Here is a 71,771-nt window from a genome sequence, read left to right as displayed (position 1 = left end):
CAACATGTGCACATGAAGTCTCATATTTGCAGATTAACTTTTAATTTTGCCTTTCAAGCCTTAGGTTTCTTGTTTTGTCCTCATTGGTTAATGATGGTTCGTCACTTCAGATATCCCAAGTCTGGGTGTAGTCATTCACTGACTGTTTCTGTGGTTGCTCGGATGTCATCACCGATGGCAATGACTTTAATGGACCACTACATAGTTGGTGCCGATGTATGGATGGACTTGAAAGCAACCTAAGTGTCTATCAACAGATGGATGGACAAACAAGATGTGGATACATATATATGTTAGATCTGATAGAGTTCCTGAAGAACTATGGATGGAGGTTCATGACATTATACAGGAAGCAATGATCAAGACCATCCCCAAGAAAAAGATATGCAAAAAGCCAAAATGGTTATCTGAGGAGGCTTTACAGACAGCTATGAAAAGAAGAGAAGTAAAAGGCAAAGGAGAAAAGGAAAGATACACCCATTTAAATGCAGAGTTCTAAAGAAAAGCAAAGAGAGATAAGAAAGCCTTCCTCAGTGATCAATGCAAAGAAATAGAGGAAAACAATAGAATGGGAAAGACTAGAGGTCTCTTCAAGAAAATTAGAGATACCAAGAGAGCATTTCATGCAAAGATGGGCTCAATAAAGGACAGAAATGGTATGGACCTGACAGAAGCAGAAGATATTAAGAAGAGGTGGCAAGAATACACAGAAGAACTACACAAAAAAAGATCTTCATGACCCAGATACTCACAATGGTGTGATTACTCACCTAGAGCCAGACATCTTGGAATGTGAAGTCAAGTGGGCCTTAGGAAGCATCAGTATGAACACAGCTAGTGGAGGTGATGGAATTCCAGTTGAGCTATTTCAAATCCTGAAAGACAATGCTGTGAAAGTGCTGTACTCAATATGCCAGCAAATTTGGAAAACTCAGCAGTGGCCACAGGACGGGAAAAGGTCAGTTTTCATTCCAGTCCTGAAAAAAGGCAATGCCAAAGAATGCTCAAACTACTGCACAATTGTGCTCATCTCACACGCTAGCCAAGTAAGGCTCAAAATTCTCCAAGCCAGGCTTCAACAGTACATGAACCGTGAACTTCCAGATGTTCAAGTTGGATTTAGAAAAGGCAGAGGAACCAGAGATCAAATTGCCAACATCCGCTGGATCATGGAAAAAGCAAGAGAGTTCCAGAAAAATATCTACTTCTGCTTTATTGACTATGCCAAAGCCTTTGACTGTGTGGATCAAAACAAACTGTGGGAAATTCTTCAAAAGATGGGAATACCAGACCACCTGACCTGCCTTCTGAGAAATCTGTATGCAGGTCAAGAAGCAACAGGTAGAACCAGACATAGAACAACAGACTGGTTCCAAATTGGGAAAGGAGTATGTCAAGGCTGTATATTGTCACCCTGCTTATTTAATTTATATGCAGAGTACATTATGGGAAATGCTGGGCTGGATGAAGCACAAGCTGGAATCAAGATTGCCGGGAGAAATATCAATAACCTCAGATATGCAGATGACACCACACTTTTGGGGGAAAGTGATGAAGAACTAAAGAGCTTTTTGACGAAAGTGAAAGAGGAGAGTGAAAAAGCTAGCTTAAAACTCAACATTCAGAAAACTAAGATCATGGCATCTGGTCCCGTCACTTCATGGCAAATAAGGTAGGGAAACAGTGGAAACAGTGAGAGACTTTATTTTTTTGGACTCCAAAATCACTGCAGAGCATGACTGCAGCCATGAAATTAACAGATGCTTGCTTCTTAGAAGAAAAGTTGTGACCAACCTAGAGAGCTTATTAAAAAGCAGAGACATTATTTTGCCAACAAAGGTCCTTCTAGTCAAAGCTTTGGTTTTTCCAGTAGTCATGTATGGATGTGTGAGTTGGATTATAAAGAAAGCTGGGCACCAACGAATTGATGCTTTTGAACTGTGGTGTTGGAGGAGACTCTTGAGGATCCCTTGGACTGCAAGGAGATTCAACCAGTCCATCCTAAAGGAAATCAGTCCTGAATATTCACTGGAAGGACTGATGTTGAAGCTGAAACTCCAATATTTTGGCCACCTAATGGGAAGAACTGACTCATTTGAAAAGACCCTGATGCTGGGAAAGACTGAAGGCAGGAGGAAAAGGGGACAACAAAGGATGAGATGGTTGGATGGCATCACCGACTCAATGGATATGAGTTTGAGTAAATTCCAGGGGTTAGTAATGGACAGTGAGGCCTGGCCTACCGCATTCCTTCGGGTTGCAAAGAGTCAGACACGACTGAGCGACTGAACTGAGCTGAAGTGATACACACACACACACACACACAGATGTGTATACAGACACACAATGGAATTTACTCAGACATAAAAATGAATAATGAAATTTTGCCATTTGAGACAACCTGAATGGGCCTGGAGGGTTTTACGCTTAGGTGAAGTACGTCAGAGAAGGACAAATACTGTACGTTTTCACTTACATGTGGAATCTAAAAAATAAATGAATGAATGAATTTAACAAAAGGCGAAGAGAGAGAGTGAAATGAACAAGATGCTGCTTCTGATCCTGCTGGGGTTTATTTGGCTAAAGCAGAGTTTGTGCCCTGTACCTATTTTACTCAACTCAAAAGAGGCTTGGAAAACAGCGAGGCTTAACAATGCAGGAATGCGCAGGGCATGGTGTAAAGCTTCATCACAAAAATGCCAGGCAGGTTGAGGAGTGGTAGAAAGTATAGCTACAAGTCACTGTATTCATTTCCTAATGTTGACGTCACAAAGTACCAAAAACTGGGTGGTAGAAAGCATCAGGCTCTCCATCTTTTATAGTTCTGGAGGCCGGAAGTCCCAAATCAAGGCATCAGCAGGAGGCTCCTTCTCGGGGGTCTGGAGGCTGTACCTGCCCTTGTTCCTCTCCCAGCTCCCAGGGGTTGCTGACACCCTTTGGCATTCCCGGGCCTGCAGCTGCATGACTCTAATCTCTGCCTCCGTGGGCACATGGCTATGCTTTCTCTGTGCGTGTCCATCTCTGGGCACAGTGCTATTTTAGTCTTTAATCTCAAAACTGTGTCCTGTTAATTTTGAGGAGAAATGGAAAAAGATGAACGGGTCAATGAGATGCAGTCTTACTCCTGGGGACAAAAACAACTGGGGCACATGTATTTTGGATGAAGCATCAGTAGTCATCATGAAGGTCAGTCATGCCAGTTGGTTAGCTCCTCTTCCTATGGGAAGCTAGCAGTTTTTGTCATTCTTGTATTACTATGGGCAAAATTATAGGGTTTCCCTGGAGACTCAGCGGTAAAGGGCCTGTCTTCAACTCAGGAGTTACAGGTTCGATCCCTGGATCAGGAAGATCCCCTGGTGGAGGAATACTCCAGTGTTCTTATCTGGGAAATCCCATGGACAGAGAGGCCTCGTGGCCTACAGTCCATGGGGTCACAAAGAGTCTGTCACGACTAAGCGACTAAACAAGAACAGCAATGTGCCTGCTTAGTCACTCCAGCCGTGACCGACTCTCTGTGACCCTGTGGACCATGGCCTGCCAGGCTCCTCTGTCCACGGGATTCTCCAGGCAAGAATACTGGAGACAATAAGTAACTCAAGAATCTCAGCGACTCAACGCTGTGAAATTCGGTGTGTCCGTCCTGTGACAGCTCTCACTTCATCTCAGCTACAGGCCAGCGGGAGGACATGACTTGATACGGCCACTCAGACTGAGGCAGACAGAGGCGCCGTCGCAGCACAGAGTTCAGAGCTATCTGCAGCAGGAGACTGGGAAACCAGCAAGCCCTTGGCTGTTAGGACTCCCGTTCGTGTTTCCTGAGCTCAGTGCAGTCACGTGGCCAGAAAGAACCGTCACCCGCTGGAGAAGTTCAGGCCCGGGTACCTGGACGGAGGGCACATGGAATATTCGTCATCTGCCCCCGTGTTGACCACACCGAGATGCGGATTTCTTCAGCCTCAGAGTCACTAGTGGCACTTTGGTCAAACAGCTGAATACAATGCTGAGCAAATCGCAGGAACATGACTATTTATAACTGATTATTGTATAATTTTCTATAATATGTATTTATTATTATATAATATATACTCTCTATATATGTCCTATATATTATAGGATGATGCTGTTTATAAACAGAGACTTAGAACAGAAAGATAAAGGATATGTGGTCATCCTTGGAATAGTCTTATGATCAGTATTCAGTAATATAGACTCCCAAGTGTGCTAGTTAATACAGAGGTTATAAAAATCATTTGTTTACATAAGCTTGCTATTTATCTAGTTTATCTATCTAGGCTTTATTAGAAAACACAGTTAACATGAACGTCATTTAGATGATCACATTTCTCCCATGTTGGCATTTTTGAGTCTAGTTCTAACTTTGGCTAGAGGGACCCTATAGAAGAGACTTCTGTCTGTGCTATAAGTTCCTATTTCTGCAGCTTCTGGTGTTTTTTTACTTTTCTTCTTTGAGATAAAACAGGAGGGTTCCACCATTTCCCTTTCCTTCTGAGGAAGGTGTTCGGTTGGGAGGGAAACATATCAATTAGGATGATGCTAAAGCTTGATCCCTAATCAAGTTATATTTTAATGGAGCCTCAGGGTTTACCGATGAACTCAAACAGTAAGGATGGCGCTGAAAGGGAAAGAGGAAAAATAGGCTTTAACTTTCTGTTTCAATAAATCAAAAAATGGTGACTTTTTTTTTTTCCCAAATAAAAGGATTGCCCTGGAGCAATTTCCACTGTTGCTCTCCTACCTCTGCAACAAAAGAACCGTCTGAGTCATGAGCAGCCCACCTCCCAGTGGGGAGCTAAGCTGCGGAGAGGCTCTGGCTAATCACACATGGAATAATGAGAAGCAGGAGCAGGAGCTGGCCTCCCAAGTCGGGTGTATTATTATTCACTTCACCTGCTCACTGGGACAGTGGGTGCCGTCACGGAGGCGGTGACTAAAAACCCTCAAGACGTCTCTGCCAAGGCCCATAAATAACCTGTTTGCCCGTCGTGCCTGAGGCATCCTTGGCATATGCTTAGACCCGGGTGTGGATGTGGAGGCGGTTTGCAGAGAATCTGTACCCGCCCTGTAGGGAAGGGACCCCCTGTAAACACGGCAGGGTGCGTGTCCTCTGGAAACAGCCTGCTGCTCCCCTGAGAGGAGTTAGCCTGAATTGCACAAGGTCTCTGATAACGAAGCCCCAGCCGGTGATGCTCATTTACAAAGGTCTTCTAGCGTAGTGAGATGTACATCCTTTCCGTGCTTCCCAGGTGGCTCAGTGGTAAGGAACCCGCCTGCCAAGCAGGAGACTCGAGTTCCATCTCTAGGTTGGGAAGATCCCCTGGAGGAGGAAATGGCAACCCACTCCAGTATTCTTGCCTGGGAAATCCCACGGACAGAGGAGCCTGACTACAGGCTACAGTCTATAGGGTTGCAAGAGTCAGACACAACTCAGGGACTTAACAGCACTCAGACTTTCAGGAAAGAACGTAGGACTGAATTTAAAGGCATGATGACTCCGTTTCTTAGGTGGCTCTTGTCAGCTGTCCTCACCTGGTTTTACTGCCCACCGTGAAGGCCAGCCTTCAGTTCTCCAGGGCTTCAGGCGTAGACGGGATATGAGCAATCAATGGTGAAGGACACGTGGTGTGCAGAGCTCCTCACAAGTTACAGCTCCCAAGGGGGCCAATGGCATCAACATGTGGGGTGAATGTTTTACACATGGCCCTGTGTCCTTTTCTGGTTTTAGATCTCTGCTTTGCTTATGTTTTTAATGTGATAATTTGCAAGAAAGCACCAGGCACTGTGCCTGCACACAGTAGGTGCTCGATAATTGGCTGTTTCCTTCCCCCTCCCTCTGCTTCGGCTCAGAAGCAGTGGTGTCAGCTGGGAGCATGGGGATGAGGCCCTGAGTCCCCTCTTGGGTGTAACTGATAGTCACCCTCAGGTAACGCCCTGCACTTAAGAATCCCATCTCACACCAACTGTCATATAGTCCAACAGCTGACGTCCCGGAAGTCATGGGCAAATGTAAAAATTTGAGGCTGAAGAGGCCAGTCCTGCAGGCAGACCCTGGGCCAGACAGACACTGTCCCCAGGAGGCGCTTAGGACGAGTGAATGTCACCGCATATGGGCCTGGCGGGGAACCACGGAGGACTGCATCCGTTTCCTGGGCAGCAGGGGGTTGTCAAGTACAGGAGGCAGAAGGAAACCACGCAGCCTGCTCTTTGAAGGTTAATTCTCTCACTTTGCAGTGCAGCTCTTCACCTGTGGCCACGCCAAGGGGGGACTCGCTGGCACAGTCCTGTGCTTCATATTGCAGCCGCGTGTGGGGCCCTCTTTGGACGCGGGCCTTTGGCCCCTGCTGCCCGAGGACCAGTGGGCACTGAGTGCCGCTGTCGGCAACCCAGCCGCCCCCCTTTGTCTGCGGCCTCGCTGCACCGCCCACATGCACGGGTCACCTGAATGGAGGAGGCTCTTCTCAGCCATCTGGTGATTCCTCCCCCGTGCCCGGAACCCTGGGCGCTGCCCGAAGGCCGCCAAGTCGGCGGGGGCGCGTGCTGCCGCCTGCGACCTGCCAGACAGCAGGGCGTCTCCAGAGCCCGCTCCACATGCTCGAGCCATGTGCAAAGGCTGAGTGGATAGAAACAACAAATCCCACAAAATGAGCACACTAATTTGTTAATTAATTACTACATTACCTGTGTGTGGATATGTTTCCAGCCAAAGTGACAGGGACTTGTAAAGGGGTCATGCTGAGATTTTTTATGTTAAAATAGATCTTTAAATAAACATAGAGCTGTCCCTGGTGGTTCAGCAGTTAAGACTGTGCCTCCAAGGCAGGGGGCATGAGTTCCATTCCTGATCGAGGAACTAAGATGCCGCATGCTGCAGCACGGCCGAAAAATAAGTAAAATAAGAATAATAAGGTAATTTAAAAATGTATTTATATAAGGTCTGTATTGGCTTCCTAGGGCAGCCAGAACAAATGATCACAAATTGGGTGGTTTAAAACAACAGAAATGTCTTCCATGGCTCTGGAGGCTGCAAGTCTGGCATGAGCGTGTGGGCAGGCTAGGCTCCCTCTGGAGGGGGATCTGCCCTGTGCCTCTCTCCTAACTGTGGGTGGTCGCTGGCAACGCTCAGCACTCTGCGGCCTGTAGACGCGTCTCTTACATCTTCTGTCTCTGCCATCACAGGGCGTTTTCCTCTCTGTGCTGTTTCTGCGTCCAGATTTCTCTCTTATAAAGACACCAGTCCTTGGACGAGGCTTCATCCTAATCCAGTGTGACCTCATCTCCACTTGTTATCTGTAAACAAAGACTCTATTTCCAAAATAGAAAAAGAAAAGAAATGCAAAAGACCGAAGTGGCTGTCTGAGGAGGCCTTACAAATAGCTGTGAAAAGAAGAGAGGCGAAAAGCAAAGGAGAAAAGGAAAGATACAAGCAACTGAATGCAGAGTTCCAAAGAATAGCAAGGAGAGATAAGAAAGACTTCCTCAGTGATCAATGCAAAGAAATAGAGGAAAAGAACAGAATGGGAAAAACAAGAGACCTCTTCAAGACAATTAGAGATATCAAGGGAACATTTCATGCAAAGATGGGCTCGATAAAGGACAGAAATGGTATGGACCTAACAGAAGCAGAAGATATTAAGAAGAGGTGGCAGGAATACACAGAAGAACTGTACAAAAAAGATCTTCACGACCAAGATAGTCACGATAACGTGATCACTGACCTAGAGCCAGACATCTTGAAATGTGAAGTCAAGTGGGCCTTAGAAAGCATCACTACTAACAAAGCTAGTGGAGGTGATGGAATTCCAGTTGAGCTATTTCAAGTCTTGAAAGATGATGCTGTGAAAGTGCTGCACTCAATATGCCAGCAAATTTGGAAAACTCAGCAGTGGCCACAGGACTGGAAGAGGTCAGTCTTCATTCCAATCCCAAAGAAAGGCAATGCCAAAGAATGCTCAAACTACTGCACAATTGCACTCATCTCACACACTAGTAAAGTCATGCTCAAAATTCTCCAAGCCAGGCTTCAGCAGTATGTAAACCGTGAACTCCCAGATGTTCAAGCAGGTTTTAGAAAAGGCAGAGGCACCAGAGATCAAATTGCCAACATCCGCTGGATCATGGAGAAAGCAAGAGAGTTTCAGAAAAACATCTATTTCTGCTTCATTGACTACGCCAAAGCCTTTGACTGTGTGGATCACAATAAACTGTGGAACATTCTGAAAGAGATGGGAATCCCAGACCACCTGACCTGCCTCTTGAGAAACCTGTATGCAGGTCAGGAAGCAACAGTCAGAACTGTACATGGAACAACAGACTGGTTCCAAATAGGAAAAGGTGTACGTCAAGGTTGTATATTGTCACCTTGCTTATTTAACTTATATGCAGAGTACATCATGAGGAACGCTGGGCTGGAAGAAGCACAAGCTGGAATCAAGATTGCTGTGAGAAATATCAATAACCTCAGATATGCAGATGACACTACCCTTATGGCAGAAAGTGAAGAGGAACTCAAAAGCCTCTTGATGAAAGTGAAAGAGGAGAGTGAAAAGGTTGGTTTGAAGCTCAACATTCAGAAAACAAAGATCATGGCATCTGGTCCCATTACTTCATGGGAAATAGATGGAGAAACAGTGGAAACAGTGTCAGACTTTATTTTTTTGGGCTCCAAAATCACTGCAGATGCTGATTGCAGCCATGAAATTAAAAGACGCTTACTCCTTGGAAGGAAAGTTATGACCAACCTTAATAGTATATTAAAAAGCAGAGACATTACTTTGCCAACCAAGGTCCGTCTAGTCAAGGCTATGGTTTTTCCCGTGGTCATGTATGGATGTGAGAGTTGGACTGTGAAGAAAGCTGATCGCCAAAGAATCGATGCTTTTGAACTGTGGTGTTGGAGAAGACTCTTGAGAGTCCCTTATACTGTAAGGAGATCCAACCAGTCCATTCTAAAGGAGATCAATCCTGGATGTTCATTGGAGGGACTGATGCTAAAGCTGAAACTGCAATACTTTGGCCACCTCATGCGACGAGTTGACTCACTGGAAAAGACTCTGATGCTGGGAAAGGTTGGGGGCGGGAGGAGAAGGGGACGACGGAGAATGAGATGCCTGGATGGCATCACCGACTCTGTGGACATGAGTTTGAGTGAACTCCGGGAGTTGGTGATGGACAGGGAGGCCTGGCGTGCTGTGATTCATGGGGTTGCGGAGAGTCGGACACGACTGAGCGACTGAACTGAACTGAACTGATTTCCAAAATAGGTACTGGGGGTTAGGACCTGAACATCTCTGTGGCAGACACAAGTCAACTCACGACAAAGACAATGCAGTGGGACTGCCCTGGTGGTCCAGTGGGTGAGACTCTGTCTTGCAATGCAGAGGACACAGATTTGATACGTGGTCGGAGAACTATGATCCCACATGCCCTGGAGCAACTAAGCCCACGCGGTGCAACTCCTGAGCCCTCAAGTCACGATGAAGATCTCCCGTGGTGCAACAAAGATCCTGAACGCTGCAGCTAAGACTCAACACAGCCAGATTAAAAGAATAAAGATGATGTAGTAAAAAATTGATAGCGTTTTTCAATAAATGGTACTAGAACAACTGGATATCCACATGCGGGAAGAGAAAAAAGAGCGAGTGTCAGTTCAGATCTGGGATCTACAAAGATAAAAACCAAGTGAATTATAGACCTAGTGTAAAACCTAAAACCACAAAATTTCCAGAAAAAAATTAGAGAAAATATCTGTGACCTTGGGAAGACAAAGATTTTCTTTAGAAATGATACCAAAAGCACAATCTATAAGAGAATGAATTGACGGATTGGATTTCATGGTGGGGGGAACTCCTACCCTTCAGAAGGCATTGTTAAGGGAATAAAAAGGTCACAGACGAGAAAAAGCTTTGCGAAGTGTGTACCTGATAAAGGACTCACATCCAGGAAACAAAAAGAAATCTCAAGTCAACAACATGGGGACAAATAACTCAGTTGAAACAGGGAAAATACCTCTGGGCGTTCCACCAAAGAAGACAAGGGGATAGCAAATCAGCACATGAACAGATTATTAGTCATTAGGGCACTGCCAACTAAAACCACAATGAGACACTATTACACAACCTTCCTATTATCACGGCTAAAATGAAAAACTGACCACACCAAGTGTTGATGAAGAGGAGGAGGAGATGGGACCCTCACATACTGCTGGTGGGAATGGGAAATTGTAAGAAGACTTTGGAAAACAGTTCAGCAGTTTAGAAAAACCAAAACTAGAACTGAAAACATAATACTTATTGTGTGATTCTAGCCATTCCACTCCTAATCATTCACTTAAGAGAAACCAAAAATAAATGTCTATACAAAGATTCACATGCAAATGTTCTTAGCAGCTTTTAACTTGTAACAACCAAAAACTGCAACGAATCAAAATGTCTATCAACATATGAATTGTTATGGACTGAATTGTGTCCCCCTCCACGGGGGCTTCCCTGGTGGCTCAGACTGTAAAGAATCTGCCTGCAATGTGGGAGTCCTGGGTTCGATCCCTGGGTTGGGAAGACCCCTTGGAGAAGGGAATGGCAACCCACTCCAGTATTCTTACCTGGAGAATCCCATGTACAGAGGAGCCTGGTGGGGTACAGTCTGTGGGGTCACAGAGTTGGGACACGACTGAGCGGCTAACACTTTCACCTTCTGTGCCCCAAATTCATACATCAAGGCCCTAAACTCTAATGTGACTGTGTGTGGAGGAAGGAAGTAAGTAAGGTTAAATGAGGATATTTGGTTGGGGCCCTAACTGATACGATTAGTGCACTTATAAGAAGAGACACCAGAGACAGTTGCTCCTGCCACCATGTGAGTGCTCAACTAGAAGGGAGACATTTGAGAGCCGGGAAGAGTCCTCACTGGAATCTGACCATGCTGGCACCTTGGTTTTGGACGTCAAGCTTCCAGAACTAACAGAAAATAAACTTGTTACTTAAGCCACCCAATTTACGGCCTTTTATTTTAGCAGCGTGAGGAGACTAACACATGAATGAACAAAATGTGTTGTATCTACACAATGGTATACTGCTTATCATCAAAAAGCAACGAACTGTTGTTGCACACAGTAACATAAATGAATCTCAGAATAATAATGCTGAGTGAAAGAAGCATGACCCCCTGCCCCCACCTTCTACACAAAAAAAGGAGCACACACCATATGATTACATTTATATAAAACTCTAGAAAATATAAACAAATCCATGCTGATAGAAAGCATATCGGTGTTGGCTTGCATTTGGGGAGGGGTGGGTGGCAGGGACAGGAAAGAGGTATTACAATTGGGTAGGAGAAATCTTTTGAGGGTAACATAACACTTACTATCTTGATCAGGGTGATGGCTTCATGGGTATGTACATATGTCAAAACTTGTTAAATTGTATACTTTACCTGTAGTTGACTGTATATTAATTATACCTCAATAAAAATATACTGTATGCCTGCTATATATCAAATATTTTGCTAAGCATTTTCATGAAATACTTATTTCTGACAGTACTGTATGGTAGGGATAAAACTGGATTTCGGAGAATGTTTTACCTATCGAACAAAAATGTTTTTTTATAGAGAGGAGAGGGATGGAAGAGAGATAATAAATGGTGAATGAAATCCAAAGTGATTCTTGGAATACAGGAAAGAGGCAACGTGGAAAAAAGGGTGAGACAATCTGACTAACTGCATTTTCCAGTAGTGGGCACATTACTTTTTCTTACAATGTATCTTGATACATTTTGCATTAAGGGGTGGAGTCTATGCTCCCTCTTCATTATGGAGAAGCTTGTGACCACTCTAGAAGTGGTGTTATGTGACTTCTGAAATTATAAAAGGGGATTCAGCTTCTGCCTAGTTTTCTTGTGATGTTCATTCTTGGAACCGACCCCCATGATGTGAGGATGCCCAAGCAGCTCGAAGGAAGTCTGGCTGACGGCTCCATCTGAGGTCTTCATTGATAGCCACATCAACCACCAGACACGCAGGGGAGTGAGTGTTTAGATGAGTTGAGTCCTAGCTATGGAGTCGCCTCAGCTAAGGTCCTGATGTGGAGAAAAGGTTTCACTAACATATCCTTCCAGAATTCCCAACTGATCCACAGAATCTGCGAGCACAGTAATTGCTGTTTTATACTACTTAGTGTCTTTTCATGCAGCAATGGTAGCAAAACAGTCGGCATGAAGAAAAAGTGGAAATATTGAAAGCTAGTATCCAATCCTCCTGAGAAGTAAGAAAAGACTCAGAGGCAGTTTCACTAGCTTTTGAAAGTGTGTCCTTTCAGTGAAGTGCCCTAAAGTTTTTTGGGATGCAAAGTAGCCCTTATCATCATAGGTACCAGGAAGGGGACCACAGCAGTTAAAAGCCTGGAGTGTAAGAAGCAGCCTCATCACCAGTTATCTGGCAGTCCTTACAAATAGAGAGTATGGACCAAACACATGGGGCAGGATTTGCGTCCTAACCCAGGAGGAAAGGTTTAAGAAGAATCTTGGTTTTGGTTGATGCTGTGCTATAAACTGGTACTTACAATTTTTGCGCAACAGGCACAAGAGGCAGATACATCTCATTAGTAGATCATTTTACAAAGAAGTTTCCTTGGTTTAATTTTGTCCACTCCCTATTCCAGAACCTTGACCCTTAGGGTCACGCAGAAGTCTCCCAAATCAAGGTATTTACACATAAAAGTATCTTGAAAGTTCTTTAATTGTTATGAAGATGACAAACGGATTTGAGAATGAGTCCATCTGCAAAAAGAACTACTTGTCAAGTGTAGTTCAGGCACTAGAAAGGAAATACTGAGGATTCTGACATCAAGATTTAGCTCCGGATCTCCAGTAAACTAGTAACAATGCAGTCAATGTGCCTATTCTGATTTTGGCTTGTCTGAGTTTTGTTTTCAGGATTTATAGATTCTTTCTTGTGTAAACTACTCCCTTCTTTGTCTTTGCTATCTGCCATGGTGGGATATTCTGTTTTTTCTATTTTCTATTGGGGTACAGCTGATAAACAACGCTGTGGGTTTCAAGTGAACAGCAAAGGGACTCAGCATTACATATACCTGTATCTATTCTTCCCTAGACTCCCCTCCCATCCAGGTTTCCATACAATATTGAGCAGAGTTCCATGTGCTATATAGAGGGTCCTTGTTATTCTGCTCTGTAGAAATGCTTTTCGTTTTCGCATTTATTCATCTGGCTACACGAGGTCTCAGGTGCAGCATGTGGGTCTTTAGTTCTGGCGCAGACTCTCTAGTTGTGGGATGCAGGCCGAGTTGCCCTGTGACATGTAGGATCTTAGTTCTCCAACCAGGGATCCACCTGGCATCCCCCGCGTTGCAAGGTGGATTCTTAACCAATGGACCTCCAGGGAAGTCCCTGTTCTGCTTTTCTGATTCAGAAAATTCATTGCTACACTTGATCTTTGCTGTGTGCTTGTTCAGAATACAGTTCCAGACAGAGTCTTATCAAGTGATTTCCACAGATGCTCCTTTTCCCTCTAGCATGTGAATTAAAGGCTGGCTGCTCTACCTGTTAACAGAGAACCGGCTGGATCACTGGATCCACTGGATCACTGGATCACTGTGCAGCTCTCTTGCTTAACCCGATGACACTGCGTTCTGCCTGGTTGTGATGGTGTTTTATTTTGAGAGGAACCAGCATTTGTGGTCGGAGAAGGCAATGGCAAGCCACTCCAGTACTCTTGCCTAGAAAATCGCATGGACAGAGGAGCCTGGTGGGCTGCAGTCCATGGGGTCGCTACTAGTCGGACACGACTGAGCGACTTCACTTTCACGTTTCACTTTCACACATTGGAGAAGGAAATGGCAACCCACTCCACTGTTCTTGCCTGGAGAATCCCAGGGACGGCGGAGCCTGGTCAGCTGCCGTCTATGGGGTCGCACAGAGTCGGACACGACTGAAGCGACTTAGCAGCAGCAGCAGCAGCAGCATTTGTGGTAAACTGTAGCAGTGGAAAGGGAACTCCAAAACTCATTTGGAGGGAAGAGTCTCTTTCAGCTTAGAGTATGCGCTGAAATGGATCTCCTATCCTGTGCTTCTCCAGTGCTTCCTATGCTGCTACTGCTGCTAACTTGCTTCAATTGTGTCCGAATCTGTGCGACCCCAAAGACAGAAGCCCACCAGACTCCCCCGTCCCTGGGATTCTCCAGGCAAGAACACTGGAGTGGGTTGCCATTTCATTCTCCAATACATGAAGGTTAAAAGTGAAAGTGAAGTTGCTCAGTCTTGTCTGACTCCAAGCGACCCCATGGACTGCAGCCCACCAGGCTCCTCCGTCCATGGGATTTTCCAGGCTAGAGTACTGGAGTGGGGTGCTATTGCCTTCTCCGAGACACTTCCTATATCACACCATTAAACATCCTCCCAGGAACCAGAGGCTCCAGGAGTGTCTGCTGAATCACTTCGTGCCCAGTATCATGGTGGACCACATTCGCAGGGTGTGGGGCGTGATAACCCCCTGTGGTTAGACAGCTGTTCTCAGTTTTCAAAACACACAACACAGAGTGAGATGGTCAAAAAATTACCCTCAGGGCAACAGGAAGAATGGTACAGGGGCTCACCTGCCGGTATTCACATAACTGGTGTGTTGCAAGCCTCGTTTGGACTCAAGCTCTTGCTTTTTCTTTGCCAAGTTTATTTTTACATCAGAGAGGACGTATAAGGCCTGCCTTTCATGGAGGAAAGGGTCAGTATGCTGAAGGCTGACATGAGAGCTTGCCTTAGTGGTGGTGTGCAGTCGCTAAGTCAGGTCTGACCCTTTGTGACCCCAGGGACTACAGCCTGTCGGGGTCCTCGGTCCTCCACTAGCCCTGAGTTTGCTCAGCCTCGTGTCTACTGAGTCGGTGATGCTAACACTGTCTTGATGCACCACACAGTAAAGACCGACGCACAGCCTGCGGGCTCCCAGGCTCTAATTAACCTTCTTACAGTTTTCTGCCAAACTGTCCTTTTTCCTGGACAACCTGACTCTACTGATGGTGGGGGCCCCAGTACAAGTGGACTGACAACCTAATCTTCATCATATCTTTGAGAAAGAGAGACCATACACCAGATGCTCTCCAAGTGGGGTCCCTGCCTGGACCAGCAGCACCAGTGTGACTCAAGGAGCTTATGACAAATGCAAATCGTGGGACTTCCCTGGCGGTCCAGTGGTTAAGACTCAGTGCTTCTATTGCAGGGGACACTGGTTCAATCCCTGGTAGGGAAACTAAGATCCTGCATGCCATGTGGCCACAAACAGATAGTTTAAAAAATGCAGATTTCCCCAGATCTACTGAATGAGAAACTCTATGGGCAAAGACCCAACAAGCTTCAGTTTAACAAGTGATTATGTTCCAAATGACCCTGACACACATTCAAAGTTGAGAACGTAGAACTGAGATACTCAGAAAACTATTTTCATTCACAATTTGTTCCTAATGGTGAGGATAATTGTGTAAAATATCCTTGAATGACAGGATGTCAAAGAAAGAGATCCCTTTCATCATGTACCCAGTAAGCACTTACTATGTACCCCCTGTTAGGAAACATATAAATATGGCTCCAGCCTTCTTTGAGCCCATGCAGTATCGACAAGAGGTACATATTTGTTATGTATTTATGGTAGATATTTGATTTGCCAACAAAACAGAGATGAAAATAGCATGTCTGGTGGCTACCTGCAATACCCTCTCAGGAGATGAAAAAATATGGGCTAAACTCAGTACTGTGTTGTTGCTGTTATCAAACCATCCTTTGGTCTTTTAAGAGATGGGGAAATGAAGACAATTCATGAAAATCTTAACAGGGTCACAGTTTAAAGCATGCATTCATTTGATCAATGACCAAAGCAGAACGCACAGCCTCATACTTCTGTGCTTTGGCCTTTGCCTTATGAATATCAGCTCCAGCCGCGAACCTCAGACTAGGTCAGGATCACAAAACCATCTCTTACCTGCTCAGCAATTAAACAAATGTGCAACAGACTTTCCCTTCTATTTAACTTTTATTAAAAGAAGTGCTAAAGGTACTGAGATACAGTACATCATATTTATTACCAAAATTATTAACAAATATACAAAACTTATACATGTAATTTTCTTACATCCATTTACTCTCTATAATACTGATTTGTGTTCAAGTAGGTTATCTACAGTATGTAAACATCCCTTGGATTGACCTCACACAGATTAGGAAAGCCCGCTAACCCATGCTTTTATCAGATACTTCTTTTTATTTGGCTTTCATTTTGTAGCATCTAATCGTCACATTTGGCACATGGAAGAGACATCTACAGTGCAAAAGAGGCAGATTTTCTGGTTTCCTTCCCAACAGTTTTGCAGGGGCACAGTTAAAGAGCTGAGGGAACAAGAGCGCTCTAACTCGATGGAGGCGGATTGGCAGTGACGCCAACAACTCTTGGTTCAGCCATTCAACTTGAGCTTAAAGTCAATGCCTCTTCCTTCTCCCACCCCCCATCCCCCCCATGCAATGCCAGTTAGGCCTTCGCGTGGTCCTAACAGGATGGAAAGAGATTCCACCCAGCCCAGAACAAGTGAGGTTCATCTCACCGAGCAATCACTTCCAGCGTTCCTTTGTGTGGGTTGGTTTGTGCAGTGTGATGCGCCCGCCAAATCCTTAAATGGAGAGAACAGAATAGAACTTTTCAAAAAAAGCCCCCAAACAGGAGATCAGAACAGTTTTCAACGGCCACCTCTGCACCGAGAAGCTCAGCCTCTCCGAGGTGGCAACGGAGACAGACGCCGTCGCGAATGGCGGAGACAAGCCAAGGCCGCCACACGTGAACCTCGGCCTCCACAGCTTGGGACACGGGGTCACAAAAGTTTGAGAGTAAAATACAGTGAAGGTGGTTGGCGGCTCCGCCCCGCTTCCTGTGTTTCCTTTTGAGGCTGCAGCTCAATCTCGCCCGGTAAAGCTGATGCGGAGAGAGCCCCGCGCGCCGTCGCCCCAGGACCGGCGCCCTGCGCGAAGCCGTCCCCGGGCCAGTTTTGGCCGCGCGCCCGCCTCCCGGCCTCCGTCAGCGCGGCGCGGGCCCCTCCGACGCGCCGTAGAGCTCCGCCAGCTTCCGGAAGCGTGGCCCCCAGTCCGTGAGGAAGTCGAAGCTCTGCTCCGAGTCCGACGTGGCCGACTGCAGGGAGCTGAGCGAGCCGGCCGCCGAGCCGTCGCCCTCGAACACGTAGGTCTGCAGGGAGTCGAAGGGCGCGGCCCACAGGTCCATGTCGGCCTCGTAGAGCTTGGCCAGCACGTAGCTGTGCACGCTGGTGCCCGCGGCGCGCGGCTGCGGCACGCGGCGCGAGAGGCTCTGGATCTCGGGCAGCAGCTCCGCCTGCACCTCGCGGGGCTGCCACATGGCCGCGATGTCGAAGGCCTCGGTGTCCTGCTCGCCGCCCCCCTCGTCGTCGTAGCGCACGATGTTCTCGTGGACGTTCTCGTCGTCGTCCAGCGTGTAGGGCCGCTTCCGGTGCCTCCGCAGGGACAGCATGAGCAGCACGAGCACTGCGGGCACAGGAGGCCGCGTCGGCGGGAGGCAGTCCGAGCCCCGGCCGGGAGGGGGTGGCGGGGGAGGGGGGGCCGGGCCGACCCTCGGGCAGCCGGGTGGGGGCGGCGGGGAGGCTCGTGGGGGCGGCTGGGTAGAGGGGGCCGGCCAGGTGGGGGCGGCGGGGTCGGGGAGGCCGGGCAGATCCCCGGCCGGGTGGGGGCAGCGGGGTAGGGTTGGCGGCTGGGGTGGGGGCGGCGGGGAGGCTCGTGGGGGCGGGGGCGGGCGGGGTTTGGGCGTCACCCCACGGGCAACCGCGCTCTCTCTGCCTGCCGAACCTTGCTGCTGCTAAGTCACTTCAGTCGTGTCCGACTCTGTGTGATCCCATAGATGGAAGCCCACCAGGGATTCTCCAGGCAAGAACACTGGAGTGGGTTGCCATTTCCTTCTCCAACCTTACGTGATAGCTAATTCCAGGTGGTTCAAGCAGACGTGAAAGTGATAGTCGCTCACTCAGGTGCGGCTCTTACGACCCCGTGGACTGTAGGCCGCCAGGCTCCTTTGTCCGTGGGGTTCTCCAGGCCAAGGATCCTGGAGTGGGGTGCCATTCCCTTCTCCAGTGGATCTTCCCCATCCAGGGACTGAACCTGAGTCTCCTGCATTGGCAGGTGGGTTTTTTACCAACAGCACCACCCGATCTCTGCCTTACTTTATCGCAATGAAATGCGTGTGGATGTCTACACCCAGCCACCCAAGTTGTAACGTTTCGTTAACCAGACACAAAGCCCAGTGGCCCGCCGTGGAGTATATGCTTAAGGGTTAGGTGATGTCTTCTGACTAGGTAAGGACGCACACGTATTTTCTTATTACAATCTAAAAACCTTACTCTGTAGGTGAAATCCTGCCTTTTTTTTTTTTTTTTTACATTGGCGTCTCTATAGGATTCTACTCTAAATATACTGTTGAGCCTTGAGCAACATGGATTTGAACTACTGGAGTCCACTTCAATGTGGATTTTTTTTTTTTTTCTGGTAAGTACATGGTACAGTACTTGTCGCAGATGCTGAAAGGTGGATACTCTGGGCCAGCTGTTAAGTTATACACCACTACAGGGCAGGTCTGCACTCCTCACGCCAACCCACCACTGTCCAGGGGTCAGCGGCAATCATATAGTGATGCAAATGCATATAGACACGTGCTAAGTATGAGCCAAAGTCTTTGTCTTTTCATGTTTTCTTTAAAAAATAAGAGCGCATAAGTGACTTTCATTGTCCAGTTAACTCAGATTCCTCAGAAAAGCCTTCTTTAGAGAGATGGTTGTGGCTTTCCGGATCTAAGGATGTTCATGGAAGAGAGGGAGTGAGCAGTGACATTTTATATAATTCAGCATATTATCAAAGAAGCACCACACTGTTAGATGTGCCATTGCAGGTTTGGATAAAATTTTATCCCAACAAATGTTTGTTTTTTCTAGCATGTGTGTTCAGTGGGGTTTAAAGGAGAGATAGAGATAAGCCCATTGAACTGTTTATCTCTGTGACTGAAAATGTTTTCCAGGAAGTGTCTGAGGTTTTGGCTGTAGAATCACTATTGATTTTTTTTTTTTTCCTGGTGTGCTTTGTTATAGCTGGTGAACAGTGACAGCTTGACCACACTGCACAATAAGACCCCGGTTTATCCCAGGGAGAGAAATGGAATACAGTCATATGCCTATTAAGATTATGGATTAACTTAAAGAAATCACAGTAATGGTTTTTAAAACCTGAATGTGGATTGTGAGTTGCAATTAATAACGTTAATACACGAAGTTTCCCTGTATAGCTTGGGTGACAAAATGCACGCACAGGAAACAGTTATAAACTCTTGTATGTCATCTCTGTGTTGTAACCCAACCTACAGAACTGTGGGATTTTGGAGAAATGGGCTAATAGAACTTTAAGGAAGTGGTGGCTTGAAGTGGGCTGTGGTGGTTGGGGTGTGATTTGGATGGATGGATGCAGGTTGGAAAAATGGGACTGTAAGTGAACTTGCTGTGTTTGTGGGATTCAGTGAACAGTTACTAAACTGCAGTATTTGGGGGAATTACCTGATGCAAAGGGGAAACATTGAATATGACATGATTTCTTTTTTTATAGGCTTGTGATCTAAGGAGATGATAGACGTTAATGATTAATATCAATCAGGCAGTGATAAGGACTGTCATAGAGCTACAAGAGTTTCACAGAAAACACAGACGCAGGACCAGTTCATTCTTCCTGGTGCACTGGGAAAACCTTCATACCAGTGACACTGGAGTGATAGGTGTGGGATTTCAGAAAATACTGGGAAGCAAAATTAGAAAAATCTCTTAAGTTTCTACTAGGAAGAATTCTGGTATTGCCAGAATTTTTGCCAGTAGAAATTTCCAGTAGAGAATTATGGACTTTATAGAGCTCTTAAAAAAGTAAAGATTCCTGCATGTCTTATTTTTTAGGTAACCTGATTTAAATGGCTCAGAAGGTAAAGAATGCACCTGCAATGCAGGAGACCCAGGTTTGATCCCTGGGTCAGGAAGATCCTCTGGAGTTGGGAAAGGCAGCCCACTCCAGAATTTTTGCCTGGAGAATCCCTTGGACAGAGAAGCTTGGTGGGCTACACACCATGAGGTCACAGAAAGTCAGACAGGCCTGAGTGACTGACACTGTCGCTGATTTAAGTAATAAGTATCATGTAACCCCCTGAAAATCAGATTTTGGGGAAAATGACCCTATTCAGCTGAAAGGCTTCCCTGACAGAAGAGAATTGGTTCTAGGGATGTTTATTATTTAGGATTTATAGGCTCAATACCTATGAGATAGGGCCTATGAGATTTTCTAGGAGCTAGGTACATATTTGAGACATGAAAAAAAATACATAGTCAAAATTAATGTTTATATACTTGTCCACAAAATATTTTTTTGACAAATCAACTGCAGTTCAGTCTTATGAATTCAGTTTTATGAATTATATTTAATGTGAAATGTGCACTTTTAGAAAAAACTGCCTAAGAGTATAAGGATTTTAGGATAGATTTGCTCAGTTTAGATACTGAAAACTGTCTGTTTACTACATACAATTCAAAAGACAAGACATTATGGGTTTGGGAGCCACAGAATAAACTGCCCCTTGCACACCACTTCTGGCCTAGGTGCTTCTTTGTGCCAGCCTCTAAATCAGTCTCTCTGTAACGGTGGCTCCTTCTATTTGTGGGGTAGGGTGAATTTATAATGTAGACATTTTCCAAAGACAGAAGGAAGGAAAGCCAGACTGGAAATTTCTCCCAGGAGCAAGTTTCTTCAAAGGCCTCTTGTAGGTTTTCCTGTTATGCACTCAAGGACCCCCAGTGCCACCTTCTGGACACTCAGGGAATCGCAGGAGGGTTTTATTTGTCAGTGTAGAAAGGGACCAGAAACCTAAAGGTTCTCTCTGATCCAGGGATTCAAGGACTTAGAAAGGTAACTTCTTTATACTGTTATCTCCCTTCACTTAGCACTGAGCTGAGACAACAAAAGTGAACCACATGTACTTTAAAATGGTTTTTGAGAAGCATATTCAACAGACCTACTGGAAATGCAGTCAAGCACTGACGTTTTACAGTCAGACCTTTCTTTGGTCTGACTCAGTCTCTTGGTGTGGAGGTAAACTTAAGATCAGGGCTTAAATTCTAATTTAAATCCCCAGTGCTTTACTCTTTTCCCTTATAGAATGCTAGAATTTCTTCCAAATTGGATAATAGTACTGTTTACTAAGACTGCTTTTCTCTAAGCAAAATATGTGTGCTATGAATTAACTCAGTCAGAAGAGGTGGGAGCTGTGCACAGATATTTTCTTGGTTTCAGAGATGAGTTTAGGTGTTGTACTGTTTGCCTTTGAGTGTGGGTGTTGAGAATGACAGCACGAATGGCCTAGGTACAAGGCGGCTGGGGGGCCGCTCTGCAGGCAGTATGGCCTCAGACGAGGAAGACCCCTCCCACTGACCTGTCAGCGTCTTTCTGTTTCACCAGCAGAGGCACACCGGCCCTGGGTCATGTGCTAAGGCCCCCAGACGGCTTATCCTCCCAGCTGTCTGTGTGGTTCAGTCTGCCGCTTCTTTCAGCTCTCTGCTCAAAGGTTCTCTTAGCAGTAAGGTCTTCCCTGACTGCCCCACTTAAATGACGCCCCACTCTGTCTCCTCTGCCCTCAGCATTCTATGTCCCTCCTTCCTTCTCTGTAACACTTACCATCTCTGGGAGCTGGGGGTGAACATTCGGGAGAAGGGGGCGTACTGCTCAGATGCAGGGATGTGCAGCGTGGGGCCTGCCTGCCTTTCAGTCCTGGCTCTGCCCCTGAGATTTGGTTTGGCCCTGTCACTGCCTGTGTGTGATTTGTAATAGCTGTTCCCTATCTGAGAGGAGGGTGTTAGGAGAGGTGATCATCACGTCCTGTCCAAAATTACCACGTAGGTTCTGTGATGTCAGAATGACTTGCTTTGTTTTGAAGTAAGCTCTGTGAAGGCTGGGACATTTCTGTCTTACTAATCCCAGCATCTAGAATGGCAGCCTGGCTCTAACAAATGCTTGATAAATATGTGTGCTTTGATCTGGCCTTGAAGGAAGGGACAGTCTTCCCTCTCTTTCCTTTTTCCTGGCGTTGCTCTGCCACCCTTGCAATCAGCCCGGTGTGGAAAGCCAGTTGTGGCTGGCTGAGTTAGGATGCTGATGGGAAGCAGGTGCAGGGCCCCCTGCGTGGGGAGGAGCTGCTCACTCACCCAGGAGGGCCCCCAGTGTGGGGAGGAGCCTCTCACTCCCAGCGTGGAGAGGAGCCGCTCACTCACCCAGGAGGGAGGAGCCGCTCACTCACCCAGGAGGACGAAGACGCAGGCCAGGATGGCGATGAGCGCGCCGCGGCTGAGGCTCACAGGGAGCACGTAGGCCTCGGGGCTGCAGGACAGCACGTGGCCCCCGTCGTCACAGCCGCACACCTGGATGGTCAGCGTGCCTGTGCTGCTGAGCGCCGGCTGCCCCCCGTCCGCGATCAGGATGGGCAGGTAGAAGACACTCTGCTCCTGCTGCCGGAAGCCGGACCTCCTGGTCAGAATCCTGGCGGTGTTATCTGGAGCAGACAGGATTCCAGGATGGAAAGGGAAGAGGGAGCAGGAGAAGGGAGTGGAAAGGGAGAACCATTGAGAGAGAGTTAATTTGGGGGGTTGGGGGAAGCAGGGGCAGGAACCCAGTGGTGAAGGTGGGAGAAGGGACAGCATTCCCTGGAGAAGGTCTGCTGCAGCCGCTCAGATTCGTCAGGGTCAGCAGTTGGGTTCAGAAACCAAGATTTTTGCTTGCTTCTAGGCAAAACCCTGAGGCCTAGGAGAGAAACCCTTTTTGAGAGTCTGTCTTCCCCTTTGTGACATAAAGTGCCCAGGGCGAACTGTCAGGCTTCAGATCTAACTGAAATGTCCCTGGGAAAGCTCGACAGAAATGAACAATTGCTGGCGACTTGTGGTCCCTGTTTGTTCTCACTCAGCAGCTTTCCAGGGCCCCCGCTGCTGCTTTTGTGCCTCCAGGAAAAGAATGCAGAGAAGCCCACGTGGCTCTGGCAGACTGCTGCTTTTTGCCACTACGGCTGGAATTCATGTCTCTGGCTATTTTCTTTTATGCCTTTGAAATGCAGTCACCAGTTCCTGTGCTTTCTGATGAACTTGCTCATTTAGCAGAAGCTTATTTGAAATCCCCTAATCAAATGACACACCCTGTTACTTCCTACTACTTGAAGGTCTGAGTTTAAGCAGTTCATATGAATTTGGTGAAAATTCAATACTGGTTTTTCCCCCCAGTTTTAAAGAGGATTAGCCAGCTTGTTTGGTATGTTGGTGTGTGTGTGTGTATATTTTTATTTGCTGATGCTGGGAAGGATTGGGGGTGGGAGGAGAAGGGGACGACAGAGAATGAGATGGCTGGATGGCATCACCGACTCTGTGGACATGAGTTTGAGTGAACTCCGGGAGTTGGTGATGGACAGGGAGGCCTGGCGTGCTGATTCATGGGGTCGCAAAGAGTCGGACTCGACTGAGCGACTGAACTGAACTGAATGTAATGTTTTAGGATCTTTTATCTTTTAATCTGTGTTCTCAAGTTTTCTTGAGTGGGTTTTTGTAAAGCTGGTGTCTTTTTCAGCAGAGAAGTTTGAGATGTGGAAGGACATATAAGCAGTGACTCTCAAAGTCAACATCAGCAGTGTGGACGGTTCTCTGGATGCATTTCACAGGGAGGAGTCTAGAACTTCACACAAAATTCTGAGAGCCTAATCAAAGGAGACGTTACTAATATCAGTATCAGTATTTCTTACATAATAAAGGATTATGCTTTTCTACGCTCTTGACTTTGGATATTTGTATATGATTCGCTTTTGATGACGGGAATGAGCAAAGGTGATCCGTGTCACTTCCAGGCAGCAGTGTGTACCAGCCGGTGTGATTCTGGTGCTCTCTTGCCTCGGTGTAGTGTGTGAGAGCACGTTAGATGGAGAGCCAGGCAGCCTGGGTCGCCTGCACTTGGACAGCTGTCCTGCATCGTTAGACCCGCAGTCGGCTTGTGTGAGCAAGACGTTAACGTTAGTTGAGTTAAGCCACTGAGACTTTGGTGTCCTTTATTTCCACAGCGGAGCCAGCCTAGCCTGACTAATACGTTTTTCCTTAATAATTTCCACCTCTTCCTCCCCCTGTTTTTTCACGAGAGCAGTTGATCCTTGAGTGCTTATGTGCCCGTGTGTAGACTTCACATGCGGCAGCTCTGTTCCTCTTTAGCACCATGTGGTGAGATAATGGGGATCTCAACCTGTCACACTGAGATAGTCAAGCCCTGGAGAGATCATGTGATGGGATCCAAGTCACTGGTTTACTAACAGAGCTGGGGTTTGAACTCTGGTCTCTGACTCCAAATACATACTTCTTCCATTGTTATGTAACCACTTAGTTTTGTAACAATGTTGAAAATTATTCAGCTAATTGAAATCTCTATCTGCTTTTTAAAGGCCTTCTTTTTCTCATTTCCTTCTCAGTGGAAAAAGATAGCAGTTGGTTGCCAAACCTGAAGATTATATTTGTATTTCCACCTGCCACGCAATCTACCTAATCTTCTCTGTTTTGTAAATTTAATAGCTAAGGATTATTAATTTTGCTTCACAGTTTTTTTTTTTCCAGAAATCAGATTTTTCTCAAACAGAAATCTTTTTCATTTTCATCAAGGACAGCTCATCAGATTTTTAGAAAGCTGGAGAAGAGCCGAATTTCTTATCAGTATTACATCATGCCTCCCATGCATCATCTATTTCTTGATCTCAGATTTATTTAAGATTAAAGAAAAAAAGATCAATATCATATTGCTGAGACTGGTCCTAGAAAGGGGCTGGCATATAGTAGCAGATTTTTTGTTGAATATTATAACTGGAACTTGACTAACCCATTTGGAAATATTATTTGTTTCCACAGTAACACGAAACTCTGTGTGTGTGTCTAGAACAGGAGGTCCCGACTTCCAGTCCCAATCTTAATGTTTGCTCACTCTGATCTTGGGCTGTTCACTTTCTTCCCCCAGCTATCAAATGAGACCTGCCAATCAGCGGCGTTAGTAACTTCCTTAAGACCTTACAGGATTATTGTGAATATCAAATAAAGCAAAATATGGGAAAATGTAGGTAAAACTAAGTATACACACAATCCTTTTCACAGTGCTTTGGGAATTTAAAAAAGTAAGAAAGGCTTTACTTGAGATAGTGCAGTGTTGTGTTCATAAGTGAAAAGAGTGTTTCAGGCATGGGAGTTGGGGGGCTTGACAGTAGATCCGCCATTATCAGATATTGGTCAGTTATGTAATGAGCCTCAGTAAAGGATACTCAAGGGATAAATTGTCATGAGGAGATTAAGAGTTCATTCTCTTTGCTGAAGATGTGCTGATTTCCGTTTTGGAAAACCTTCCAGGAGATGGCTCACGTGTTTTAACAGTCGCCGTGTTCCAGTGGCCCATCTTTTTATGGTACTGACTCCATGAGTTGCTGCCCAAAGTCAAAGTAAGGAAACGGCAGCATTTTGCAGTTGCTGTGTATTGTTTCTGTACTGATCTTACAGACATCAGTGAAGGAACAGTGACACTTAGGAAAATGAAGAAACAACATCATGTGTTGTTCCCCCCCCAGGGTTTCTACTATAAATCCTACCCTGAAGGGGTTAAACAACCTTTTAAGGGTTTCCAAAGGAAGTAAGTTTCCCTAGTGGCTCAGATGGTAAAGAGTCTGCCTGCACTGTGGGAGACGGGTTCAGTCCCTGGGTCAGGAAGATTCCCCTGGAGAAGGAGATGGCAACCCACTCCAGTATTCTTGCCTGGGAAATCCCATGGACAGAGGAGCCTGGCGGGCTCCTGGGGTCACAGAGAGGCGGACACGACTGAGCAGCTGACACAGGAGAAGCAGATAAATGCGTGATTCAGAATCAGGCCCAGCAAAAACCAGCGTGTTCAACCACAGCGCTGCTGCTGTGATCCATACTACTCTTCCTTTCAGAATTGTCTGTTTTGATAATTTTTTAATGTAGAAGTTTAAAAGGATGACTTGGAAGAATGCTTTCCATTTAGAATAAACCAGGTTTGATATCCTCAGGTGTCAATAGCAGAACGTCGTGTGGGATGGAATTAACACTTTGACGTTTGAGGCCAAGACTAGCTGTGCCTGAACCATGGTCTTTTGTTGCCCTTTGTTTAGACTGTTAGAATTGACCGCACTTTAGATTGGAATGGAAATGAGGCCACTCAGCCCAGAGAAGTGATGCCCTTCCTCCCCAAGGTCAGACCAGTTGGTCGCAGACCTAGCACCAGAAGGGGTTTGTGCCACAGATTTAAGTTATTTTTGCACTTGCTCTGACCTTTCCCTGAAAATCCTCTGGCCAGAGAACAAAAGCCGCTCCTTCTCCCATCTGTGCCCAGTGAAGTGTGCGCTTGGTCTGTCAAGTCTGTAGCTGATCTGAGTGTTTTTTGGAGTAGAGGGGTGTAGAATTCTATTCCAGCGGAGCTGTAGTGGGAAGCACTTTCTGCAATAGGGAACCCCACCTGATTGTTCTTTCTGAATCACTCCAAAGTAGTAAAGAGGTTTCGGTGCCAGAACTACTCACTGTGTTTCTGAATCTTCCCTTTGTTCTCCGTTACTTAGCCTCCGCCTCCCTTTTGTTCTGGGAGCTTTTCTCTGTTTCCCGCTTTGATCCTTGCTTAGATGTGTCCCCTCAGGTTTTTCTATCTAGGCTGCTTCTGTCTCCTTGCTCAAATTCTTCTCATAGTTAAAGAGCAAACAAACAAGGCTGCTCGGTGGGGATGGAGGAGGCCCATAGCCTGTGTGCCTCCACCGTGTCAGCCCAGAGCCAGTGTGCAAATATGTGTGAACTGACTTAGTAAAAGGTTCAGAATTCGCAGAGGACATTTTTTGTCTTTGATGTTATGAAACAAAACTTTAAAAGGATCATACAAATGAGCTTTCATGCTTTCCATGCTGTTAACGTTAAAGAGCCGGTGACCTCCGACCTGTGCACGGTATAGCAACCCACAGTGTCCAACCCACGCTGTGGAGAAGCATCGGTAGCCAACGGATTACCTTGGTTGTCCCTTACGGTGAAATTGGGGTTGTTAGCAGCCTCAGGAGCCAGGCTGTAGTAGAAGTGCTGGCCATTGCGTGGGTCGTCTTGGTCCACGGCGCTCACGGTCTGGATCAGCTGAGGGAGGGACGTGAAACCAGGCGAGTCAGAGTCAAAAGCTTCCAGGGAAGGTGAGACCCCAGGCTGCGTTACCTAATGAGGACATCCTGAAACTCCCCTCGCGGTCTCTGTACCATCTCACAGCCCAGACTGAGGTTGGTTTATTGTTGGGGCTTCCCAGGTGGCTCAGTGGTAAAGAATCCTCCTGCCAACAGGGACGACTCAGGAGAGGCAGGTTTGATCCCTGGGTTGGGAAGATGTCCTGGAGAAGGAAATAGCAACCCACTCCAGTATTCCTGCCTGGGAAATCCCATGGACATAGGAGCCTGGTGGGCTACAGTCCATGGAGTTGCAGAGTCAGACACGACTGAGCTACTGAGCACGCATGCACGTGTGACAGGCCCAGGGTAGATGTCACCTAGATGCTTTGGACGCTAGATGTGGAAATAGCACACTGCTCTCCCTCCTTATCTGGCCCTTTCTGGGCAGTCAGCACAGAAGGCTGAAGGAAAGGGCTCCGGGGCCACAGGGCCTGCCTGTTCCCCGGCATCTGTCCTCTCACCTCACCTTCTCAGCCTCACCTTTGGGGTCATAGTTCACGGTCAGATTGCTGTCTTCGAGAGTGAAAGTGAAAGTGTTCGTCGCTCAGTCATGTCTGAGTCTTTGAACCCCATGGACTGTATAACTTGCCAGGCTCCTCTGTCTGTGGAATTCTCCAGGCAAGAATGCTGGAGTCGGTAGCCATTCCCTTCTCCAGGGGATCTTCCCAACTCAGGGATCGAACCTGGGTCTCCTGCATTGGCAGGTGGATTCTTTACCATCTGAGCCACCAGGAAAGCTTTGGGAGGCCTCTATTTAAAAATGACCAATACCTAGTGGGCAGTAAACAGACATTTAGTTGATTATTTCACGTTAATGGAAACAGATGTGACAGAATGGCTCGCAGAGCAGTCACCGTTGGCGGGAAGAGGAGCTGGATAGAGTACAGGGCACAAGGCCCTCGGGGTAGGGTTCCCGAGCAGACAGGAACCGGAGGCAGAGCTTGGGGCTGAGGAGAGCAGGAGGGGGAATGGCGGCTTCTTGAGCTCTCTGGCCAAAGTGTGCCTTTCCCACCTGCTCTTCAAAGTCCTGAGTTGCTATGAAGGGTTTGATGGCCAGGATGGAAAAGCTGGTAAGACAGCATGTGAAGTACACAGCTGAGATGCTGGCCGGCAGACGGCGGGGTAGAGACAAGGTGTTGAGGGGTGGTCTCCTCCCTGAGTGTGTGCTCTGCCATCAGCCAGCAGCACACCCCTCTCGGGCCTGGCTCTGGATGCGACACTCCTGCTATCAGAAGCTGGCTGTTAACAGCATAGAAGATGGAATGTTAGAGGTCAGCAGGGGGCTGAGGTGGGCTTGCTTAGTCTCTGTCTCTCTATCTCTAAATGAAGGGGGGTACAGCTACCCTCACAGTGTCCCAAAGAGTGAGTAACCCAAGGGGAAGCTTCCAGCACGGGGCTTGCTGTAAAGTGTTGCTCAGGCCCCGTTCAGGGGAGGACTTGATGCCTTCACCTGTTAGTCTCTCTGGGGATGGCCTCGGCTGGTGAGACCCACCTCCCCACAGTCTCCACATCCTTCCAGAACAATCCGTGTCCAGCGACTGATAGATGGTGTAAATGCCTGGCCATCCCATCTTGACTAAGGAAAGCCCTAGTTCTCGGCGTAGGAGGAGGAATCCACGGCTGTCCGTGTGCACCGCTGCTGGACGTCTCTTGTCCAGCCCTGCAGAAGCTCTTCCCTTGCACAGCAGTTGGTCCCAAGGGCATTCCTTACTCATCACTAAACATCTTAGACCAGCACTCCAGCTCAGCTCATGCCTCCTGCTGAACCTAACTGGCACTGGGCCCTTCAGTCTAAAGGTTGGAAGGATGAAATTGAGTACTGGAGAGGGATCAGGAGAGCCCTGAAGAGGACTGTGGCCCAGCAGCCCAGCGTGGGGTCCCTGCTGCTCCCACTCAAGGGTCACCCCACTGCCCCGTCCCCTCCCAGACAGATCCTGTACCCTCCGTCTTGTGAGACGTGTGAAGACACGTTTCTTCATGAATGTTATAATCAGGTGAGTATGTGTGACTTGGCAAATAGTCGTTTCAGAGCATCTGACCTGTGAAGACATATATACGTATGCCAGGCCTCCTCTCCCGGGCCTCCCTCTCCCGGGCCTCCCTCTCCTGGCAGCTCTGAGTCCATCCCTGGCCTCACTCGCCATTCCAGAGTCTGCTCAGCAGGCCTCATGCCGCCCTCAGCCTGCACCTCAGACGTCCTCACATTTCCCTGTGGGCTTTCTTTGCTGAGGAAAGCACACATCCCAGCTCAGCAGATGGAGAGCTGATGACAGTGTCTGACAAATCTCACACAAGGAGGCCTGAGTCTTCATAAGCCAGACGTACCTACTGAGCTGTGTGCTTTTGAAAATCTTCAAAACATGTCCCAGAGCCAAAATCAAAGGGTAGGATTTACGTTTCTTGGGCTAAAGATAACGAATGTGACAGATTACGATAGACCTGTGGCTCTCAACCTGAACCTGAAGTCGCATATAAAAGCTCATGTGTTTCAGAGGGCTGTGTGATAGACCAGTAGGAGACGGACACAGAAATGCAGATGTGGGGAGGCGTTCACGTGCTGCAAAGACAGGTGCGGAGGCGACATGCTGCTGCCCTGGCATCATTCCCAACAGGACGGAGGTGCCGCCCTGGAGCCTGCGGGGGTTCTGTCCTGTGTCCTGTTACTCTGTATTACAGAATAAAAGCTAGCTTCTTGTCATACTGAATATTGAGTGTGTTTGTCATAGTAATGATCTTGTATAAAACAAAAGTTTTTGTGTTGTATTTCTACATTATATATGTAACATTACAATATAAAAATTATTCAAATGAAGGCCCAGATCTCCGCACTCAAGTCTCAGCTACCTTAGGACATCAGCTGTTGCTGTTCTTCTCCCCTGCCTTCCAGTTTTGTTCACAGGCGGATACAACTTCATACATCTTCGAGCATGTGCATGTAGCTTGTGTGCCTCCTCTTTATACACATAATAACATGGGTCATTTCTTATGCTGGAAAGTGTTAATTGTAACTTTTACTGGCTGCATAATATTTCAGGTTTCTCTAGACTAGAAATGCAATAATATGGAAGTAGATTTATCTTAGTCTTGTTGAAAAAGTGTAGGCATGCTGTAGACCATTGCACTGGGGTTCAGGAATGAATGGATGAGATAACTTAGATGAGAATGACTACAGGACACATTTCCCACTGCCCCACGCTGAGGCAAGGGAGTCACTTTTTCTTTGGGTGGAAAGAACGGTGAAGATCCATTGAGGCACTCTTTGCTGAGTTCAGGAAGCTGGTGTGAGTTCTGCTTGTATAGACAGTCTCTCTGTGCAGCGAGATGTTGCAGGAGAGGGGGAGAGCAATGGAAGCAGAAACTGCCTCATAGTCGAAAAGCCTGAATTACCAAACCATGAGTACTTGCTATCTGCACCTCGCCCCTGGACCATAGGCTCGGGGGAAGTAAGGGAGGATTGTTGGGGAGTCTGTTGGGTCAGAGGTGGAGAGGACAGAGTCTTAAAAAGTAGGACAGAAGAGGAGAGAGGGCACGTGATCTGAGGTGTGGCAGGTTGGGTATGGTGTGGGCACCAGCCTAACACGTGCATTAATCACATGGCCGTTCCAGGCACAGTTTAGAGGTTTTTCAGTTGCACCACTGGGATTTAGTCAAACAAATACTCGCTTAGGTTTTAAGCAGACTTTAAACAAAATAGGCAAATGTATAGGAAGATGATGGTGCTAAAGCTGTTAGAAATAAGTAGACACTTGTTCCTTAAGATGCCTTTCCTCTCAAAGGTTAATGTGGCCCGAGGGTACCGAGCACACGGGCGTTTCAGCTGAGGGAGAGGAGAGTAGGTAGGAATAGGGCCGATGGTCCCTCAGGAGGGCACTGGCTGTCAGAAGAAAGGGAGGCAGGAAGATACAAACAAGAACCTTCCCTACTGCAGATGTTTGCAAGGGTTAGTGCTAAGCTGAGAAAAAGACTTTTTTACCCCTTGATCTTCATGGACCCTTGTTTCCAGGATCCAAGGCACATGTTACTCTATGGTTCTGTATGGTTCAGTTACAAGGTGGTAACTCCCTTGCTTCACGGCCTTGTTTAGATCATAAAGTGTAACAGGTTCTGAATAGCTGTCTTAGCAAATAAGTGGTTGCAACATGATAAACAGAAGTCGGGGACTCTCTTACAAACTGTTAGCTTCTGGAGTCTAAATTTCTTTGGTGACCAATCTGGTTATCTGTAACTTGTTTCCACGAGTTGGGAGGTTAACCACAGTGCACAGACTGCTTACCTGCCCTGCCTTGGCGTTCTCACAGACAAAAGCTTCATAGAATCTGGGGAACTCCGGAGCGTTGTCATTGACATCTAAGACTTTGATTGTGACAGGAACACTTCCAACCTGGGACGGATTGTCTAAAGGAAGCACACACAGTACAGGTAAATAAAAACCAAAGGTGAGGAGGATTCAGAAACGCAAGAAAGCAGCTCTTTGTTGGAGCAGGTATTTGTCTCCTCTTTCTGGTTTTTGAAGGAATGGATGAAGACCGTGGAACTATCAGTGCCGGGTTGCAGGGGTGCCTGTTGGGAGTGTGGCTGGAGCACGAGTGTGGGCAGTGTGTGTGACGTCAGGAGAACGAGCGCGGGGTGCGACCCCCGGCGGAGCAGGCATCACAGACGAATCTTAGAAAGGGGTTTTGAGTTTCTCATGTGGCTTAGACTTCAGGTTCTAGGATTGAAGGCAGGTTGCAGCACTGAGAGTGGCAGCAACAAGCTCTTTCCCTGGGAAACTGCCCAGCATCTCCGCATCAAGCTGCCATATCCTTGAGCTATGTCTGTGAGTATCTGTGCTTTTTATTTTGTGCATCTGCTGCAAGATGTGTCCTAATGTAATTGCTCCTTCACTTTACACCATTTTGGCCTACAAAAGGTTTCATAGGAACCCTGTACTTTCAGATAGTGGGGAAAACCTGTAATCAGTTCTTTGAATTACTGTTTCAGAAGATTTTAAGTTATTCATGGAATTACAGGTAACACCGTGCATTTATTTCTGCTTTTGGACTCAGGAGATATTACAGGATCAAACACACACCAAATCCACATTTTTGGCTGAGACTGAAGCTACTCACAGTCATTCATGGGGAAAAAATACCCTTTTGGTCTGTCTTCTGCGTGACAGTGCCACGCAAAGGTGATTTCACAAGCCCACTGCTGACCCTCCTGTCTTTTTCTGTTTTGGCCACCATCCCAGGAAGACCAAATAGAAATTGTAAGACACAGAAAGTACGCTTAGTAAATAATTCTATTAAATCTCAAAATGCCATGTTCTTTTGCTTCATTTTTTCCCTCAAGAATACTTATACCTTGTTTTTCCCCTAAATGTTTATATTGCTAGGTTAGCGAGAGTGCTGACATGTTTAAATTTTTCCATTATAATTTATGCTGGTGCTTGTTTATATAGGCAATGATGAAAATTTCAGAAAAATAAGAATATAAATGTGATCCATAGTCCTACCACCAGACATCTCTGTTATATATTATGTATAATGTTACATGTGTCCAAACTCTCTCTCACACACACACACACACACTGAAATTAAGAAAATAAAAAAATTTGATTTAGAAGTTTAATATTTTAGGGAAAGATTTTCCTGAAAGTCATTGAAATGTACTTTGAAATTAATTAATTGGTACATTAATTGGTATTAATGTAAACAGGATATTCTCATTTTACTGTATGACTGCACCATAATTTATTTAGTCAAACTCCTGTTATTAGACATTTAGGTATTTCCCCTCTTTTAAAATAACAATGCAGTGGACATTTTGGTACATAAATCTTTGTTAATATTATAACTAGTTCCTTAAGGTAATTATTAGAAGTAGAAGTCTTGAGAAAAAGTATGAATGTATTGGGAAATCTGAATACAAAAGATTTCTTACCAAGTTGCCCTCGTGAATGACTGTACATACCTATGCCAGTACATTAAGATTTACCATTTCCCTTAATATTCTCATAACTCCAGTCGCTCAGTTGTGTCCGACTCTGTGACCCCATGAACTGCGGTGCGCCAGGCCTCCCTGTCTATCACCAACTCCCGGAGTCCACCCAAACCCATGGGTGTTGTGAAAGAAAAAATGGAATGTAGTAGTATATAATTTGTGTTGAGATTATAATGTGTTAGTATAGGTTATTAATTTTCAGGTTTCTGTCAATAATCTTCTGTAAGATGCTTCAAATTCTCAATGCATGCGTATGTATGTGCATAGTGAGGGTGACATGTTATAAATGCTTCCTTTTCATCCGATAATAATATACTATATTGCTAGTCTTGTTAAAGATTGAAAGGCTCTTAGATTTCTCAAGCATTGCCCCTTTTCTTCATACGGAAGTAGCTCTTTAGCTTAAGGATGCTATTTTTTGTGTTGCTTTTGCACAATATGTTTGTTTTTATCTCTAGCACAGGACTAGGTATATAGAGATCCTCAATAAGTATTTGAACTAAATACATTGATTCACTTGCGTAAACCAGGATTTCCATTTCTTTCCACAAAGAATACAATTTTTGTTCCAACAGGCTCTGGAAACTTCCACTTTCTACAATGCTTATGTTTTGTCACTATATGGAGACCAGTGTATTGTTTTACTTACTCATTTCCATAGCAAGGACAGTGATATTATGCCAAGAAAACTCTTCCCTGTCAAGAGGTCTTGCAGTCATTAGGGCACCTGTTGTAATGTCCACATAGAAGAATCTTCCAGGATCGCTGCTTCTGTCAATGGAATATCTGTAGAAACGGAGATGAAATGCGTTGTCTTATTTGGGTAAGCACATTTATTCAGCGTATTACATGAGAGAACTGAGTGCAGGCTATGTGAAACAGGGCTCGTTCTGGATTATGGGCCCTGGGAAGACTGCATTCCTGTTTATCAGGTCCAAAACCACTGCCTGCCGCACCTAAAAACATCCCCAAACACAAGACAACAACAAAAAATTGTTACAGCTTCAATTTCCTCATTCAGAAAATGAAATAAAAAGGGGTGCCAAAGCCTTAGGGCAGTTTCATGCTTTCTAAAGATCAGTCTCAGCTATTTTTAAAGCTTAAAACTGTTCTAAGACTTTAGGGACACTCTGAATATCAGCCCCTGCATGTCTTTGTTCAAAACAACTTTTATTCAAATAAGTCTAGAAATGCTAAGTTAGAACTGGAAAAGATAGAGTTGTGGGGTTCTGGTTCCTGTAAGTAGTATCACCTATTGAGAAGGAAAAATTTGAATCAGGTCCTTTGTAAACATACTAATGACTGACTTGTTGGCAGACGCAGTTATGTTATTTGCTCGATGGGGTGTCCTTATCTAAGGAATGTTTTTAGCAAGATGGACCGGGGTCTGTGTAGGTTGTTTATTGTAAATAGCCTGGAATTTATGGGGCACAGCTTGCTTGAAATTGTCATGTGAGTAGTGTAGTTAATGGAGTATAAAAAGCAGATGTTACGTAAGTGAAACAGCGTTCAGGCAATGCCCTTCATTCATTGCTTATACCTTTCATATTCCGTGTGGACCAACATGCATCCTTATACAGAAAATAGAAGGATATTTACAGGCACCTACATCTGATGGTTCTAGACCTCTCTAAGGAAAGAGAAAAATTGAAAGTGTTAGTGACGGTCGTGTCCGATTTTTTGCGACCCCATGGACTGGAGCCCACCAGGCTCCTCTGTCCATGGGGTTTCCCAGGCAAGAATTCTGGAGTGGGTTGCTGTTTCCTTCTCCAGGGCATCTTTCTGACCCAAGGATAGAACTTGATTCTGTCCTTGCAAGCAGATTCTTTACCACTGAGACACCAGGGAAGCCTGAGGAAAGAGTGCTTAACTCATGCTTTGCTGTTGTTGATATCCTTTGAGTCCTTAATCACCTTGACACTGGCTAAAATCTGTAATTCCTGTTGAACCTGAGTTGGATACCTGACCCTTTGTGTTTTCTTACCTAAGTTGTCTTACATGGCCTCCATCCTGGGAGATTCACTAGGTGTGGAGGGAAGCTTAGGCATCTCTATGTTTAAAAGCCTTCTAAGGGATTTTGATGTGTAGCCATGATTGAGAACCATTCTTGAGAATCTTATGTAGTGCTTGGTAATGGGCAGTAGTTATGATTTCTGCCATCTGTTAAATACCAGGCATTTTATAGCTTCTTTTTAAATTCTGCAGCATCTCTAAGATATATTTATATATAAACATATCAACCAAGAGAAAAGGAAACGAAGACTAAGAGGAGGTAAGTCACTTTCATACAGTTACACAGCTAGTAATTTTCAGGTAAAATTACTGAAAATTTACTAAAACCTAAAATATGCATGTTTATATATAAACTATTATATATATTATAGATTGTAAATTATATATGAACACTGGAGAAGGGAATGGCAGCCCGCTCCAACATTCTTTCTTGGAGAATTCCATGGACAGAGGAGCTTGGTGGGCTAATAGTCCATGGGGCCACAGAGAGTCGGACACGACTGAGCAACTCACACTACACAACACACATGTATACATATATAAGCTGTTGTGATACATTGGGTTCAAAATTCCATTTAAAGTTGCCAGCGGGTACAAACGAACCTATTTACAAAACAGAGATGGTCACAAATGTGGAAAACAAACTCTGGTTACCAAGGGGAAGGTGGGGAGGGATAAATTGGGAGACTGAGATTGACATGTGCACATTGCTATATATAAAATAGGTAACTGATAAGGACCTGTGTATAGCACAGGGAACTCTGCTCAATATTCTGCAGTGACCCATTTGAGAATAGAATCTAAGAGAGTGGCTATATGTATAACTGATTCAGTTTGCTGTACCGCAGAAAATAATATAACATTGTAGATCAATTATAATCCAATAAAAAATTTTAAAACGTTGCCAGCAGAATTCCCTTGCAGTCCAGTGGTTAAAGACTGCAGGCTGTCACTGCTGAGGGCCTGAGTTCAGTCACAAGCCAAGTGCACAGCCCCCCAAAAAAGTTGCCAGCAATTGCAATCTGTATCTTAAAGTTGTTGAAACTGGGAGATACTGCCCTTTTGATGGCAGTAAGCAATTTCTTTAGTCTAGTGCATTGTTTTTCAAACTGAAATCAATATGGTGGGTTATGACTACTGTAGAAAGAAAATGAAATGGATATAGGTATGCCAGACTATTACTTACAGTAAGGGTAAATATTGATGGTAAAATGTTTGTTTCAATATATAGAAATACATACATATAGTTTATACCTGTGTGTATGGGGCTTCCTAGGTGGCGCTCGTGATAAAGAATCTGCCTGCCAGCGCGGGATATATGAGACATGAGTTGATCCCTGGGTTGGGAAGATCCCCTGGAGGAGGGCGTGGCGACCCACTCTAGTATTCTTGCCTGGAGAGTCCCATGGACGAAGGAGCCTGGCGTGGTATAGTCCATGGGGTCGCAAAGAGTTGGACGTGACTGAAGTGACTTAGCATGCATGTACCTGTATATATTATTTGGTAAAGCATTTTGTTTCAAGTGTGCATTTTTTCCTGTTGAGATTCAGGATGACTGTTCAGAGAACTGGGAATTAAAAGGTAAGGTGACCACTAAAGGCTGGAGAAGTTGGAATCATTTCAGTTGACACTCTCCCAAGTGTTGGGAAATTTAAATACGTGATGCTTTTGCTTCTGACCCTGTTACTGTAGCCTGGCCCTGCTCTGAATATCTTATTGTCTCATGTGCTGCTGCTAAGTCACTTCAGTCGTGTCCAACTCTGTGTGACCCCATAGACGGCAGCCCACCAGGCTCCCCCGTCCCTGGGATTCTCCAGGCAAGAACACTGGAGTGGGTTGCCATTTCCTTCTCCAATTGTCCCATGTAATCTCTACTAAAGCCTTGTGAGGTAGGTATTGTTATTATCCCTGTTTCACACGTGAGAAGCCGAAGCATGGAAAGGTTAAGGCGTTTGTCCAAGTTTGCACAACTGAGAATCAAACCTAGGCACATGAAGTGTGTGGGATGGCTTAAGGAAACAAAGTCTTCCCTCTTTTTGTAGATAGATGGAGCCATGATGGCCAACAATGGACTATTTCATAAAGAATAAACGCATGCCTACAAAATTCATTTAAAATTAATTGGAGAATTTTTTTTCCTTCTTTTTCTGGGTGTAATTAGTGATTTAAAGTCTCCTGGCTCTTTGAAGATTTGAATTTATCTTAGGAAAAAAAGCACTGGTTGGCTCCTGACAGTCTTTTATTTCAGCTCCCCCAACATGAGAAAAGCCAGCCCTTCAGCCCTCAGAGCCGGAGCCCTGGTGGCAGCTCGGCCACCGGATGGGGAGGCGGCCTGTGAGGAGCCCGCTCTCTGCAGGCACACCTAGGGTGCCGTGGCGAGGGTCGCAGACGGCCAGGGAGATGGAGTGATGGGGTCAACCAGCCGACAGGCCACCTGGCAGGGCCGCCTGCCGACTGCGCGGAGCCGCGGCGGGCCCCAGAGAGGCCGCCCTGGTCAGGCGGAGTGGGCCTGCACTGAGGCACTGAAAGCCTTCGTTGCTCTGAGCGGGACACTGGGCCGCTTTGCAGGAGCCAGGAGAACAAATTTAAAGGTGGAGATACAGATGGAAAATGCGGAAATCAGGAGACACTGGTGAATTATGTAGGTGGCTTTCCCCTCTCTAACTAGAATACTCTGACCTGCTGTGGGCCGAACAGGCGTGACATATCCACACAAAATTGCCTTTGTGAACAATGCTGGTGTTCATTGAGCTCCCTGTTTGTTTACTTGGCTGAGGACATTCTCTGAATTTAGGAGCGATTTGAAAGTAGAGTTTCATGGACAGGATCCCAGAATCCACACACACACTCCAGGAAAGCACAGAGGGGCCGGCTGTTTCCATACTGGCAGAAGCCTGTTTCAATTGCTGAATGGTCCCTGCTTGCTAGAAATTCCTCAGGCATTTATTAAAAATTTAGGTGATCCAGACATATCTTTCATGTATATAAAACTAAATCTGGAGACTTGATTTTGGGCTTTACTAGTAAATGATAACCAGCTTATATGCCTGAACACACCATAAACTTTCTAGAAATGAGATTATAAAAGCCCTGATAATGTCATATTTATGCCTATGGCTGATTAATGTTGAAGTTTGGCAGAAACCAACAAAATTCTGTAAAGCAGTTATCCTTCAATTAAAAATAATTTTAAAAAAGTCCTGATAATCTTTTTAAAAAGTTCATTGACCTTTTATCTGTAGCATTTTTAACCTGGGTGATGTGTTAATTTTTGGATGATTTAATATGTATTTTATTTTTAGGAATATGAACCTCATTTATTGGTAATTAAAATGTAGAAGATAAATTTGATAGCCAAGCAGCATATAACACATTCAAAGTATTTTAAAAGAAAATAACTTTTATAGGAAAAAAGGAGAAAATGAACCATTTGAGGAAAGATAACAGGGAAGTAATTTCCAGATGGGTTTATTAAGTGACAGCCAGAGATCTGACTTCTAGGTGCTTTTTCTCTGAGAATCCAGGATCCCCAGTATTCTGCTTGGGCCCAGGGACCATACATTGTTCTGTGGGACAGTACAGAGCCAGAGACTCTATCTGGCTGTGTGATTTCTGATCCTTCTTTCCAACCAAAATGCAGAGAGATAATTATCTCCAGTTCTGATAAGTGGAATTCTGGGATGTTAGTCTTCAGCAGACCTGTGGCTGTTGCCTTGTTCCTGGTAGTCTCTCTCTCAAGGCCTAAAGTCAGGACTCCTTTGTCGATCCAGTGTTAACACTCCCACACAGGAAGCACAGATTCAATCCTGGGTTGGAGAAGCTAAGACTCCCGCAGGCCACATGGTGCAGCCAGAAAGAAGAAAGGCCTAGAGTCTTGCCCTAGAATAAGCCCCATGGTCCCTGCTCCAGGCCTCCCGCCTGTTCACGCTTGGATTCCTGCAGACCGGGGTCTATTGGACTAGATGGGCGCCCCATATAGATTATCCCGATGCCAGCTGTCCTGCCTGGCTGGCCAACCGATGGTTTTCAACAGCTTGTCAGCTGAAGCAGCATTTTCTGTTAGCCAGACAGGCTTCCCTCACACTGTGTGCCTCCGTTGCTCCATGCCTCCAGTGGTCTAGGCCTGCTGATACTTCTCTTTCCTTCCTAGACGTGTGTTGAGATAACGACCTTGGTCCTGGATAATGCATCTTCATGCTAGGTTTGTGGGTGTGTGGGTGGGTGTGAATTTCCTTAGTTCCTGACTGCTTTCTTTCTCTTGTTTGTCATTTAATAGAGTGACTCCTGAAAAAATCAAATTTCCAATGCTTACCACTCAGGAGTCTATAGAGTCAGAATCTAGAAAAAAGATGTGGAATTATCCACTGAATATTCTCATTGACTTTTAGAAACAGGATCTGAGTTTTTCAAACCATTCTTGTTTTATTTCAAACATTTTCCCTCCATAAAGTTTTATTCTCTAAATTTTTCCCCCCAGTTCTCTGATATGAGTAGATCAATCAGAAGATAGATATGTATTCTTGGCTTTTGATATAAATGTAATATTTGTATTATAAATATAAATTTATAATAGAAGTGGTTTTATTTACTTATGTTGTTTTTGGGGGGACAATGTGATTTAACTAATTTCTTCCCATTTTATACACTTAAAAAGCTTAAGATTGAACTATCACTTGTATAAAATTGTCATAACTTATAAAGATTCGTTGCCTACTAAAAATCGGTATCAGAATTGAAACAAGATAATTTTAGCCATTTTAATGCCTGAAAACGTAAAATGTTTGCTACTTGGTTAGAGGAAGCAGATTTCCCCCACTAAGGTTAATCTCAGAAGAGAACTGTCTTTATTAAACGGCAAAAGTACATTTTCCTTCAAAATGGCACCTGGTGAGGGAAGGAGCAGCTGACAGAAAAGGCCTCTGACAAATTGAGGTGTGTTTAAACTGTGAGCTCTGCGCTAACGCCCGAGATCCATTTGTGTGGCTCTTGACAGTTAGCGTGACAGATGGCCTCAAACAGCCTTGGAAGCCTGATCTTTTGTGTCGAGCGTCAGAAGCTTGGCAGTTGCTCTGGAAGGTTGAAGTGTCAACCTGTCCACCAGCTGTTTGCTCTTTGGTTCCAGGGTCGATGGGAAGTGGCCATGGCTATAAGAGCAGCTCTCCGCCTGCTCTTGAGGGGGAAGCGTCTAGGTTGGAATCTTGATGTTCAAAACATAGAGAGGCTGATTTGTAGGTTTACAATAGAAAGTCAGTCTACGTGGCATCAGAGCTGTTGACAACAGTGGGAGTTTTCTATGTCTCTTCTTTCTATAGTATATGGAAATATGTGTTTATGTATGTTATTTTTTTCCATTTTTAAAGTAAAAATGTCAAAGGTTCAGAAAAATTAAGAGTGTACAATAATCACCGTTATATTCACCACTAAGATTCAATGCTTTGATATCTGTGTGTCTATTTGGCAATGTCTGGGGTCTTTTGGGGGCTTCCCCAATGGCTCAGTGGGTAAAGAATCTGTTTGCAGTGCTGGAGACACAGGAGGTGTAGGTTTGATCCCTGAGTTGGGAAGAGTCCCTGGAGCCTAAGGGAATGGTAGTCCACTCCAGTGTTCTTGCCTGGAGAATACTGTGGACAGAGGAGCCTGGTGGGCTACAGTCTATGGGGTCGCAGAGTCAGACTTTATAGATTGTTACAACTCAGGGGATGCTACGATTTTTTTAGCAGGTAGAGGCCAGAGATGCTGCTAAACACTGTGAAATGTATATGATGCCCCCCTCAACAAAAAATTATCTGCCCCTAGATGTCAATCCCAGGGACAGGGGAGCCTGGTGGGAGGCCATCTATGGGGTCGCACAGAGTCGTACACGACTGAAGCGACTTAGCAGCAGCAGCAGATGTCAGTAAGGCCACGACTGAGCACTGAGGGGTGTGTGTGCTGCTGAACCAGCTGACAGGGAGTTGCAGTCATAATGATACTTCACTTCTCAATAATGTGAAAAGGAAAACAAAACATTTAAAGAAAGAGTCTCCAGAGATGGAAGAAGCAAAAAGAAAAAGTGCTAGAAAATTAGATACAAGGGCAGATTCTCAGATACAAGGCACAGGTGGAATGTGTGGGAAACCTGATTGAGTTGTTGGTTACGTCCGGGTCCTTGGCAGAGATGACCTGGATGGTTGTCCCGATCGCCACGTCTTCAGGCACCTCCACAAAGTGAACGCCGGGGTCGAACACCGGGGGCTCGTCCACGTCTTCCACGCTGATGTGCACCGTGGCAGTGTCTTGAAACGGGCCCAGGCTCAGGAACCGCAGCTCGACGTGAGGGTTGGCTCCCTCCACTTTCAAGGTGTAGCTTTTCTTTCTTTCAAAACTCAGGGGCTGAAAAGTGAGGACAGGAAGATGCTTAGTTAGGAGCATATATATCAAGGTTCTAAGGGTGGATGATATTGATGGCTGGCGGGTAGTTTCCCAAATGCATTAAAACGGTGGGAAAGAGACAAGAGGACAAATCAGTGGAAATTTTTCTTTTGTTCCATGGTTCTTGCAGTTCCAACAATTTGGGTAAAGAAAGTAAAGAGGATGGTAGATGCTTCAGAAGATAGTAAAGCAAGGCAGCATGCTGATGAAGTAAGCCACTGTACCCTGGGCAAGGCTGACTTTGACTTGTCTATTGTGTAATCTGCATGGTCACCATTAGAAAGGCTTGTTCATTTGAAAAAGTGTCATGATAATTCATAGAGAGTTTGAGTTCTGTTTCAGTATATCCAAGCAACTGAGGCCTAGGCTTTTCTGTTTTTTCCCTTAAACAAAAATTCTTAAGTACAGAGGCAATAGTGATCTTTTCTAAGAACTATCAGTAAACACCTCATGAAGGTTCTTAGTGCATTGTGTCAGATCAGTATTTGTGTGTTTGGTTTATCATAGACAATCTCTTAAAAACCTGATCCAGTGCTTCATTTCACAGTTAAAGAAACGGACTCAGAGAGCTAGAAGACTGGCCAAAGCAGATGTGGTTGTCAGTGTCAGGGTGGAAGAGCTGCTTAGGGTTGTTAGATTCCTCATTCAGGGCTAATCCACAAAAGTTTAACTTTGTCTAATAACATCCCATGTCATGACGTATCACTTTTTTGGCCTTTCCTTTTTTGGATCTCTCTCTCTACCTTCAGAATATTTTTTGTTAAATACAGCACTTCAAGGCAGAAACTAGACTTGAATGCTATCTCTTTAAGGATAATCCGTTTATGTTTTTTTTAAAACTGATAAAAATGTATAAAAGTTTTAAGCAACACCTCAAAATATTAATCATTTTTTTTTCATAAAATATGCTGCATGTCAGCACATTTCATGTTAGAAAGAGGCAAGTTTCAATTTAGGCAACTAGTTTGCTTTTGAGAAACAAACAGCAGGAGGAATTGCTTTAACTAAACTTATTATTTTCAAATTCTAACCAAGATTTTTGTTTTGTTGCTGTTGTTGATTTACCACTTGTTCCATGTTTACTTAGCGCCACAGGTTGTACTCTTTGATTCTTAGAGTCCACCTTTCTCATCTGAACCAAGCAGCCATTCCTACCAGCCTCCTTGCCTCCAAAACTCCTAGTCAAAAGACAGGGTTTTCATACACAGGAAAGTCTGCCACTCAGGTTTCAATAAATCTGACGGAATAGATTTACCAATTTATTTTATTTATGCTACTCTTTTAAGTCTAAACATCTGTATTTCCTGGTAATTTATTAATACATTAAATACTTTCAGAATTCTATCCCTGTGTAGAATTAACCCAAAGTGGACACTGATTGTTTATGTTAGGTTTGAGCTAGGCAAAATATGTTGTTTCTGTAATTTTAAGTCATTTTTCTAATTTGGCATGAATTTTGTAAAAATTAAGATGTAATTTATATACCTTAAAGTTCATCTTTTTTAGTGTAAAGTTTTGCAAGTTTTGAGAAATGTATACAGTTATGCATGTGTTTCCTATGATAATTAAGATACAGAACAGTTCCATCACCCTGTTACCGCCTGACCAGTGCTGCTTTGTGGTCAAATCCCACCCCTGGCACCTACTGATCTATTTTGTGTTTCCATTACAAGATTGTCATATATATGCAGTCCTTCAGTATGTAGTCTTTTGAGTCTGGTTTCTTTCACTTAACTATGCATTTGAGATTCATCCATGTCTTTGTGAATGTGGAGTTTGTCCCTTTTATTGCCAAGTAGTATTCCGTTATATGGGTTTCCAAGGGAGTGCTAGCAGTAAAGAGCCCACCTACCAGTGTAGGAGACATAGGAGACCTGGGTTTGATCCCTGGGTTGGGAAGATCCATTATATGGATGCACCACAGTTTATCCATCCTCCAGTGGAGGGTGTTGTTCCTGATTTCTAACAGCTATGAATGAAGCCACTATGAACGTTTGTAGACAGGTTTTTGTGGAAGCATAGGTTTTCATTTCACTTGGGTAAGTACCTTCGAGTGGGATTGCAGGAGTATATGGCAAGTGTATTTCTAACTTTATAAGAAACTTCCAAACCAATTTTCAAAGTGGCTGTACCCTTTTGCATTCCCACCAGGGATGTATGCGAGTTCTAGTTGCTCCACCTCCTTGTCATCATTTGGTTTTGTCAGTTTTTCTGATGTTAGCATCCTAGTGGATGTGAGGTGGTGTCTCATGGTGGTTTTGATGGCATTTCCCCAGTGCCTAATGATGTTGAGCATCTTTATATCTTCTTGAAGAGTTCTTTATGTATTTTATATTACAATCCTTTATCAGACAGGGATTTGCAAATACTTTTTCTCAATCTTTGATTGTTTTTTCACTCTTTTATCAGTGATGAGAAGAAACTCTTAATTTTGATAAAATCTCATATCACTTTTTATCTTGTAGATTGGGGTTTTGGTGTCGTATCTAAGAAATCACCTAACTAGGGTCACAAAGTTTTCTCCTATATTTTCTTCTAGAAATTTTATAGTTTTAGTTTTTTATATTTAGATAGATTATCTAAATTTCTTTTTATAGGTAAGAATCAAGGTTCTCTTTTATTTATTTATTTTTTTGGATACAGATGTCCAATTTTTCTAGTCCTGTCTGTTGAAAGACTACAGTTAGTTTTTAATTATTGTTAAAATTTATTTTTAAATAACTTACTTGAAGTGAAAGTCGCTCAGTCCTGTCCAACTCTTTGTGACCCCATGGACTATACAGTCCATGGAATTCTCCAGGCCAGAATACTGGAGTGGGTAGCTTTTCCCTTCTCCAGGGGATCTTCCCATCCCAAGGATCGAACCCAGGTCTCCCCCATTGCAGGCAGATTCTTTACCAACTGAGCCATAAAGGAAGCCTAAATAAGTTACTTAGTCATTTTATATTATTTAATATTATTGTATCCCTTAAGTAATTTTATTGCTTAAGATTTAAAGAAAATATTGCCTTAATACCTTAAACTTTAAATTGCCCATAATTGATATATGAGTTTGACATTTCTCTCTTGAAAAGTTTTTTAACTTGTTTTTACATATTTAAATAGTAAATAAAAGAGTAGAAATGTCTGAGACCCCTGGTTAAATTCAAGAAATTTCCTAGAGTTGGAGCACATAAAAATCAAGTCATTGTATCCTTGAAAACTGAGTAAAGAAAATTATGTCCGAAAATAGGAACGCGGTTCCCCTAGGCAGAGTCAGTCATCGCCTCTTCTTCGCCCACAGCGCTTTGTCTTACTTCCGTTATGGCTGTTCTTACTTTGGATTATAAACATTTCTTTCTGTGTTAGTTGCCTTCATGATACTAAAGGGCAAAGACTATGATTTAGTCAGATTTTTATTCCCCAGTGCCTCAGTTCAGTTCAGTTCAGTCGCTCTGTCGTGTCCGACTCTCTGCGACCCCATGAATCACAGCACGCCAGGCCTCCCTGTCCGTCACCAACTCCCGGAGTTCACTCAAACTCATGTCCATCGAGTCGGTGATGCCATCCAGCCATCTCATTCTCTGTCGTCCCCTTCTCCTCCTGCCCCCAATCCCTCCCAGCATCAGAGTCTTTTCCAGTGAGTCAACTCTTCGCATGAGGTGGCCAAAGTATTGGAGTTTCAGCTTTAGCATCAGTCCTTCCAATGAACACCCAGGATTGATCTCCTTTAGAATGGACTGGTTGGATCTCCTTGCAGTACAGGGGAGTCTCAAGTGCCTAGGGAGGTCTTAAAACCCCAAAATGCTGTTACATTGTATAGTGCAAACGTCTGTCAACGTATTAACGTATACTAGTTGAGTGGCGATATATATAGATGTTTTATTGCTATATTTCAGTGATTGAATGATATAAATTTTTTCATATTTTGACATTTTGGATATAGAGTTGCTTCTGCAATCGATGGCACCCTGTAACTTCTGTAGGAGGCGGGATGTAGTTGTCAGGGGCTAGGCTGGCTAAACCTGCTCAAAGTCATCAATGTTGTACTTCATTTGAGTTCTGTGCGTGTTGGTAATACATGTGTTGAATTTTGCTGCCTTCTCAAATGTCTTTAAGAAGATTGTGTTATGATTCAACACTGAAACAAAAGTTGCTGTGTGGGCAAAATGACACGGAAGCAGCAGCACTGACGTTAGTGAAGCAAATGTGTCCGTGTTTGCAAGAGCTTTCCCGTGACTGCAGACCGAGGAGTAAGAAAGCACTGCGCCACTAAAGTTAGAGTTTTTTTTTTTTTTTTTAACGTGATACCTAAAACAATGATGAGAATTCATGGCACCTTAGGTTTGATAAAATACAAAAGTTTTCTGCTTTGTGGCCTAAGAGGGGAGTGGACTGGAAACAGTTTATTGAATGCTGGAAGATGGAAGACACAGTGAAGGCATAAGATCATGCTCATACATAGAATAAAGAATATTCTGAAAATTAAATATTTCAGGTTATCTTTGAAGCATTTAAATTAAGAGACTGAAAATCAATTGGTTGATTACTTGAAAGCCAAAAAGACCTAAGGTACTGAGTAGTTATCAGTGTGGTTTTATGAAGATCCAATTCTATCAATGCAACTTAATTTCTCTTTTTGAAAAACTATGTGCTATTTTAGACAAATAATAAGCCTGAGAGAAATAAATCAAAAGCAGAACTTTTGTTTCAATTTTACATGACATTATTAATGATAAAGTAGGAAGATGGGTATGGATCGGGCATCTGAGTGACTGTTGTTCCAAAAGTATAGATTGATTAGTCAATAGCCTCTAAAGTATTTATTATATTTGACTTGTCCATCTACTCAACTTATTGACCTCTTTCTTAATTCCATTTTCTGACACCTCATAAGTTCAGAAGAGAAATCCAAGTGACCTTGGCAAAACTGATAAATATTTTGATTAAACATGGATATAGTTTTAGCAATGACAATGAAAGACAGTGTTCTGTCTTATGAAATCTAATCTTTTCTCCAGGTAACGGAGCTGGAGAAGCGACATTTTGAGATTCCTTTAAGATACAGCCATACCACTGTGACCAATCTCATTATATACAAAATTGTAATAGTTAATATTCTTTAAATTAATGGCTTACAGTAAGGTCTGAGATATATTCTAGTAATTTGATATAAATTAATAGTATTGTATAATTATTAAGGGGGCATCCCTGGTGGCTCTGCCTGTAATGCAGAAGATGGTAAAGAATGTGCCTGCAGTGCAGGAGCCGTGGCTTCTATCCCTTGGTCGGGAAGATCCCCTGGAGTAGGAAATTGCAACCCACTCCAGTATTCTTGCCTGGGAAATCCATGGACAGAGGAACCTGGTGGGCTACAGTCCGTGGGATTGCAGAGTTGAATTAAATATTATTTTAAGATATAAAATTTAAAATATACTGAAACCTCAAAAATTATTTTTTTGATTGCTTAATTTTTTAAAGATAATTTTTGCCTTAAAGAGACAATACTTATCCAAAACTTTGAACTTTTACCTTGTTGATAGTTACCAGTCACGGTAAGCAATGTATTATTAATTTATAATGAGGCATGCCACACAGGGGAACCAGAGATCACACTGCCAGCATCCATTGGATCATTGAAAAAGTGAAAGAATTCCAGAAAAACATCTACTTCTGCTTTATTGACTATGCCAAAGCCTTTGATTGTGTAGATCACAACAGACTGTGTAAAATTCTTCAAGAGATGGGAATACCAGACCACCTGACCTGCCTCCTGAGAAATCTGGATGCACGTCAAGAAGCAACAGTTAGAACTGGACGTGGAACAACAGACTGGTTCCAAATTGGGAAAGGAGTGCGTCAAGGCTGTATATTGTCACCCTGCTTATTTAACTTATATGCAGAGTACATCATGGGAAATGCTGGGCTGGAGGAAGCACAAGCTGGAATCAAGATTGCCGGGAGAAATATCAATAACCTCAGATACACAGATGACACTACCCTTATGGCAGAAAGTGAAGAAGAATTAAAGAAAGTGAAAGAGGAGAGTGAAAAAAGCTGGCTTAAAACTCAACATTCAAAAACTAAGATCATGGCATCTGGTCCCATCACTTCATGGGAAATAGATGGGGAAACAATGGAAACAGTAAGAGACTATTTTTGGGGGGCTTCAGAATCACTGCATATGGTGACTGCAGCCATGAAATTAGACACTTGCTCCTTGGAAGAAAAGCTATGACAAACCTAGACAGCATTAAAAAGCAGAGACATTACTTTGCCAACAAAGGTCTGTCTAGTCAAAGCTATGGTTTCTCCAGTAGTCATATATGGATGTGAGAGTTGGACTATAAAGAAAGCTGAGCGCTGAAGAACTGATACTTTTGAACTGTGGTCTTGGAGAAGACTCTTGAGAGTCCCTTGGACTGCAAGGAGATCCAACCAGTTCATCCTAAAGGAAATCAGTACTGAATATTCATTGGAAGGACTGATGTTGAAGCTGAAACTCCAATACTTTGGCCAGCTGATGAAGAACTGACTCATTTGAAAAGACCCTGATGCTGGGAAAGATTGAAGGCAGGAGGAGAAGGGGACGACAGAGGATGAGATGGTTGGATGGCATCACCAACTCGATGGACATGAGTTTGAGCAAACTCTGGGAGATGGTAAAGGACAGGGAGGCCTGGCCTGCTGCAGTCCATGGGGTCACAAATAGTCAGAACAACTGAGCGACTGAAGTGACTGACATAATAGGGGGGCATTCTTCATCTTATCATACAGTGACTTTGTATTATTATTTCTAATGACCTTTTATAATATTTTATTAATCCTCAAAGAATATGAATAAAATAAACTGCAATATTTAAATTACGCCCAAATTTATATGATGATCCCAAAATTAATGTCAGCATTTTGTACAGTTTTGAGGTCACTGTGTGCCAGTTACAAAGATTTCTGGCTGGAGGAATGCTGGATATATCTGTTCTTTTGCTGTACTTGATTGCACTTTCCATAAATACAGGACAAAGGTGAGCTCTTCCTCCTTTCCTTCTAAAACAGCGTTAACTCAGCTCTATGGGACAGTGTAGACTAAGGTTATTATTAAACACGTTAACTCATGCCACAGTCTGTTATGACTTCATTGCTTTTGTCAGGGCCATCAGTGATCTCCATGTTCGTAAAGCCTGTGATGATTTTCAGTGTTCTTGTGAGTCCTTGAGCGGCGTTTATCACCAGCACCACTTTGCTGTCTTGGGAAGTGTCTCCCTGCCTTCCAGGACGCTGCAGTCTCCTGGTGTTCCTCCGCTTGCCTGGCGCCCCCCCCCCCGGTCTCTGCTGGCCTCGCCACGTTGGGGCGCCGCAGGGCTCCCTTCACTGCTCTGTGCTCTAGTGATGCTCAACCCTGGGGCATAGTATTATCGCTTTTTTACTTGCTTTAAGCACCATTTATGACTCTCACATTTATATTTCTCACTCAGAACTCTCCTCCAAATTACAGAACTCCTATAACCAACAGTGACTGTGTATCTCCACTTAGGTGTCTAATGGACATTGCCGCATGCCCAGGACTGAATCCCAGTACATCCCCATCTCACTTAGGGCCAGCTCTATTCTCTCTGATGCTCAACTGACTCCTCTTTTTCTTCCAAACACATTGAATGAGGATGTGAAAGAAAAAGAGGAGGACTGTTAGCCCTACTTTCAAGATAGATTCAGATTCTGACCACTTCTCACTGCCTCCATTCCCAATAGCCTAGACCACGCCATCATCCTGTCTTACCTGGGTTATCACAAGAGCACCCCAGCTGGTCTCCCCATTTCCATTCTTGCCCCATTATGGTCTTTTCCCAACACAGATTACACAGTAATTACTTCATAGTAGAAGTCCAGTGATGTCACCCATGTGTTAAAATCCTCCAGTTCTCCACTTTAGTCAGATAAAAACCCAGCGCCCTTCCATCTGCATACACGGTCCTAACACAGTCCGGCCCCTTGTTTCTTTGCTGACCTCATCTCCTGCTTCTCGAACCTTAGAAAGCCCCTTTCTGTTCTTAAAGCGAGCCAGGCAGAGCGCCACCTCAGGGCCAGGGCTCCGGCTGTCCCTTTGTCTGGAACTCTTTACCTACCTGTCCGCTTGTCCACGGGGCTGCCATTTACGGATCTCACCGAGAGTCATTTGTGGGGCTCCTCCTAGGGTTGTGCGTCGTCAGTCTGCCCAACTCTCTGCTGCAACTCTGCCTACTTCTTCTTTTATATATTTAGTCATTTGGCTGCACCTGGCCCTGGTTGCATCCTACGGGATCTTTGGTTGCAGTACGTGGGATCCAGTTCCCTGACCAGGGATCTCTGCATTGGGAACACGGAATCTCAGCTACTGGACAGCCAGGGATGTCCCGACTCTGCCCACTTTAAGTCTTTGCATAAATGTCACTTCTATGTGAGGCCAATCCCAAGCATGAAATTAAATTTGAAGTCATGCTGACTCTTCTGATCTTACTCCCTCCTGCACAGCACTTACTACTTTCTAATATACTACTTTATTGACTTACTTGCTATTTTGATAGTCTTCTTCCGCTTATAGAATGTAAATTTCAAGAAGGCAGAGGTTTTTTGTCATTTTATTTACTTTCTACATTAAATGCAGTGCCTGGCACATAGGTAGGCACTCAACAAATGTTTATTGAAGAAATAATTTAAGATATCTTGGGTTTTAAAGTGTATTTGAAATAGAAGAAAAGGAAGATTAAATGAATACTTTTTTGAATTAATATATTTTATCAGATATATTTATTAGGATGTTAAAATTTTAATTTTATTAGGTTCTGTCTTTCAGCTGAGTATATACATATGTGCTTTATGCCACAGAATTGATAGCTTACATTTAGGAAATGTATTAACTTACTATGAAGCAGAGAATTTCAAGTGGTGACATCACTCAGCAGCTATGTTTGATGAAGCCTTTCCAAGTCTAATTAGCGTCCGTGGGTCTTTACATAGCAATTTAAAAATCCCTGAGTGTTATTTATTGATTAATAATAATAGGATAGTTTGCTTTATTATTATAGTTTACTGTGGTAAAAATGAGGTTATTCAAATGCAGATATTGGTTAAGTCATTAACATTATTAGGGAATTAAGCTACGACAGGTTTTTTTTAAGTGGCTAAGTAGTGAGCTTTTTCATGCTGTTCATGGGGTTCTCAAGGCAAGAATACTGAAGTGGTTTGCCATTCCCTACTCCAGTGGACCACATTTTGTCTTGGGCTCTTGGCTCCAGAATTACTGCAGATGGTGATTACAGCCATGAAAGAAGCCTGCTCCTGGGAAGAAAAGCTATGACAAACCTAGACAGCGTATTAAAAAGCAGAGACATTACTTTGCCAACAAAGGTCTTTCTAGTCAAACCTATCGCTTTTCCAGTGGTCATGTGTAGATGTGAGAGTTAGACTATAAAGAAAGCTGAGTGCCGAAGAATTGATGCTTTTGAACTGTGGTGTTGGAGAAGACTCTTGAGAGTCCCTTGGACTGCAAGGAGATCCAACCAGTCCATCCTAAAGGAGATCAGTCCTGAATATTCACTGGAAGGACTGATGCAGAAGCTGAAATTCCAATATTTTGGCCACCTGATGAAGAACTGACTCATTTGAAAAGACCCCGATGCTGGGAAAGATTGAAGGTGGGAGGAGAAGGGGACGACAGAGGATGAGATGGTTGGATGGCATCACCAACTCGATGGACATGAGTTTGAGTGAGCTCCGGGAGTTGGTGATGAACAGGGAGGCCTGGTGTGCTGCAGTCCATGGGGTCGCAAAGAGCTGGACACGACTGAGCGACTGAACTGAAGTGAAGGGTACCCTTCCTGTAAAATGATGACATAGCCAGTGTTTACATGTGAACGAAAGGAGTAAGGGGTTTTCTTTTTGTTGTTTCGTCTGTGTTTTGGGGCTTGATGTGCAGCACATAGGATCTTTAGTTCTTTGAACAGGGATTGAACCCGCACACCTTGCCCTGGGTCTTCCTAGGTGGCGCTAGTGGTAAAGAATCCGCCTGCCAATGCGGGAGACACGGGAGATGCGGGTAGATCGATTCCTGAGTTGGGAAGGTCACCTGGAGAAGGAAATGGCATCCCAGGCGAGTATTCTTGCTGGGCTAATCCCATGGACAGAGGAGCCTGGGGGCTCCAGTCCGTGGGGTCGCAAAAAGTTGGACGCGACTGAGCAACTGACCTGGCACACGCCCTTGCCTTTGAAGCTGGAGTCTTACGCACTGGGCTGCCAGGAAAGTCCAAGAAGTTTTTTTTTTCTTAACGATAAGAAAGTGTTTATCAGAGGATTTAAAGCAATGGTATTAATAATATGACGGTCCTTACTAATACTGCACACACGCTCAGAGCCGCCCCTGAAATGACTTGGAAGGAGGAGCTCAGTTACCTTCTTCACCGTTATGATGCCCACTTGGAAGCTGGGATCCGTGCTGATGTCGAATGCATCTGCGCCGTCCCCATCCACGATCGTGTACTTCATCTCCGCGTTGACTCCTTCGTCCAGGTCCTTGGCAAACACCCTCCCCACAGTCGAGCTAACTGGAGCTGATTCCAGCACACTCATTTGGTAATGTTCTGTGAAGAAGTCAGAACATGCGGTTTTTGTAACCTGTCACTACACAAAAAAACGCCTCCCCCGTATCACATCACATCCGCCACGCTGTGCAAAACGTCCTTTTCATCATCCAAAGTTAAAACTTGAGTTCTACCGATGGAAAAACTGAGATCCAGAGGGCTAAGCAGACGTTACTGGGTGTCGGGTGAGGAGGGGCCAAACTACGTCGATCATAATCCTAGGAGTAGGACAGGACAAAAGCAAAAATACTGCTCACCTCAGTGAATGTACCTCCAGGGTGGTAGGAAGTACCTTGCTTTCCAGTCTTCACTGGCCCCCCGGTGTTAATTCTGTTGCGGTCACAAAGTGCACGTGTGTCCTGTTTGTGTTTCAGAGGCACACGTGTTCCTCTGTGGCCCGGCCAGCACGCCGAGCGCCCGTCTGTGAGCAGCTGCCCACGTTCGGTGCTGATCAGCGCCCTGCAGAGAAGGCCTGGACCCGGAGCCCCGCTCTGCCGGCCTCCGTGCTGGCCGCCCATCAGGGTGTCTGCACCGGGGCCTGTGCCCCGGCGGCGTCTTCACGGATACACCTCGGTGCTTCTCGTTCTCCTTTCTGGACGAGAACACCCCCAGGGTTCTCACCCGTGTGGGGAGCTCAGAGCCGGTGATGTTCTTTTCAGCCTGATAGCCCGAGTCCACTCGTTCAGTTCATCTCCACGGAGTAGCGTTTTCATCAACTTGCCTCCTCTGGGGCTCTGCTCTCTGACGCTCCTCACCCTCCTGTCGGTCATGGCGGGATGACGACAGACCCAGTCAAACAGCCACACCCTCGGTAGATGCGCGGTGCCTCTGTTCTCGTGCATATTGCAGGCTGCGGGGTGCGACCCTGGGAAGTCGGGGTGTGAGCGCCGCCTTCTCACAATGACCTGGGGGCTGACGGCAGCCAGCCCGCGCTCAGCAGCCTCCCTCGCTCGGGAGGAGAAACGATGCCTGTTCTTCACCGATGTGAGCCAGGAAGTGGCTAATGTCTGTGCTAAACTGCAGGCGCTTGAATTTCATGATCTCTGCATTCTCTTCCAAAGTTGTTGATGGAGCAGACTCTGCTACTGCAGAACATGTTTGGGAAAAACAGTTTTCTCCGGGAAAGTGAGGTGTTCTGTGTCAAACATCTTGTCCGTACAGTTTCTACACATAATGCATTATTTTAGAAATAAGTAGCCTGAGGTCTTGATATTCCATTATATTTGGTTAAATTAAAGGTGACTGAGCTTCTTCAGTATAAAATAGGAGGTGTGTTCTTGTGTCAACAACCCCTAATCAGTTATGATAATATTTGTGAAAAAGAAGGAAAGCAGGATTCAATATCTTTCCTACAATAGGTCCAAATCTATATGAACTGTGCAATAACTTAGCTCTTCTCTTTCTGCCTTCTTGGAGATTCTGTCTGGTGTCAGATTACGAAGCCAGAGGACAGTTCAGGGATGTTCAAGAATCTGTAGTCTAGTGTGCAGTGTGAGCCGTTCATGAAAGAGTAGAGATGGGTCAGCAGAGCACATAAGGAGCCAAGCCATATGGCATTTCATGAACTGTTTGATGATGCTCCAGTCTTCTGAACTGTAGCCAATCAGCTTAGTAACCTCCTTGTACATATCACCTGTAAAACACTCATCTGGTATGTTGTCTTTTGGTTTCATGAAATCTCATGGGGACTCTATGGATACCAGTTGTATGTAAATATTTGAATTTTATCCCTGTGTTTACATGGATGAATGGTTTACCCACAGTGTAGCTTTTCAGCAGATGGTCTGGCTTGGCTCTGTTGTGGTTCAGTTGATCCTGATCCCCCTGGCTGAGTGTCTCACCTGGATTTGAGTCCGCTGCTCTCACCTCTCCGATTGCTGCCTCTAGAGTCTGCTTCTCCAGTTCACGTCTTCGTTCCCAGTCTCCTTTCCACAGTCACAGCTCTGTACTGCACCTTCCTTAACCCAGCCCGACCGTCCTGCTGTCGCTTCACGTTCACGGCAGGGTTTGTCTTCCTCCTTGCCTGCCCGCCCCTAGTTCCGCTCGGTACCCTCTGTTTCTCCCTGTCGCCCAGACCTAGAACATCATTGTTATCTTTGACTCCACCTTCCCTTAGCCAAGAAATCAGAGATAGAAATCCAGGTTTTCTCATTTGTCGCATTCCACTTCTGCTGTTTCCTTACACTCTTATCGGTTCAAATCGGGACCGTGTAAAAGCCCCCATCAGACACTCCTGCTTCTAGTCTCCATTCCGGCCAACCAGTGCTCTCCGTGGCTATCAGGTTAGCCTTTCTTTATGTCTCTCACTTGCTCAAAAACTTTGCAGCGACTCCATTAGAAATGGGACGTTTGAAACACTAAACAGCAGGTCTTCATTTTTGGGATCTTTGAACATAAAACTACACTTGCAGCTTTATTTCTTGGGCTTTATACCCCATACCTAGAATGTTGCTCGAAACAAAAATTTTTTAAGTGAATGAACAGCTTCCCCCTTCTGGAATGTTTTCTTTTTTTTTTTCCTGTTTGACTCTGTTATATTCTTCAATACCTGGTTGAACTCTCATCCTTTTATTAAGTTTTTACTCATCTTGGTTTATTGAGAAGGCGCCATTCTGCACTAACCAGTTGGCATAGCAGATGCTGCTTCCTGCTTAAATTTTGATGAATAGCAAGTATATGTACTCCCAAGTGGACTTAAAGCTTCACAAGGTCAGGGACTTTGCTTCAGCAATCTTGTGCCCCTCATGCCTAGGGCCCTTACAAAGCAAACGCTCAGTGCCTGCTATGAGTTGAGGGGTTCAGTGAGCCGATGGGCCACTCTGTTCACCACCAGCTTAGGCTTAGTGTCCCTGCATGCATTCTCAACAGGCACACAAAATCGATTCTTGTTGGAGAGAGGTGAAAAAAACCTTAGATATTACAAGTCTAAAGTTCATCCCTACCCAACAAAATCTTCTTGTTTAATATTTAGTTGTATGTGGGAGCGGTCAGGGCATGACACTCCAGGAATAAAAGGGTCTAAAGGGCTCTGGAGGGAGGTGATAGTGAGAAATGGAGAAACGCTGGTTCAGTGCTCCGGGACGCTGGATCTAGGCGGGAAATGGCGACGTGAGAATTGCATGATAAATGTCAGAAAGGGACCCAGGAGTGGCTGAACTCAAAGAGGGACTCAGACCGGCCTTTCCCTTTCGCCTCCGCCACAGCCTCGTCCCTCTGACTTGAGAGCTGCACGCTCGCCAGTCGGGTACTCACTCTGGGGGAAGCGGGGCGGGTTGTCGTTGACGTCTGAGAGGGTGATGTTGACAGCCGTGGTCCCCGCCAACCCTCCGAGCTGCCCTCCCATGTCCTTGGCTTGGATGATCACCTCATAGTACTCTTTGGCTTCTCGGTCCATGTTCATGAGTGCAGTCCTAATTACACCTGCAGGACAGAAACCAGCTTTGTTTTGAAAAGCAAAACCACCAGTTCCCTTTTAAAGACTGGCTTCTAGGCTTCTCCCTGTGCCTTACAAGGCACCTGTTCACTGCACTTGAGGTCAGAATGTCGTTTTAGCTCAGTTGTGTCCAACTTTCTGCAACCCCATGGTCTGTACCCCGCCAGTTTCCTGTGTCCATGGGATTTCCCAGGCAAGAATACTGGACTGGGTTGCCATTTCCCTCTCCAAGGGATCTTCCCAAGCCAGGGATCAAACGCGTGCCTCCTGCATTGCAGGCAGATTCTTTACCACTGAGCCATCAGGGAATCCCCAGCTTTAAAAAAAAATGCTGTGTTTAAACAAAGGGTGAGTGAGTAAAGACTGTTCCAGCCGGAAGAGCTTCAGCTCCGTTCAGTTCAGTCGCTCAGTCGTGCCCGACTCTTCACGACCCGACGGACCGCAGCACACCAGGCCTCCCTGTCCACCACCAACTGCGGAGCTCACTCAGATCCTGTCCTTGGAGTTGGGCTTGGCGGGCTGGTTCCTATGGCGCATTCCCAAGAAAGACCAGGAGGTGGCAGCAGTGGCCCTCTAACAGAGCTGGGACCTGTTGGCCTGCAGCGACTTCAGGGCTGCTCTGTCTCACCACACAGAACTGGCTTCAGGTGGGGAAACAGAGCCTCACAGTCCGCAAGTCTGCGATTTTAGATCCTTCTCCCTTAGCTCTGTCTCCATTCGCTAGAGCCCTACTAGTGTGAGGGGCTCTTCTGGCAACCTCGTGCCCAGGCTGCTTTCTCCTGCGTCCCCAGTGCTTGGAAGCAGGGGTGGAATTCAGATTTGCTCTGCTTTTTGTTGTATGTTCAGTCTGTTTTATTAGGTTCTGCCTGCCTCTGTGCTTCACTGCATTCTGAGAGTTAAGACATAAAAGATGCTCTGAGATGTTTATTGTTAACATCCATACGAGATGAACTTGCCCAGACGCTGTGTAACATCAGGGTATGATAGTGTGCTACCATTTAGGGAGAGGGGTCTAAGTCAGAATCCTGTGAAATGTGTTGTTTTGATCCTGCCAAGGATGTGTGGGCATGTTTGATCTTCCTTTAATGCTTCCACTTAGAAAAGTTGACCTCTGCGCTCTGGGCAAAGATTAAAGGCTGTTTACTGCATGTTTACAACATGACCCTTGGCTCAATAGGCCTTTTGCATGCCAAAGGGAGAAACTGGGAACCACAAGCCTGTCCTCGTTTTACTCCTATAATGTATGTGTCGCATTACAGTGGCCACAGTCTAAAGTGAGATATGCAGTGTTTTCTTTTTCTAAATGCCCCCTGGGCATGGCAGTGACTATCTTTTCATGTATTTTAGACCTTAACACTATAGATACCCCTTGGGAGCTGTCAAAATAATGTAAGTTTCTTCTTAACGATGTAAAGGACATATTACCCTCTTCCTGTCTGTATTTTTCCTCCCTGTGGGCACCTCCTCATGGTCCCTCCCTCCATTTGTAGAATGGTTAAAATTACTCTTTTATAGAGATCCCTAACTGGAACCTTTTTTTTCTTTCCTCCTACTAATTTATACTCTCTTTCAACTTTTACGACATAATTTTCTGAATGCCTGGTTCTCCTGAGGACTTCTGGAAAAAAATTATATCGGGTTGCTAATAAAATGTGTTTTTTCTGTTTGATGTAAAGAGGTGACTTTGAGTGTCTGGCCTTGACTTTGTCTCTGTGGCTGGAAGTTTCCTTAATCAGGTTTTTTGTTAATTACTCTTAGGTCCGTATGTTAGTTTTCCCACATGTAAAGGGAAGTAATAATGCTTCCATGTATTTCACAAGTTTACAAGGTTGTTGGGACACTCAAATACGGTGAGATCTAGGAATGTATTTTAAGAGGGAGAAAGTCTGGCACAAGTGCAAGATAACAATATGGAATGATATATTATTGTATATTAATAATAATATCTGAGTTGCTTTGCCCAATTCAAAACGGTTAAAGGGAATTCTTCACAGATAAACTATACATTCTGTTGTCAAAGTTCTTGAGTAAAACTGAAAACAAAACAACACCCAAAGCAAATTGGCTTGTTGGCTGTTGACTTGTCCTTTTCTAGACATGGCCCGTGCCCGCCCAGCTCCCTAGGTGGTCCCCCCGATAGAGCGTCCCACCTAGCACCTCCTTTCTCGGGGCCCACACCCCATGCTCTGCGCTCCATTCATTCCGGCCTTGCTCTCGGCTTAGTATGGGGTGGACTGGCGGGAAGAACGTTGGACCGCGGGTCAGGGGACACGTCTGCAATCAGGAGCAGTTTGTTAGGATAGGACCTAACAAACGTTGGACCGCGGGTCAGGGGGCACATCTACAATCAGGAGCAGTTTGTCAGGTCTCCATTCACGATTCCCTTATCCTTTAAGTGAGTGGCGGTGGACTGGACGATTTGCCTAAGGCTCTTTCTAGTTTCAGAATCAGTTATTCGGTTCTATAGTGAGCCCAGGTTAATATGCCAGTCCTCTTAGGTCTTCTTGAAGTTATGAAAGACCTTACTCCTGGGGGAATGAATACAACCATAGGATTATTGATATTATTTTTTTTGGAAGGCAGGTGAGGAGGTCCTTTTGTGGAGGCAGTTCTTTGGGTGTCTCCAAGCAGACCCAGGACACTGTCTGCTCTTACCCCCGGGCAGCGCTCGTTTGCTCTCTTCATCCCAATGCTTATAACCATCTTCCTAGCTCGTGCGCTGTCTGGAGAGTTCTTGAAATGGAGAGTTGGGTCTGTTAAATTGTAGTTACAAATTAGAGGATAAAACACATGCCTCTGACTCAACTGTCCCATCACGTACCTGTTTTGGAGTCCACAGAGAAATACGGCTGGCCCTGCAGGATGCTGTACACCACCCGGGCACTGTTGCCGTAGGTCGGGTCATCAGCGTCGGTGGCCGTCACCTGGATAACAGAAGTCCCTGAGGAAGAGACGTGGTGGACACCTGTTCAAGTTGATTGCTCAAGACTGGACACAAGCCTGAAGGGGCAGTTTTAAAGCATTTGCAAACGTTATGTCTGCTGCCTTGGGAGGGCCTGTTTCTAGGTCAAGTTTCTATAGCTGCTTAGTACAGAAGTACCTCTGCAGCAGGGATGGGGGTTACTGGTGTCTTAAATCCTGACAACCTGTAAGGACAGCACAGCCTTTGGGCTCTTCGTTCCTCTTTTGGTAATACCAAAACGCTTCTCCTTATGAATCGAATAGTATCTGCCTGCCTATTGATCATCTATCTTTTGTTTTTTGCTTTTTAAGAACCGGAACTGGGGATTTCCCTGGTAGTTCAGTGGCTAAGACTCCACGCTCCCAATGCAGGGGACCCAGGTTCAGTCCCTGGTTGGGGAACTAGATCCCACATGAGGCAACTAAAGATCTCGCGTGGTGCAATAAAGATTGAAGATCCCGGATCCCATGCGCCACAACTAAGGCGCAGCGCAGTCAGATAAATGCGTAAATAAAACAGGCTAAGGAAGCCCCAGAGCCGAGTGCCAGTACTAGCTCAGTATTGCTGCTGTTTGCACTAAGGCTGGCTTCATGTCTGGGTGGCTCGGTGCAGCTTTGGGTTTTGTGGACTGTCCTGCACTTTCTCCCCTTCTCCAGGTTGAGGCGGGAGGGCCTTCTAGGGGGGCTGCTGTTTGAGGAGGACCAAACACCCCTGCCTTACCCACTGGTGACATTTCCGGCACAGTGGCGACGTAAGGCCCATCCAGGAACTTGGGCTCATTGTCGTTGATGTCCTGGATTTTGATGATGAACTCGGACTCTGGCTCCATCGGCCTGCCCGTGCGCCTGTCCAGGGCCTGAGCCCTGAGAGTGTACTGGGCCCTCTCCTCTCGGTCGAGCCTCTGAATGGCGTGGATGTCTCCGGTGGTGTCGTCGATGGTAAACACGACGCCTGCGCCTTCCCCCGAGAGGATGTATTTGATGGAGCCGTCCCCCCGGTCCATGTCTGAATGAAGCTGACGGGAAAAGCACCGACCTCTCAACAGGTGTCAGAATAAACAGATTTTCAGTATGGTACAAGTGCACGATTTCCTTTCAAACAGGAAGACTTTTTCCCACTCAAATGTTTTAAATGTCTACAAAGAACTAACCTGCTTTTAGCATGGCTGTATCAAAGAGCAAATAGAAGTGGATGAATAAGCAAACTTTCTCATGTCACATTCAGAACCCCTAACCTAGTACTGTTTTTAAAGCTCCTCTCTCTGAGAAGCACAGCAAACAGGAGTCCCGGGACGCGCAGGACCCGTTCTGCACTGTTGTGTCCCCTATGGCACTGTCCCGTGTGCAGCAGGAGCACGGCTAATAAGGAGGAATGCAACCTTTCCGTTTAATCTTTATAAAGGATAAATGTGAACATTTTAAACGTGTTGATGTAAATTAATTTGGAATTTCAGAAACTTTAGGACAGTCCAGGTTGGCTGAGAAGCTGATGAAGCAGCGAATAAAAACAGTCTGTGGCCACTGTACCGGAAATACTGAATGACTTCTGGGGGGCCCTTGAAATTCTCTCAATTCCCTCAGTAGGACTTTGCTTGCTTCTGTTGCAGGTATCAAAATGGAGTTTTACAGCTGGCTATTATTCTCTGTGGCAGGGTATCTATCATTTTGATGGAACCTGTTTCTGGCCTTGTAATTGACTCACTCAAATCTGTATGTAGAAGGTTGTGGTGGGCACATGCTTTTATCTGCCCATCCAACTATATTTCCTCTCGAATTAGTCTGTGATGACTCTCAAAATGAGCCCTGGGGCACAACGCTCATTTTAAGCCTAGAAATAAACTCTTGCAGCTCTAATTATAGACAATGTATATAAGTGCCAAGAACCCTAGAGTTCTGTGCTATCTTATAACAGTCCTTCTCTAAGAGGGCAGTGGAAAATTAGTTACACGTACTCAGTCACCACTAACTCTTGTTGCTGGGCTTGCATCAGTTCAGTTCAGTCGCTCAGTCGTGTCCGACTCTCTGTGACCCATGAATCATCGACTATGCCGAAGCCTTTGACTGTGTGGGTCACAGTAGACTGTGGAACATTCTGAGAGATGGGAATCCCAGACCACCTGACCTGCCTCTTGAGAAACCTGTATGCACGTCAGGAAGCAACAGTCAGAACTGGACATGGAACAGCAGACTGGTTCCAAATAGGAAAAGGAGTGCGTCAAGGTTGTATATTGTCACCTTGCTTATTTAACTTACATGCAGAGTACATCATGAGGAACGCTGGGCTGGAAGAAGCACAAGCTGGAGTCAAGATTTCCATGAGAAAAATCAACAAGCTCAGATATGCAGATGACACCGCCCTTATGGCAGAAAGTGAAGAGGAACTAAAGAGCCTCTTGATGAAAGTGAAAGAGGGGAGTGAAAAGGTTGGCTTGAAGCTCAACATTCAGAAAACAAACATCATGGCATCTGGTCCCATCACTTCATGGGAAATAGAAGGGGAAACAGTGGAAACAGTGTCAGACTTTATTTTGGGGGGCTCCAAAATCACTGCAGATGCTGATTGCAGCCATGAAATTAAAAGACGCTTACTCCTTGGAAGGAAAGTTATGACCAACCTTGATAGTATATTGAAAAGCAGAGACATTACTTTGCCAACCAAGGTCCGTCTAGTCAAGGCTATGGTTTTTCCCGTGGTCATGTATGGATGTGAGAGTTGGACTGTGAAGAAAGCTGATCGCCGAAGAATTGATGCTTTTGAACTGTGGTGTTGGAGAAGACTCTTGAGAGTCCCTTGTACCGCAGGGAGATCCAACCATTCCATTCTGAGGGAGATTGATCCTGGGTGTTCATTGGAAGGACTGATGCTAAAGCTGAAACTGCAATACTTTGGCCACTTCATGTGATGAGTTGACTCACTGGAAAAGACTCTGATGCTGGGAAAGGTTGCGGGCGGGAGGAGAAGGGGACGACCGAGAATGAGATGGCTGGATGGCATCACCGACTCTGTGGACATGAGTTTGAGTCAACTCCAGGAGTTGGTGATGGACAGGGAGGCCTGGCGTGCTGTAGTTTGGTGATAAAGTCTGTGAGATTCAGTTAATAAAATAGACCAGTTTAGGCCAGAGAGGCAAATATATCTGGCCTGAACACTATCTGTATCAGTTATAAATTGAGTGCCCTTGACAAATTATTTAATGTTTATAACTTTCAAGTTCCTCATATTATAAATGTAGAGGTTTGTTGGGATTATTGGAAATTAATGTATGTAAAGCACCCAGCTTTCCCATAATAGGAAAGCTATAAATGGGGCCAATTATGATGATGACTTAGTGCGGAGAGAGAAGGGTGTTAACATGCCCAGCTCTCCCGTGATCCCTTCGAAGCTCCAGGAGTGCAGCAGAGATGACAACAACAGCCTGTTGGCCGTTTCGTTACGCACAGCCCAATGGTGAAGCTGGGAAAGCCGCCTGAAGCATTGCTGGGTCGGCGTTAGTCAGGATTAAATGGCACGAACACCAAGAAAACATCTGAAAGTGTGTTCACAGCGTCTTCAGACAAGGATGGGTTTGGAGGTTGTGGCTGGCTTTGTGCTGATCTCACACAAGCAGTGATTTTGCTGCCTAGAGGAACTCAGCTGTGTCTTATCCAGAGAAGGGAAATAAGAGAACAAAACTGGCTGGAAAAATAGCTGTGGATTTTTTTCTACTTAAAGAATTCTGTCTAGACTGTAGAGTCCTCACATTTCCTCATCCCTTGTGCAGAATCATTTCTGTTCTTCACATTCTGCATCTTCTGTTTATTTAGTGTAAGACAAGCAAGGTGCCTAGGTCTTATTGTGTAGAATAGAAACTCATTTTATTTGGACCTGGCCACAAAGAAATGAAAATCCATTCCATCCGGAACTGTGTTCCCAGGCAGAGGAATGGAATTGGGAGGAGGACGACAAAGATCTAAGGATTAAAAAAAAAAACCTTATATATTTTCTTATATATTTCTGCACGTTTACATACATATGTCTGCTGCTGCTGCTGCTAAGTCGCTTCAGTCGTGTCCAACTCTGTGCGACCCCATAGACGGCAGCCCATCAGGCTCCACCATCCCTGGGATTCTCCAGGCAAGAAAGAACACTGGAGCGGGTTGCCATTTCCTTCTCCAGTGCATGAAAGTGAAAAGTGAAAGTGAAGTCGCTCCGTCATGTCCGACTAGTAGCAACCCCATGGACTGCAGCCTACCAGGCCCCTCCGCCCATGGGAATATACATATGTAAATATAAATATGTGTAATTTTAAGGCATATAGCAGAGGACTTTCACTTAGAGTGAGGCAGGGCACGGCAGATTATCCAGGGGAGAAAGAAAGAATTGAAGCTGACAGTAGAGAAAATACCCAGGGTTGTTTGGAGATACTCTAGCTGTCATCTAAAAAGTTTTGTCTTGTGAACCTTAAGAAGGTGAAGCATCATTGTGATTAGCATTGGCCAATTTTAACTGCTCTGCCCACGGAGAGTGCTTAGTAAGTAATAGGAGGCTAGAGATCTTTGCTGCTCAAGAGATGGTCCTGGCTCCTCGGGAGTCACTTGGCTGGCTGACATCAATGGAGTCCGGGCTGAAACTGGATCTGTGATCTTTGGTTTTGTCTGTACTGAGAGAAGAATTAGAGGAACTTCCTAGACTGTGAGTTCCTCGAAGTCAGGAACCGTGTGGTTTTCATCTTAGTGTGAGTCTTCGTGTGTAGCGATGCTCAGTAAGGTTGTTTGAACGAGTGGTATAGGGTGCAGAGTTAAAGCTTTAGTGACAGCAGCTTGCCTTTGTCTTAACGGAGTTGGCAAGCGTCTCTCAGGTAGCTTGTGTGCGTATCTGTGCTCAGGAAACGGGCAGAGCCTCAGAGAAGCAGGGCACCTCCTCGTGACAGGAGGATTCGTTGTTCTTCAGTCGCTCGGTCTGTCCGACTCCTCTTGACCCTGTGGACTGCAGCCCGCCAGGCTCCTCTGTCCATAGGATTCTCCAGGCAGGAACACTGGAGTGGGTTGCCATTTCCTTCTCCAGGGGATTTTCCCGACACGGGGATTGAACCCATGTCTCCAGTGGCAGGTGGATTCTTTACCTCTGAGCCACCCGGCAAGTCCAACAGGAAGAGTACCAGCTATGAAAGGTGCCTGCATCTACTTACATATAACTCGTTGCTAGGGAATATACATTTGACCCTTGAACTACGTGGGTGTGAACTTTGAGGGTGCACATATATGTGGATTTTAAATACTGCAAACAGTCCTACGCGTGCATCTGTGGAGCAGAACCACAGATTCAGAGAGCCGTGAGTACGGAGGAGCCGTGGATATGGACAGAAGGCCAACTCTAGAGTTGCGCCTGGATTTTCCCACCGTGTAGAGGGTTGGTCCCTCTGAGCCCCACGTGACTCAAGGGTCAGCTAAAATTGTATCAGTTCAGGATCTAGTCAGGGAACAAAACCCACACTGGTCATTTTAGTGGGGAGTATATGAAGGATTGGAAAGGAAAAATATTGAGGTGTCATTGGAGATGATAACCAGCAGCTTGAAACAGCTTGTGCCCCTCTGGCTGCAGGGGCAGAGGACAGGAGTCGGGGGCTCTTGGAATCTAGGCGTTTGGAGGAGGCTGGGCTGGAGCCCTCTGAGAAGGGAGTGTTACCCCTTTGGCTGGGCTCCCCAGCGCCCACCCCCATGGAGCTGAGACTCCGACCTCGGAGAAGGGGGTGCCCTCCAGTGGATGTGTGAGGCTGGGGTGTGGAAATGGTTCCAGAAACCAGAATCCGCTCCCACAGATAAAAGGAGCAAGTCCCTCCTCCACCTCTGGTTCTACCCCCAGAACATTGCAGTCTCAGGACCCAGGAGCTGCTTGGAAACGGAGAAGCTGTGCTGTGCAGAGCCCCAGCCCCATGGAGTAGGGTGAGGAGAACACAGCTGAGCGACACTAGCCCAGTGACCAGCACAGTGGTGTGAGCTGAACATTAGGTTCTCCGGGCATAGACTGCACGTTGGTTGCAAAAATTGCAAAGAAGAGATGTTAACAGCTTTTCCCTCGTCACTCAGCAGACTGGTGCTGCAGGAAACACGTGGTTTATACTCATCCGCCTTTAATTCAGCTCACATTGACTGAGCACCGGCTCTTCACAGGAAGGTGCGGAGCTTCACACCTTGGAGTTGGCAGCACACAGTTACCCCACCCTGGGAAAACAGCTTTGCTATCCTAGACAGAAGAAGACAGCTGGATTTCCCACTTAGCCTAACCCTGCTTTTGTCTCTAAGATCTTGAGCCAGAGGAGGAGCGAGTGACGGGAAGTACCTGAAGCTCAGCACGGGGGTGATGGCACTCCTTTTCGCCGTCTGTCACGGCGCCTCGTATGGTCCCGGGAAGGCAGTGAGTGCTCACAGTTTGTGGTCAGACGGCTTCCGCGCCCTTGTTAACCTCAGCATGACTCGGGACCACAGATTTGTGCACAAGCACGAGCTCGCTGCATCCACCTCTTTGCATATGTCAATACAGTCTCGCTTTAACTCGACACTGCCTTGTCCCTGGCAAGCCCAGTGTGGATTTTGTAAGGCCATACCAATTACAGCTGATAATTGTTGCCATACTCCTTTCTGAAAAAAGCAAATAGGCAGGCTCTCTAAACAGACGTCTTCCAGAGCTCATGGTGATGAGCTGAAATGCCCCTGGGAGAAAGGGACGGGTTCTCGTTCAGAAGACGGTGAGGGGGAAAGTGCCTGGGTGAGTGAGTACACAACTGTCTTCCTCTGCAGGTGACAGACCCAAGCCAGGGCTCAGACTCGCGTTGATAGCTGGTTGGTCAGGATGACTGTGGAGGTGCGGAGGATGGCCTGTGTCCTGGGGTGCTGAGCTCCAATCTCAGGCTTCCCAGGGGGCGCTAGTGATAAAGAACCTGCCTGCCAATGCAGCTAGATGGCAGAGACACGGGTTCAGTCCCCAGGTCGGGAAGATCCCCTGGAGGAGGGAGGGCATGGCAACCCACTCCAGTGTTCTTGCCTGGAGAATCCCATGGACAGAGGAGCCTGGGGGGCTCCGGCCCACGGGGTTGCGCTGATCATGAGCACAGGAGCGTGCTGCACGGCTGAGTGCTCCCACCTTCAGGGGACAGGCTTGGTTACATTTCTGGTCTCACTGACCCGTGCACTCTCCTGTGAGTCTCTCTGGGCAAGGTCTAAAGTCATCGTCACATACAGGCCAAAGAAAAAGGAAGCGCATGGCTTTGGTGTCAGATTTCCTATTAACCTTCTGTGTAACTTTGGGCAAGGACCGTAACCTCTCTGAACCTTCCCTTATTTACATTATCCAGGAGAGGTGACTTATACTCACTTCATAGCACTCTTACGATGACTGAATGATCTGTCTTATGCACATGGGACTCACACACAGTGCTGTGGTACCCCAGGAAAGCGTCAGCTCCCCTAGTCTTTCTGCATTTTTGCGTGTCCAGTTCTGTGCTAGATGCATAGTGTCAGGGAAACGTAGACAAGGCCAGGATGAGGTCTCAGTTTGTCCCCTTGGGAGAAGGAAGGAGGGCTCGAAATTGTACAGCCACACAAAGCAATTACTGAATACAAAAGCATTTTCCAAAACTTGTTTTAACAGGAGCTATGTGTGTCTAGTTGGGAGAAATGTTTTGGAACTCTGAATGAATGGAAGATGTATTCATGATGGAAAAATGCTTTTAAGCTGGGACCCTGAGAAACTTGAACATGACTGAGCTGAGAGGAGGGGATGGTGTGTCCTGGGCACAACAGCAGCACACGCGCGCCTCTGGGGCAGGGACCGACAGGGTGTGTTGTGTCCGGGACGGTAAGGAGACCCAGCCTGACTGAGATCAGGATGAGACTGGAGCTGTCCCAGCGGGGAGGGGCGGGGGGGCTCTTTTTCTGGCCGTGCTTGCCCTGTATGCTGAGAGCTCTGATGAGCACTGCAGAGCGACAGTGCTTCCTCAATCAGACGAGTAATGTGATGGGAAGGGCGCTTCAAGGAGATAAACGGCCTGAGTCCCGGGGAAGGGCCCGGGAGATCCTCCCTTACGGCGCCCGCTCAGCTAATCTAATCACGAAGACCCGGAGGGCCACAGGGAGGGCAGAGCTGGGGAGGATGAGTGACTCAGAGAAAGCGGCAAGGAGATACTGACAGGATGTGGGCGCATGAAGGAGGAAGAGAAGGAGAGGGAGGAGTCAAAGAAAATTCACAGGTTTGAGGCTCAGAGGTTTGCAGGTACATTAGGTAAGCATTGCTGAGCTGCTTAATCCCCGTAATGAAGTCACTGTACTATCGCTGCTGCTACTGTTCCTATTCCTCATCCTGCTCCTACTGCAGGGTGACGATCATTAAGACCTTACTCTGGACCAGGCACTCTGCTAAAGCACATGTGTTAGTTTACTTAATCCTTATTACTCTACGAGGCAGTCGTGTCTGTGTGACAGGTGCTGTGTTAGGTCTCGTGGAGGAAATGGAAGCGGTATTCTTGTCCTCACAGAGCTTAAAGTCTGGTCTGAGGCTTCCTGTTCATTGGAAGGACTGATGCTAAAGCTGAAACTCCAATACTTTGGCCACCTCATGCGACGCGTTGACTCACTGGAAAAGACTCTGATGCTGGGAGGGATTGGGGGCGGGAGGAGAAGGGGACGACCGAGAATGAGATGGCTGGATGGCATCATTGACTCGATGGACATGAGTTTGAGTGAACTCCGGGAGTTGGTGATGGACAGGGAGGCCTGGCGTGCTGTGATTCATGGGGTCGCAAAGAGTCGGTCACGACTGAGCGACTGAACTGAACTGAAGGCTTCCCAGGTGGCTCCAGTGGTAAAGAATCTGCCTGTCAGTGCAGAAGACACAAGAGACGCAGGTTCGATCCTTGGGTCAGGAAGGTTCCCTGGAGGAGCATATGGCAGCCCCCTCCAGTATTCCTGTCTGAAAAGTCCAATGGACAGAGGGGCCTGGCAGCGTACAGACTATAGGGCCGCAAAGAATCGGATGCGACTGAGTGCACACACATAGGACTCCAGCAGTACACATACAGACGAACGAGTAACTTAGATATTGTAGGTTGTGATTAGAATGGGGAAAGCCTAATGGTAGTGAGAGCCCAGCAGGGGTGTGCCTTAGAGGACAGTCAAGGCAAAGCTAGCTGTGAAATGAGCCCTCGAGGGTGGAGAGGAGCCGACCCGAGGCCGGCCAGGACGAGCGCGTCTCACGATGCGGGGAGGAAGGGAGAGCCGGCCAGGCTGGGAGCTGCCGGCGAGGCCGCGTCCCCGGGTCCCGGCGAGAGAGGGCAGCGGTCAGAGCCCCGGCTGAGCGGGCGGGAAGGGCAGCATGCCCGTGGCGGGGCCGGCGGGGAGGCTGCGGGAGGGCGGCCCGGGTGGCTCAGAGCGCAGCGAAAGGCCCTGACGGCCGTCCGCAGGGTGCCGTGGTCCGTGTCGGTCGTGTCCGCCTCTGCGGTCCCTGGACTGTAGGCCACCGGGCTCCTCTGTGCAGAACCCTGGAGTGGGTTGCCATGCCCTTCTCCTTGGGATCTTCCGGACCCGGGGATGGAACCTGGGTCTCCTGCATTGCAGGCAGTTTCTTTACTGTCTGACTCACGTTTCAGAAGATCGTGTATGGAGAGTGGCCTGGAAGGAAGTGTGGGCAGAAGTAAGGAGGCTGCTGGGGGGACGGTGGGCGCGGGGTTGAGTCGGAGGAGGGTTTGTTCGGCTCCGGACTAACGGGATCTGCAGGTGCAGAGACCGAGGGAAGGGGCCGCCTGACCAGCAGGGCCCAGGCTTAGGACCTGGGTGGTGGCAATGCCGCCACTGGGCTGACCGAGGGCAGGCTCGGTTTGGGAGGGAGATCGGGGACGCTTCAGTGGATAGAGGCCCCGTGGAGTCCTAAATGCGGAGCGGGAGGGTTTTCCCTCTGAAGCTCGGATGAGTGGTCCGAGCCAGAGACGGAGGCTTTGAATTCATTGGCTTAGGGGTTTAAAGCCATAGGGGTGAGTTTAACACCACCCCTGGGGTGGGGGTGATAGGGAAGAGGCCCGGGCCGAGCTCACAGGCCACCACGGGCTGGGCCGGGTGCACAGGGAGGGCCGGCGAGGGGCAGAGAAGGGAGGAGGGAGAACGGGGCTGTGAGCGCCCTGAGCCACCGGGAAGCCCCCTGGGGTGGGAAGTGGGTGGAAGCGGAGGAAAGAGCTTATGCAGACAACTCCGGAAAACTTGCATTTCTCTTAGCCTTCTTCAGCGTTTGAGGAAACAGGTTAACAGGACTTGGTGGCCCGCCCAGAGCCACTCTGGAAGCAACTGGCAGAGCTGGGTTTTGCACCCACGTGTGTTTGACTCTGAAGCCTGCACGCTTAGCCTGTGGGCTCAGCAAGTGTTTAAGTTATTTGAATGAATTATTTATTTTCTAATTAGTTCCTTGTTTCCCGCGTTCTCTCACTTAGTTGCTTTTGTAAAATGGCCTCGGATTAACATCCAAATAAAGTAAACACAGGAGAAAGGCCAGATTAAAAATGAAATGATGCTAGATAAATCAAGGGATTTCAAGTGTAAAGTTTATAAATATATTCATTAATTGTCTCCAGCAATCCTAAAGCACAGGCTAGGATCTTCTGAAATGAAGAATGTTTTATTCTTTTTTTTTTTTTCCATTAAATTTTGGCCTCAAGCAATACCTGTGGAAATGCTTTGAAAAAAAAAAACAAACCTAAGCTCCTCCCTTTGCATTTCTCAGTTTACTTCTTCCATACCATGTTATTCCTGAGGCTGCTGCTGCCTGTGTGAGGACTTGAACAGTTCTTGCAGGCGCAAGGCTTTTCCTCCAAAACCCCAGTTCCTAGCCTTTACCACTCAGAACAGAGACAAGAACAAGGAGAGAAGTCTTTCCTTTCTGACCGGTATCTGACAAAGCAAAAACTAGATCTCAACTAGCTGTCAATTAACATACCTCTAGTTTAAAATTGTTCTCAGGCCTCAGACTGTGCGAGCTTTCATACTTAATATTCCTATTCAATGTCAACATCCGGTGCTCGAATAATTTATCATTCTCTCTGGCAGTTCTTACCTTGCCGACATACAAAGGGTCAGTTCCAGTGTATTCTTCCAGAACAAAAAACTGGTTCCAAACCCAGCTCCTCTTTGTCCGCGGGTGTGGCTGTGGCTTGTCTGACAGGAACGCTTCTAGTTTGCCTGGCGGTGTTGGTGCACCCGAGAGAACAGGGGTTGTAAGGTCCATCAATCCCCAGAAGTACAAGGACATGCCAAGTCCAAGCCAGCTCTTTGCACTGCTCATGCTACCAGAAGTCCACATGGGATGGCAGGTTTTCAGAAAGTGAAGTCCAGGATGGCAAAGTCACTGCACTGCAGTATTTTCCAGATAAAAAAATAATTTGGTTTATTGAACACTTATGTTTCCCCAGTGAGGTCCTGACTCAAGTCAGTCTGCTTGAAGTCGACTTCCTGTCAAGTGAAGGAAAACACAGTGTGATGATGTCAGATTCTTTGCTGAGGGCTTATAGCAAGTTTTCAAGAAATGTCAGTAAATATTTGGCTTTTCCAGTCAACAAATGAAGGAGTCATAACATGTTACTGATTTAGAAGCGTTTAAGTAGTAAATAATATTTTGATAAAAAGAAGACAACTTATCTTGATATAATCAATCCCAAACCTTCAAAAATGGGTTTCAGCAGAAATAAAACTAGTGAATAAATTTCTTCACATTGGTAACTAGAGAGGTATGCTGTATTACTGATTGGCTCTTTGAAATATTTATGATAAGACAGTCTCCTACATTCTTAAAAATAGCGTTCATTTCCAAAATTGACAACTAATAGTTAATATTTTCATTAGCCCAACTGCTTTTCTTGGTTCCTTAGAAAACCAAAATCTAACTATTTTTTTGCCACCCACAATTATATTTTGCCTACTCCCCGTGATTGATAATATTAGGAGTCAGACTTCATTTGTAAGCAGCCATGGATCACTTCTGACTTTAATCATTCTCTGAGCTCATGGTGGAATTTGAGTTTCACACTCTACTGCTTCAGCTCTGAAGCACTGATAGGGGCTGCTAATGTAACCTTTCTAGGATCCGAAAGGTCAGTTAATCACTGTATCATTCACAGTAGACTTTAAAGTCACATACTTCCCTGGGCATAGGGGAGAGTTCTAGCAAACATTATTTTCCCCTGAGCTGAAAGACTCATTTAGGCAAAGGGATGCTGACTTCTACCCTGGGGACACCTTTTCATCAGTCAGACTTCTTTTGTTGCTATGAGGTCAGATTGGCTGGTGAACTCACTCCTGAGCTATGACCTCATCAACCTTTTCTTCCTTTACTTGGGCTGGATTTAATGAGCTGGCCTGGCACTGAAGCCATTCTGTTAGAACAGTTAGAATGTCTGCTGTGGGCTTAATATTTTCACTGTTAATGTGGAGAACTGCTGTCATCTTCTTAGAACAAATGTGTTTCTTTGGCCATTTCAGACCCGTGGAACTAGGTAATGCTCCGTTTCTACAAGTGGCAAAATGCATGCACTGATGCTAACTCAGTTACCACCTGTCATCAGAACTCATGTAACTCAGTTACCGCCTGTCATCAGAACTCATGTTAGCTTCCTCTCAAATACTCACTATTGAAATGAACAAGAGAACTAAAAAGATTCCTATAATCATTCCATGCAATATGCCATTTCACTTCTGTAGAAGAAATCATTTGAACGCGAGTTGATAAAGGGGAATAAGGTGGGGGAGATTCTAGAGTTTCTGTGACAGAATGGGAGCCTGCACCTCTTACTGGTTCTAGCTCTAGAGGCAGATTGATTGTCAGGTGAGAGCAAGCTAGCTGTGTCTTCTTTTGAGTGACATGTTTGTTAATATTAAGAGCAATGGTGTGCTAGAAAGGGAGTCACCAAGTATTAGTTGTTCATTTCTCTTCAGACGGATCCACAGAAACCCAGCTCACTGATCCTTGTCTAAGGGGAGACCTTCTGGAAGACAGAACCTTA

General features: G+C 45.7%; 1 protein-coding gene across 1 annotated transcript; it reads right to left on the bottom strand.

Moving 5' to 3' along the window:
• Positions 1-17,082: 17,082 nt before the first annotated feature.
• CDH20 (cadherin 20) lies at positions 17,083-70,075 on the bottom strand. The gene is made up of 11 exons (XM_055416836.2): positions 69,830-70,075; positions 59,480-59,774; positions 58,619-58,738; positions 55,617-55,784; positions 52,177-52,364; positions 41,480-41,733; positions 33,998-34,134; positions 31,640-31,761; positions 27,166-27,283; positions 22,399-22,650; positions 17,083-17,561 (listed from the first exon to the last, which is right to left on the bottom strand). The coding sequence occupies exons 1-11, from the start codon at positions 70,073-70,075 to the stop codon at positions 17,083-17,085; spliced, it is 2,379 nt and encodes a 792-aa protein (XP_055272811.2).
• Positions 70,076-71,771: the final 1,696 nt, after the last annotated feature.

This window comes from Moschus berezovskii, chromosome 28 (assembly GCF_049115385.1).
Source record: "Moschus berezovskii isolate FMDL1 chromosome 28, NW_MosBer_1.0, whole genome shotgun sequence".
NCBI classification, from domain to species: Eukaryota; Metazoa; Chordata; class Mammalia; order Artiodactyla; family Moschidae; genus Moschus; species Moschus berezovskii.
The sequence above is the reverse complement of the archived record's forward strand: the minus strand, read 5'-3'. Positions and strand labels throughout refer to the sequence as shown.

Coding starts and splice junctions, on each gene's coding strand:
- CDH20 (XM_055416836.2), bottom strand. CDS start 70,075: ATGTGGACTTCTGGTAGCATGAGCAGTGCAAAGAGCTGGCTTGGACTT. Junction 31,762..33,997: donor TGTCCTTGCTATGGAAATGA/GTAAGTAAAACA, acceptor TGCTTCCTTTAG/ACAATCCGTCCCAGGTTGGA. Junction 27,284..31,639: donor AGAACGCCAAGGCAGGGCAG/GTAAGCAGTCTG, acceptor TCCCTCCCTCAG/CTGATCCAGACCGTGAGCGC.